The sequence below is a fragment of the Cajanus cajan genome, chromosome 9, assembly GCF_000230855.2.
Source record: "Cajanus cajan strain Asha chromosome 9, NIPB_CcT2T_4, whole genome shotgun sequence".
NCBI classification, from domain to species: Eukaryota; Viridiplantae; Streptophyta; class Magnoliopsida; order Fabales; family Fabaceae; genus Cajanus; species Cajanus cajan.
This window is the reverse complement of record NC_138525.1, coordinates 974,004-1,024,584: the sequence shown is the minus strand read 5'-3', so window position 1 is coordinate 1,024,584 and position 50,581 is coordinate 974,004. Positions and strand designations below refer to the sequence as shown.

Sequence of the window (50,581 nt, the reverse complement as noted above, 5' to 3'; positions counted from 1 at the left end):
AAAATTTTATAAATATTGAGCATGATCATTATATTTTAAAATAATAATATAGATCAATATATTACATTAATTATTAAATACAATCTAAATATAAAACTTAAATATAATTCATGAAAAAATTATTAAATCATAAAATATTATTACAAAAATAAATATTATTTAATATATCATTTTCTCACTAATAATAAAATTAATTTTGATGTTAAAAATTGTCCTATAACATTGTTCATGAGATTTCAATGTATTTGACCTCGAATACACATATTTGAACATGTCATTTAATAAAATTTGAAAATTAATTATTGGATTATACAAGAGGTCCTCGAGAGTTTACTTTAGAGGCAATAATTTTTGTCATGACATATAATTTTCTTTTATTCTTTTCAACTAATATTTTCCAATGATCTACATTTACTTATCATTTTCACTTAAAAACCGGATTATTACCTAGCCAGAATTTTTACTTTATTCTATCCAAACCTCCCAATACCATCATTTGAAATATTATTTGCGATAATTCTAAAAATATCGACTGTCTCTTGATGTGTTTGCACTGGTAAAGCTTTTTAGTTGTTTGCCATGAAGAAAGCTAGCTGGTTTAAATTGATATTTTATTTATACGGAATTTCTATGGCAATTATTAGTATTGCTTTGGAATTTTTCAGATAGAAACTTATAATCATGCCGAGTTGATACTTGTGTTGCCTTTTATCAGTGTGTTTGGTTTCACGTTTTCCCGACTTGACTCATGTAAACGACGTGAAATATAGGACGTTATATTTTTTACTTCTACATACCATACCTTTTTATTTTCTTTCCTAACGGTTCTGTTAATGCACCCAACCCAACCAATGCACATGGTGATCGTCCCCTATCTTGTATATGTTGGATGCATTTTATTATGAAATTTGAAATTGTAGCTTTGTATTCCAAGACCTAACTCGAAGCAAAGTTTAAAACATTGATGTCCCCGATAACCAAATCACTGAACTTGCCCATTGCGTCACTTTTTTTTTTTTTCTTCCGGTTTAATTCCTCGTTCATTATTGATATGTGGAGGAAATAATTTGTTAAAAATCCCACTACTAATAAGATGAAAGCAGTGTAATATAAAAGATATTTAAAGAATAATAGAAGACATAAAATAAGTGTCTCATCACCAAGAGATTCAGAGTTCAAATTATGATATTGAATATGAAAGAAGATTATGTTAGAAGAAGACAGTCACTCATAATTTGATGGAGGTGAGTAGTAGAAGTGAAACACAATCTCCTCCTAAACTCCTCCTAGGCTCGGATCTTCTTCAATGGAGGTAGAAGTACTCTTGAAGAACTCATGAAGATGATGAACTCTTGCTGAACTTAGAAGACGGAAGCACCCAAGCTCAAGTACTCAAGGGATTGCACACTTCAAAGAAAATGAAACTAGGTTTTCCTAAGGTTTTTGAAGGCATTCTCTTGGTTTTCTCTCTTGGATGAATTCGGTGACTCTTGAGGGAATTTGGCTGAAGAAATATTCAGAAAATTCTCATATATCAAAAGTGTGTTACAAGGTGAGAAAGGTTACATTTATAGGAGGGAAAATTAGGTTAACTTGGACGGCACCTTGGTGAACCAAGTTGGCGCCAAGTTTGAATTTCAAATTTGAATTTGAAATTCAAACTTTGGCCAACTCACACACTCACACGGATGCTACCCTCATCTAAGTGTCATTTAGGAGTGATTTGGAGTGAATTTGAGGCTCACATGGCCGGATCCTTCCCATGCCATCCATGTGACTCAAATTCAATTCAAATTACTTCTAAATGATGCTTAAATGAAACCTATTTCTCCTATTAATGTAATCCTCCTAAAAACCTAATCTAATGACCAAAATACAATGGTCTAGTGAATACAATCAATAGGAAAAATTACAAGAATGAAAATGAGCCCAATATTGGGTATCAAAAGCCCAAAGGCCCATGAAGCCCAAAACTAGGCCCAACTAGCCTAAACCTAAACTATGGTCAAAATACAAGACCAACAACAAAGTAAATTCCTATACTCATAAAAGACAATAAAAACATGGTGTTCAATCAATCAAAGCCCAAGTGAGAAGCACCCTAGGCCCACCAAGCCCATCGGGCCCACTAAGCTCTGAAGCAGTCAAATCTTCAAGTAACCTCCTGGCCATAGCTCTAGTGGTTGGGCCTTTAGCCCATGCTCTTCCATCATTCCCTCCCTCTTGAGAAGGATTCGTCCTCGAATCTGAAGACTCTTCCTCATCATCGCTAGCACCTACAAAAGGTTTAAGATCACTGACATTAAAAGTGGTGCTGACTCCATATTCAGAGGGTAAATCAAGTCTATAGGCGTTATCATTGATACGCTGTAAGACCTGAAAGGGACCATCTCCTCTAGGACTGAGTTTAGACTTCCTTTGATTTGGAAAACGTTCTTTTCTTAAATGAAGCCAAACCCAATCACCTTCCTCGAAGATCATAGACTTCTTGCCTTTACTTCCTTGTTTTGCATATTTCTCATTTTGATTTTGAATATGAATTTTAATCCTTTCATGAAGTTTCTTAACAAAATCAGCCCTTGAAGTCCCTTCCTTATGAATGAAATGTTCAACATTAGGAAGAGGTATCAAGTCCAGAGGAGTTAAAGGATTAAACCCATAAACAGCCTCAAAAGGAGAAATATTGGTAGTTTTATGAACTACCCTATTGTAGGCAAATTCAATATGAGGTAAAAACTCATCCCAAGATTTGTGATTACCCTTTAGGACTGCCCTAAGCATAGTAGACAGAGATCTATTCACTACCTCAGTTTGGCCATCTGTTTGAGGATGACAAGTAGTTGAAAAGAGGAGTTTAGTTCCTAGTCTTGACCATAAGACACGCCAAAAATGGCTTAGAAACTTTGTATCTCTATCTGAAACTATAGTTTTAGGAAGCCCATGAAGTTTAACCACATCTCTAAAGAAGAGTTTTGCAATGTTGCTTGCATCATCTACTTTGTGGCATGGAATAAAATGAGCCATTTTACTAAAACGGTCCACTACCACAAAAATAGAATCCATTCCCCTTTGGGTTCTAGGTAAACCTAGCACAAAATCCATGCTAATATCTACCCAAGGAGAAGAAGCAACAGGCAAAGGTGTGTATGTTCCATGAGGCATTACTTTAGACTTAGCTTGTAAACAAGCTAAACATCTAAAACAATGCCTTTGGACATCTTTTCGCATATGGGGCCAATAAAATTTTTCTTTTAGCAAACTAAGGGTTTTATCAACACCAAAGTGCCCCATAAGCCCACCTTCATGACTCTCTTTAATTAATAGTTTCCTAATGGATCCTTGGGGTATACACAATCTTCCTTCTTTGTATAAATACCCCTCAGCCATATAAAAACCATCAAAAGCTTTTTGTTGACATTTTTTATAATTAACACCAAATTCAAGATCTTCTTCATACAATTCCCTAATATTATCAAATCCAAGAATTTGAGTTCCTAGAGACACAAGCAAGGTATGTCTCCTAGATAAAGCATCAGCTACAACATTGGATTTTCCTTTCTTGAATTTAATAATATATGGAAATTGTTCAAGAAACTCTAACCATTTGGCATGTCTCTTATTTAATTTACCTTGACCTCTTAAATATTTAAGTGACTCATGGTCACTATGGATGACAAACTCTTTGGACACAAGATAGTGCTCCCAAGTTTGTAAAGCTCTAACCAAGGCATACAACTTTTTATCATAGGTAGGGTAATTGAGGGAGGCACCTTTTAGTTTTTCACTAAAATATGCAATGGGGTGTCCTCCTTGCAATAACACAGCTCCTATGCCAACTCCTGATGCATCACATTCTAGCTCAAAGGTCTTTTCAAAATTTGGTAGAGCTAAAATAGGTGCATTAGTAAGTTGATCTTTAAGTAATTGAAATGCTTGGTCATGCTTTGAAGTCCAATTAAATAAAGTATCTTTTTTAACTAGCTCATTCAATGGTGAAGCAATGCTAGAGAAGTTAGGCACAAATCTTCTATAAAAACTTGCTAATCCATGAAAACTCCTAACTTCACTAACATTTTTAGGCTTGGGCCACTCTTGAATGGCTTTGATTTTCTCGGGATCCACTTGAACCCCATTTTTGCTTACAATGAACCCTAGGAAAACCACATGATCCACACAAAAAGTACATTTTTCAAAATTTGCAAATAATTGGTTTTCCCTAAGGATCATCATAACTTCTCTAAGATGTCCAAAATGATCATCTTGAGATCTACTATAGATTAAAATGTCATCAAAATAAACAACCACAAATTTTCCTATACACTCTCTCAAGACATGATTCATAAGCCTCATGAATGTACTTGGTGCATTAGTTAAACCAAAAGGCATAACTAGCCACTCATATAATCCAAATTTGGTCTTAAAAGCAGTTTTCCACTCATCACCCTCTTTGATTCTTATTTGGTGATAACCACTTTTAAGATCAATTTTAGAAAATATAGATGCACCATGTAATTCATCAAGCATATCATAAAGTCTAGGGATTGGGTGCCTGTACTTGATTGTGATATTGTTAATGGCCCTACAATCACTACACATTCTCCATTTTCCATCTTTCTTGGGCACTAACAATACAGGCACAGCACAGGGACTCAAACTCTTTTGTATCCACCCTTTATTCAATAATTCTTGAACTTGGTTCTCTATCTCCTTAGTTTCTTGAGGATTGGTCCTATAAGCTGGTCTATTGGGTAGGCTAGCTCCAGGCACCAAATCAATTTGATGTTCTATACCCCTAAAAGGAGGAAGGCCCTTTGGACCATCTTTAGGGAATATATCATCAAATTCTTTTAGTAAATGAGAAACTTGAGGAGGTAATGAACTAAGTTCAATGTTTAAATTATGACACTTAAGCACACTTCTACAAAGAAGAAGATAAGAAGGTTTTTCAACAATTAAAGTTTGTTTAAAAGTTTCTTGTTGAACCCCTTCTATAGATTTCTCTTCCTTCTTCTTTGGAGCTTTATGCTTTTTCTCTTTTTTTTATTCAAGTTTTTTTTTCTTCTTCTCTTTTCTTTTTCATTTGTACTTGATCCTCTATCACTTGTGAAGGGGACAAAGGATGAAGTACAAATTTCTTTTCTTTATGAGTGAAAGTAATTTCATTGGTAAGGCCATTGTGCATGGTTTTCTTGTCAAATTGCCATGGCCTTCCCAACAAAATATGACAAGCTTCCATTGGAACTATGTCACAAACCACTTGGTCTTCATAGTTACCAATAGAGAACTTGACTTTCACTTGTTGATTAACATTAATATCCCCATCTTTATTAATCCAATGAAGTTGATATGGTTTCGGATGAGGAATAATAGTAAGACCAAGCTTCTCCACCAACCTTGTGCTACAACAGTTGCAACAAGACCCACTATCTACAATGAGAGAACAAGCATTGTCTAAAACTTTACACCTTGTGTGAAAAATGTTCTCCCTTTGTGAAAGATGGAACTCATTAGGTTGGCTTCCTAGAAGCCTTCTAATCATGAGAAGTTGACCATCACAAGGATATGCACTTTCAATGGAATGGTCTTCCTCACTTGATTCACTATCACTTGAAGTAGTGGAACTAGACTCATCAACACTACTATAAATGTCTTGCCCCTTCAAAATCATCACCTTTTTAGTTGGGCATTGAGAGGCTATGTGTCCTCTCCCAAGACACTTAAAGCATTTGATATCACTAGTTTTGCTACTAGAAGTGACAATATTTTTATTTTTATCATTTTCTTTTTCTTTTTCTTTTTCTTTGCCAAATTTCTTAGAAGAATCAAAGTGACCCTCCCTCTTGTAGTCTTTCTTAACATAAGAGCTAGATTGAGTTTTTCCTTTAAAAGAGGATTTTCTCAAATTTTGTTGTTCCACCCTTATACAAAGTTGGACCAAATCATCAAGGTCCCTATAAGGGAGTAACTCAACTCTATCTCTTATGTCAAAATTAAGACCACTTAGAAATCTAGCTATGGTCAATCTTTCTTCTTCCCTTATCCCAGCCCTCATGAGATATAACTCCATCTTTTGCCTATACTCCTCAACACTCATACCCTTTTGTTGGAGTCTTTGGAGCTTATCCATAAGCTCCCTACTATAATAAGAAGGAATGTGCCTTCTTCTCATAGCACTCCTCAATTCATTCCAATAAGTGATGGGAGGATCATTGTGAAGTCTTCTCTCTCTTTCCAAGGATGTCCACCAATACATTGCTTGTCCTTGAAAAGCTAGGGTGGCCAAAGGAACTTTTCTTTCCTCACCTACTTGATGACAAGTGAAGATTTGCTCCACTTTCATCTCCCAATCCAAGTAGGTGTCCACATTATCTTTTCCATGAAAGTAAGGGAGATCAACCCTTGATTCCCTCACTTTGTGTTCTTTAATGACTCTCCTAGGTGTTGGTTGATAGTAAGCATCCATATGCATACTACCATCATTAGCTTGGCTTTGAGAATCATTGGAGCTCTTGGTTGAGCTCCTAGAAGAACCTTTTGGACTTTTATTTTTATTTAAACTTTTTAAAAGTTTTTCCTCTCTTTGCTTAATCTTTTGGATTTCTTGTTCCAAAGCCATGATTTGTACTTCTTTTTCAAGTTTCTCTTTTTGTTTTTGAAGCATCTCATCATTTTTCCAAAGTTTTAGTGCTTCAACCTCCTTGACAATTCTTTCAAAACTTTTAGGAGTATCAAAGTCACTACTACCTTGAGAATGATGACTCATGGTTAAGCAAAGAATTTGTATGCTATGCAAAAAGTTATAAAATGTTTTTGGTCTTTTCTAGGAATGAAAATAGCACTTGGAAGTCTAAGTGTACAAGTTGCACTATCAAGGGAGGTGAGCTACAAAGAGCCACTTAATAACCAAGCCTTTTCAAGTGGAAATCACTAAACTCCTTTGTGGTATTTCCAATTCCTCAAAACTTTTCACAAAAATTTTTTGTATGCTTTTTCACAATTTGTTTGTTTTTGACACTTAACTAAACGTGAGCAAATAAAACTACACAAGTCTAGACGTTTATAGGCAACAAAGCAAAGCAATTAAGTACAAGAAAACTTAAAAGAAGCAAGTTAAGCAACTAGTCGGATATCCTAAGTGGAAGCTTGAAACATATGAAATTTCCAAGCCACTTCCACTAGTACTACACGTGAGAGTCTATCAAGGGTGTAGATATACCTGACCAGCTTCTTAATACTCCCTCCAAGCTTTACAAATTGGTTTAAAAATACAAGAGAATTGACAAAAATTAAACTAGCCTAAAAAAAGCAATAAAGTGGCGGCTTTGAAAACCAATTAGTGGCGGTTTTGTGTTCAACTTTTCTAACACTTAACCAAGTGTTTAATCCACCACTAATCCTTCAATATGCTGCTCCTGGACCTGCAAAAGAAACACAACAAAGAGGTTAAGGTGGATGCCTCACAAGGTGAAGGAAATTGGTCACTCAAGTGAAGGAGATTTAGGATGATTTTGGTCACTAAATTAGGTCAAATTTGGTGATTATAGTGTCCAAAATTTTTCCTACTCTTTGTTGAGCAATGCTTGATCCTTGAGCAAGGATTTAAGGCCACTTCCAGCACAGGAAATTATTGAAAGAAAACTAGACAAGCAACAAAGCACAATTTGAAAAGCTTATACCAAAATTAAGAGTAATAGATGTATATGACAAGACTCAAAGAGGTTCATCAAGTAAAACTGAAAATTAAGACTCCAAATAAAAGCTAGCACTCAGAGAGAAGAGTTCCTAGATAGGTACTAGAATAGATGAACAAAACAAAAAAAAATTGAAAGCAATTGGACAAGTATAGAAGAAGTTATAAACAAAACAATAACAAGGAATCAAATAGGTTTTTCAACTTGTATACCTCTCGGCTTTTTCCTTTTAAAATGTCTTCTCTATTTTTTTTTAATTCTTTCTTTTTCCAGCATCAAGTTAAGAGTCCAGAGAGAATAATTGCCTTTTGTTTCAAATTTTTCTATGATTCCAAGCTATAGAAACCGAACCAACAAAACAGCCAAAAATTAGGTCAAATTTCAAGTGAAAATGTGAAACTAGTGCACTAGTTTTTGGTTTTGGTTTGGATTCTTTTTGAACTCTTTTCTTTTGAACTTTTATAACACTTTAGGCTTTGTTTTTCTCTGTTTTTAGCCTCTAAACTTTTTTTAAATTTGAATCCACAAAAAGAGTGCACTAGAAGTACTTGAAATTTTGATTCACAAAAAAAATTTGTATAAGATTTTCAATGGAATGTGATTTGAAAACTTAAGTACACAAAGGAAACCTAACTCTAAGGAAACTTACTAGAACTAATAGCAAGTTATGAACACAATAAGGCAAAAGAAAAAGCACATATAGGAGGCAAGAATAATAGATAATCTGAAAGCAAAATATGGACACAAAACTCAAAATAAAACTAGGTTAAACATGCTATTCAAGGAATTTGCAACAAGTAAAGACTAAACACAAACTTCTAAGACAAAACATGGATTAAAAAACAAAATCTAAATGCAATGCATGTAGTCCAATCATGGACACATATTAGGAATGGAGAGACTCAAAATTAAAATCAAAATAGCACAAGCAAATAATTCCTAACAAGTTGATTGTGGAAGAAAATCAAGAACAATCAACAATGGATCTATGAACACAAGAACATTAAAAATATAGATCCGAAAATTGAAACTCAATTAAGACAAACATAAGAACACAAAGAACACAAAATATCACAAGACTATTCGGACCAAAACTCAAGAACACTTATCTCCTTGAAGACCTTGCTCTTGATACCAAAAATGATGGAGGTGAGTAGTAGAAGTGAAACACAATCTCCTCCTAAACTCCTCCTAGGCTCGGATCTTCTTCAATGGAGGTAGAAGTACTCTTGAAGAACTCATGAAGATGATGAACTCTTGCTGAACTTAGAAGACGGAAGCACCCAAGCTCAAGTACTAAAGGGATTGCACACTTCAAAGAAAAGGAAACTAGGTTTTCCTAAGGTTTTTGAAGGCATTCTCTTGGTTTTCTCTCTTGGATGAATTCGGTGACTCTTGAGGGAATTTGGCTGAAGAAATATTCAGAAAATTCTCATATATCAAAAGTGTGTTACAAGGTGAGAAAGGTTACATTTATAGGAGGGAAAATTAGGTTAACTTGGACGGCACCTTGGTGAACCAAGTTGGCGCCAAGTTTGAATTTCAAATTTGAATTTGAAATTCAAACTTTGGCCAACTCACACACTCACACGGATGCTACCCTCATCTAAGTGTCATTTAGGAGTGATTTGGAGTGAATTTGAGGCTCACATGGCCGGATCCTTCCCATGCCATCCATGTGACTCAAATTCAATTCAAATTACTTCTAAATGATGCTTAAATGAAACCTATTTCTCCTATTAATGTAATCCTCCTAAAAACCTAATCTAATGACCAAAATACAATGGTCTAGTGAATACAATCAATAGGAAAAATTACAAGAATGAAAATGAGCCCAATATTGGGTATCAAAAGCCCAAAGGCCCATGAAGCCCAAAACTAGGCCCAACTAGCCTAAACCTAAACTATGGTCAAAATACAAGACCAACAACAAAGTAAATTCCTATACTCATAAAAGACAATAAAAACATGGTGTTCAATCAATCAAAGCCCAAGTGAGAAGCACCCTAGGCCCACCAAGCCCATCGGGCCCACTAAGCTCTGAAGCAGTCAAATCTTCAAGTAACCTCCTGGCCATAGCTCTAGTGGTTGGGCCTTTAGCCCATGCTCTTCCATCATAATTCCTATTATTGTTTTTAATAATAGATACTTTATATTATTATCTTGATTAAAAAAATGTGTCACCTAAATCTATTTCAATTTATTTTTAGTCTTACAATATTTATAATATATATTGATTTTATTATTTTAATATTATATATAAAAAGTTAATAGTGCAAGTAAAATAAATTCTTATTGTTAATAAGAGCAAGAAGATAAATAATAACAAAATAGTAGAATTGCACCTTACGTAAAAATACAGTAAAAATGAATTTTAATAAATAATTTAGGATAAAAGGGAAATTAAATGGAAGAAACTAGCATTTACAAAAAAGATATTAGTTGAAGAAGCTTAAAAAAAAAAAACTTCAAATAAATTAAACAAATTGAATTTTTTTTAACCATGTTGCTGGTTAAAACTTAAAAACGTTTGTCAAGCATATCCATATTAGATTTTTTTTCTTCCTTTGTCAGCATTTTCATTTTACAATAAAGTTTGGATTTGTGATGGATTGTCGTTAGACTGACGTTATTGATGTCAACTTTTTGTAAACTTTTTGACCGACATTAATATGTATTTATTTAGAACTTATTTTATCACTAAACTCATTTTATACACATGTACTCACAAAGTATTGTATAAAGTAAAACAGCTATGCTATTTATTCATTAATTTTATTGTACGAGTTTTTATTACTGTGTTCGACATGTTTTTCTTTTTTTTGGCTTATCCTTTCAAAAGATTAAGCATTTTTCAAAATAAAATCCAGAAAGCTGAACCGAAGAGAATTCTTATTCCGAAGTTTGAATAAAAATCGGGTACGAAATCGAGGAATTAATCGAGTGAAAACTATTTAACTTTTAACTTTGTGAAGGATGACATAAAACTAATGTGAAAAGGATAAATTTTTTTTTAACGACAAATGTTAATGGTTAATTTGTTAATTGTTAGTGGAGAGATTCGAATCTACACCCTCTTAGTCACTCAACCCTATATCCCTCTTCCCAAACCACTTGGACCACCCTTATCACTCTAATGTAAAAAGAATAATGATCTGAAAAGAAAATGTTGAACCTCAACTAACTATTTGGATTTGATTGACTAAACATTATCATAATTAAGTTTCACTTAATTCAACATGAACAAACTCAACTACTTTGAAAAATTAGAAAATGTTTTTAATGTCAAATGGGAGATAAATAGATGCATAAAGTTCTTACCCTTTTCCAACAGTCAAAGATTAGAACCAAATAAATAAATAAATAAATAATAGTGTGGGTGATCACGCAACAAAGAATAATATTGTAATAGAATAAAACAAAGCAAATAAAAAGAGAAATACGAAAAAAATTAGAACCGTTTTAAAAAAAAAAAAACCTTTTTACATGATTGAAAAATAAGATCGAAAACATAATTTGGAAATAATAGATGGAACAAATGGGAGTGAGGAATAATTCACATAAAAAATTATAATTTAATACCAGTTTCCCATATACTTACAAAAACGCAAGTTGTTGGATTAAGTTTATAAGTTTATATATATGTGTGTGTAAAACTACTACTTTTCTAAAATAAAATAATATTAAATAGTGATAGCGCTTAAAAATTGTCTAAAGCATTTTTCTCCGGAAAGTTAAAGACTACAAACTATAAAATATTATTTATAAATTTGACTTTTTTTTAACGAATACGGTTTCACATATATGAACTTGAGAATTTGAAATAAACATCATACTAAACGAAAATAATTATTTGTCAATTATATATATATATATATATATATATATATATATATATATATATATATATATATATATATAAGAATATTATTCAACTATCAGTAAAAAAAATAATTCATTTTAAATTATAAGAAATATTAAATGAGTTTTATAGGAAACATGATTTCTCAATAATGTTTTTTTTAAAAGATTTTCACCAAATTATTTCCACAAGATAAGTAAGAATATGAATATTCACGAGTTAAAAAAATGTTTTATTCTAATAAAATATCATTTTTCATTTATTTTTCTAATTAAAACAGTACAAAATGTTGATTTTCAAATAATATTTATAAATATTTTAAAAAATATTTATTATCGACTAAAAAAATTTAATTATTCTTAATAATAAGGATTCCCATAAATTTTTTATTTTCAGGAACCATGACTCCTAGGCATAATTTTTTTCTTCTTCTATCAAATACCTCCTAAACTTAATTTAAAAATAAAACGAGTTTAACTAAAACATATAATGGTGTATTTTTTTAATTTGATCATGAATTGTTATTATATAAACTTCTAGGGTTGATTTAACGATAAGAGTTGAGATATATAACACAAAATTTTACGCTTTAATTTTGTTATTGCCTTTATAACTTGTACGGATTTTTTTTGTTGTTTTGCTATTTACAAGATTTTTTTAATAATAATTATTTTAAATTATATTTAAAATATTTATTATTAATTAGCATTTTAAAATTTTTTACTCTAATATTGCTGAAAAATTAAACTCTAATTAATTGATGACATCTGTTTAAGGGTTAAATTATATTTTTAATTTTTAATTTTTAATCACCTTTTAGATTTATTTTTATACATTTTTCATCATGTATGTAATATTTTTTGTTTGAACTTTAATTATATTTAATAATTTAATTTAAGTAAATTCATTGACATAAATTTTGAATCTTGAATTAGTCAAAAAATAATCTAAAATCATGTTTTAAAATTAAAAATAATTATTATTTTAAAAGAATTAAATTAATTCAAATTTAAAAAATAAAGGACCATAATCAACATTTTAAAAAATGAAAGATTAAAATCAATTTAACAAATAAGATAAATGACCAAGTTTATAATTTAATATTTGTTTAAAAGTATATTATATAAACACTTTAAAAAATTTTCAAGATTGTATAAATATTTCTTACTTTTTTTTTACAATAATTTTTTAATTATTTAAGAAAACATTACATTAACACTATTTAAACATTACAACATTACGCTAATCTCTTTAATTATTTAAAAATAATATGATATAAACCTTTATGAGAAAATCACTGTAAACACTAAAAAAAAGAGAGTAACAATGTAATTTTGTGAAAGTTTAGTTAGTGTAATTTACTCTTTATTTTATGATAATGTATTAGCAAAACTCATAACTAAAAGTTACTTAGGAATTAAACATGAAAATCAATGATGGAGGCAGAAAATTTCATCTTTTATGAATAATGTAGCATAAAATTTAAAGCAAAAATGCAGTCGTTAATTTTTACTACCTGGAGTGGTTAGTGGGAAGGGTGGCGCGTGGCTTGTGATTGAATGGAGTCGCGTGGAGAGTGTGAAACGCGTTAACGCGAAGAAGTATGTAATTGTGAAAGGCTTCTCCCTCTCTCTTTACTTCTCACACCGCTCACTCTCTCTCTCCTTCTCTCCATGTCTTCTTCACATCAAACGTAGATTTTTCTTTTTCTTTTTCTTTTTTTAATCTCAAACCATTTTTTACTCTCGCAAAGTGGTGAGCATATTTATTCTTTTTTATTTTTTATTATTTTGTTTTTCTCCTTTAATTCAATTAACGAGTACTTGAGATCTTGCAATTGGAGCTTCCATATTAGTGGGTTGTCCAATCTTCTTCTCCTCAGATCGACCCTTTATCATTTACTTAACTGGGAATTCTTTCTTATGAATTTTCTCCACAAAAAAATGTTTTTTTTTATAATTTTATTTGTTGGGGATTTTGATGAGCTGTTTGGTCCCTGTGCAGGTGTATCTGGGGAAGTTTGATTTGTGAAATGAACAAAGGACAGTCACCGGAGCCGCTTGATTTCTTCATCTGGACTGTTGAGGTATTTATTTTTAATTATTATTTATTTATATTTTCAAATAAAGTAAAACCATACCTTGTGAATTGTGATCCTTTTTTATGTGATTTGTACTGTTAACATGTAATTAGGTTTTCTACAGCAGGTAGTGTAATTAAATTGCTGGGTACATAACCTATATTTTCTCCATGGTAGTCTGTCTTGTGATACTCATTTGCTTCTCCGATAACAAGTAAAAGCTGAGGTTAAACTTGTTCTTTTTTATGTTGGAAAGTTGAACATAGTATTGTCTTATAAAGTGGGAAATTAAGTGGATGATGTTGAAAAGTTCTTCTCAATTTGGAAATAATTAGCTAATCAAGCTTGTGTTGTGCGTGCGTTATTCCAGTTAATTGTGAATATCATCTCCTTCCTGTTGTTGTCACAAGTTATCTGGTTCTTAAATTAAGTTTCCAATTCTTGCTAGATAACTTTGTTCAATTCTTCAGTTTGACACTCGCAGTTTCTAAGATCATTCAAAAGTGAGGGGCTTAACATATTCTCTCAAAGAAAATAAATGATCGCACTGAATGGTTACTTGCTCCTTTGTGCATCACAAGCATGTGTAAATCTTCATTTGATGAGTTTCCACTGCAAAGTTTTATGCATCTTTCTGAGATCATTGCTTTTTTAAACTCTTGTTGCGGCTATGTTTTGGAAATATAGCATCCGAAATTGCCAATATATTATTTGTCTTGTTTAGTAGGTTACTAAATTCATACATCTAAAGTGTAAACTAATATAAGTGAAGGGGTATTGTTTTGTTATTCTACTTTGATATGTGTCAAGGTCACAGGATTGCGGTATGTTTCTACTTATGTATTGTTAAGTGTTTAATGCACGTTTATTCAGCACTGTTTTATAGGTCTAAACTCTATGATAATTGATGCACTGTAACCAATGACTGATATAGAGCACGTTTAGCTTCAAGTATAGAAGAATTTTTAAAAGCTTTTATACTGAAATAGAGTTTTTTTTTTTTGTTTTTGTTTTTGTTTTTTGTTTTTTGTTTTTGTAGAGGAACTCCCAAAAGTTCTTTTAAGCTTGTATCAAAACAAACTCATAATGTAGTAAGCTCTGGAATGCTTCCACATATTTCCTTTTAGTTCACTTATTTTGCTGTCTGTATGATGAATTAGGCAAACTACATAAGAGCTATGTTGGCAAAGATCTAAGCTTGGTCAATGTAACCTTTTGACTTGCTTCCTCTGTGGGTGTTGTTATACAGGCATATCATGTAGTGCATCTCCATGGCAAAATCAAAATGTAACTGATAATTTAAACTAACAACTGTTTCTCATTCATCTTGTGTGTTTTATCAGGATGTTGGCTTGTGGCTGGAGACTATAAATCTTGGTAGTTACCGCCAAATTTTTAAAGAAAATGGTGTTAATGGAGAATACCTGGAAGGCATGTCCATGTTTACAACTGAACAGATCCTACGATTTATAAGACGTTGCCACATGAAGTGGGGAGACTTCATCACGTTGTGCAAGGAATTAAGACGGATTAAAGGTCTCTCTCTCTCTCTCCTCTCCCCCCTTTAAATAGTAAACAGACAAACACATGTCAATAAGCTTTCATTTGAAATTTTGTTTTTTACTTATCTGTTTGGTGCACTTCCCCTGCTAAGGTAAAAATGCATGATCATTAATGTTGTAACAATCGGTTGTGTTATATGAACACTCTAAGAAAACATGAATATACCCGAAGAAAAATTAAAGTTGACGTGTAGTATCAATGTGAGATATATCTAGAAATTGATTACCTACTGCCGTCATTTCATTATAGACAACCATCAAAGGGTCTCATCATAGCACATAATTTTCTATATTGTGCAGTATCTCAAAGACAAATTGTGAATTACATTTTCTAAAAGTACTTCTGCCTTACAAATCAGTTTAAATAAGTTTTTAGTCACTAAAAAAAAATTGTAATTTTCTATTTGATTTCCCTTTTTTATTTTGTTCAAATTAGTTTCTCCAAGGCATTTTTCTTTTCCAAATGAAAAATGCCACTAGTTTGTGCAGTTTTCAATTCTTATTTGATTCCTCTAGATATCATGAATATCTCATTTAATTTCTCGAAATATAAAGAATTTTCTATTTGGTCTCTCATTTAAAGGGACCAAATGAAAAATTCGTAATATTTAAGAAGGATCAAACTTAATTAAAACCTTGTAATATAAAGAATTCTCAAAGGATCAAAAACTTGATTAAACCTTTTATTATTATAATTATATAGGCTGAAGTCATCCAGAACTTTGATTGTCAAGACGTCCATTTCTATACATGTGATATGTTTACACATAAGGGGACATGAAATGTGCCAATGCTTCTTCTGTTTGTTGTGTTGTGTCTTTTCTTGCAAGATGATATTGTTGTGACAACATTAAAAAAGAGGTGTTCACCCCCAGTAAAGTTGTTGGAAAAAATGGCCCTATCTGTTACATGCTCTTAACTTATGAACTCTACATTCATGTATGTAGTGGCTTGTCTGAAAGGGGAGCAGAAGGTGCGGCGGCCATGGTGGGCGCCGGCGTGCCTATCAACAGTGTTCTTGAAGGTGGCAAAATCCAACAGACAATCTAGAGTTGTTTCCCTGAAGCTGGAACCATGATACAATAAATTGAAGCTCTACATGTGTGTACGTATAGCAATTTTCTTTTTGCCTAGAAAACAAAAGATAGGAAGAACTTTTTCTAGCCTTTTTTTATTTTTCTTTCCATTGCAAAATCTGGTTGTTTCTTCTCCTCTGGAGAAATCTTATGTTGTAGAAGGTCCTTGTGCACTAATTCCAGGTGCTGTGTAATTATGTATTCTCTGTTATGCGAACGAAAATACGATATATGCTGTTTCTCTAATCTTCAAGTTCAAATCACCATCGTTATCTTCATCTTCCTACACTCTTGAATTCGTCATTTGCATGTGTACTACTTCTACAGTTCCACTAATATTATTATATATTCATTAGTAAATTTCTTTTATACTAGTTAACTTTAACTATTGATATAGTATTTTATAAGAACATTGGTATTTAATTTAGAAATAAAAATGAAAGAGATAGACATGAAGAGATGAGAGATTAAGGGTCTGTTTACCTTTTATTTTTAAAGCAGTTCCTTTGTTTACATTTTGTATTTTTAATCTGAATAGAAGAAAAAAATCTGATCAATAATAATCTCTAAAATATAAAACACTCAAAATTTTTAATTCATAAAAAATACAATGATGGGAAAAGATTAGTAATTAAGATATATATAAAAGATTCTGTAATTTATAATCTAATGTGGTTGTTCCACCACCTAACCTTCCACTATAAAACACTCATTTAAGATAACTATTGATATAATTTATATGTATATAAGATTAATGAATCTAACATTTTTTGCAAGTTCCACAAGTGGAATAATGCGCCGACGAAGTCCCTTTGAAAAAGTTTCATAACAAATTTAGTTTACCACGTTTCATTATGGTCGCTTGAACTGCAACCCAAAGTCCAACGGAGTTGGTTTCCTTTATTTATTTCAACCGTTTGCATTTACTAGTTTTTGGATTGATTTAGTTTAGTGGCTGGGAATTTGGATACTACACATAAGGTTGTATACACATTTTTTCTTCTTCTATTAGTTCCTATGTTATAAAAAGTGGTTTTGCATTGACTGTGGTTTTTTTTTTTTTTTTTAGTCAAAGAAAACTGCGTAGTGTTTATTAAGTTTTAACAGTTGTTTTTAGGGTAATGAATAGTAAATACTAAATACCCACAAAAAAATGACTAGAAACCCTTATAACGATAAATAATAAAAAGAGCCTTCTAAAAATTATAAAAAATGAAAATAATTTTATATTAACTGAAACTATGAAAAATTATCAAAAAATTGCGTTTTTATTTAATGATTTTTATTCATGATTTGTAGTTTTTTAATAAATTTTAATTTATAATAGAGAATATATAACAATAAGTAGATCAAATGTGTTGCTAATATTTTTCTTTAGTCATATACTTAATTAAAGATGTTTTGCAGTGAATATTTCGTATAAAAATAAAATTAAGAAATATTTAAAATCAAACTCTCTTAAACTGTTATACCAATCAAATATAATAATCGCATTTTTTTGGTTATTCATTATGAAAATTAATTCAAACCAAACTCGACTAAACATTGATTTTTTCTTTTTATATTATGTATGAAAAATCCTATGATCTAAAAGATCATATGGTTTAATTTGAATTTAATATTATATTCAAATCAAGCTATACTTAATTTTATTATATTCTTCTATTTTCCCCCCTAATTTAATGTTACATTAATATCAATATGAATATTTTTTATAGTGTCTTTTTTAATTACTTAATATTTTATTAAATTTAAAGAAAATTTATTTTTAACCTAATTAATTTATATTTAATTACATGACAAAATTAAAAATTATCTATATATCCCTATAAATCATATTTTTTTTTAAAAACAATTGCTTATATAACTGAAAATAATACAAGACATGTATGAATATAAAATTATATATATATTTGTTTTTATATTTTTAAATATGTTAACATAAATTTATATAAAAATAAATTAAAAATCATAATAATATAAAAAAATTATAAACTTAATACCCGATACACGATATGAGTTAAAAAAAAATTGTATTTAGCTCGTATAACTTTTTATTCAAAACCCAAACCAATCGAGAATACATATAGTTTATAGTTTTTTTTTTTTTTTTTTTCATTTATCCTGTCTTTTTATTGACTTACAATAATTTTATATCAAACATTCAATAATAGTATAGTTAAAACAGACAGTTTAACATCTATATAGTTTTATATTCCCAGAATTTTAAATTGGGAATATAATTTCTTGGTAACTATTTTCAAAATAGGAACTCAACTTACTAAATTAGGAAAAACATTTAATACATATAAAAATTATAATATTTTTTTTTAAAACAAAAAATCTCATTCCTTCTATTTCTCTTTTACCTCTTCCTCTCTTTTTCTCTCTTTTTCTCTTTATCTTTCTTCTTCACTTTCATTCTCTTCCTCTCTTTCTTTTTCTCCCTTTTTCTTTTTATCTCTCTTTTTCATATCTTTATTTTTTTTCTTTCTATGTATTTCATTATTTTTTCACCTTATCTTATATAAATATTTTTAAAAATCTTTATAAGTAACTAAATATATTTTGGAAATTATGATTCCTAGGATTTATAATTATAAGAATCATGATTATTAGATAAAAAAAGATTTCTCTCTTACTGAATGCCCCCAAAGAGTTAAAATTTATATTTTGAAATATTTTTACATACACACAACAAATTATTAACAAGTTGTTAGATTCAAATGTAATTGAATTTAAATTTTAAAATAGTTTTAAATTTATGAATAAAAAATAAAATTGAAAAAAAAATCACATCAATAATATAATAAATTTACGCAAGTATCTAATAAAAAATTCATTATTATTGATTATATAAATCAAATAATGAAAAAATGTTGAAGTTATATTTAGATATAAGAGGATTTTGTTAACCATAAATCCATAATAGTGATAGTTAACTTATAGATGAAGTTACAAAATTTGTTCTAACTAGTGGTCTCAAGTCTGATTACCGAACATGATAGAATTTTGTTTGGCACAATGGTGGGGAAAAAGTACCCGCTAACAAAAACATTTATTACCAGAATTACGTTTTAATTTTTCAAAGTTATTTGTTTTTTGGAAAATAAAAATGAAGAGTGAATAGTTTATTACAGTTGGAAAGTAAAATCCAGTAGAGTATTACTATTAGGTTCCTTGTCTTCGTTTTCCCTCTCGTGATTTCAAATGGCGAAAACCCCATAAACCCTAAAATCTAGTTGTATCGAGTGATCATCATGTTCTCTTGCGGAACGAAGAAGAGCAATGCTCGCTCTCTGAGAGAGCAAGGTCGTGGTTCCTCGGCGGCGGATTCTCCGGTGACTCCTGCTCGAACCTCTATCAACCACAGCGCCGCCGTTCCCAATCGCCCGACCACCGGCACTCCCGCTCCTTGGGCTCCTCGCTTATCCGTCCTCGCCAGGTATTCATTCATTCGCTTCTTCACCGAAATCGCGTTCTGCTTCTAACTTTTTTCCGTTTTCCTCGCGTAGGGTTCCTCAGGCTAACCGAATTGGAAAAGGAGACGACGCTGATCCTACCAAACCTGTTTTCGTCGGCGAGTTTCCTCAAGTGGTTCGTGACGAGCAGAACATTTTGCTGCACAAGCGAGTTCCTGGTGAGAGCTGAGAACAATTTGATTTGTGATTTCTCTCTTAATTGCGTTAGCACGTGTTTTAATGGTTTTGAAGTAAATTAAGGTTGATGTGTTTGAGGTTATGATGTGACGCAATGCAGCTGAAGATCGCCCTTGTGGTGGGATTGACAAGAGCACGTCCCTCGCTTGGATTATTTGTGGGAACAGGATCTACCTTTGGAGCTATTTGTCTCCTGCATCCTCCGTGAAATGTGTTGTTCTTGAAATTCCTCTGAATTATGCTGATTTTGGCAAAAGTGATGCTGGTAATTGGTTGCTTCGTGTTGTTAATTGTGATGCCGCGTCTGTGGAAAGCAATAAGGTTGCGAAACATTGCAACTCTGCTGCTGTGGTTTTGTTTAATTGTCAGACTCGGGCTGTTATATACTGGCCGGATATCTATTCTCAGTTGCAGGGGCCGGTCACTAGTCTTGCGTCATCCGATGAGCTGGAGGCTGTTTTGACACCTGATGGGAAAGGGTCCTTCAACCGGCAGCGGCGGCAAAGTAAGCTTGGAAGTAGTTTGAATGGACTGCACATGTTTAACTCTGTGATTGCTTCTGCTGTTCCTGGTTGTAAGTTTGAATGTGTTGCCCTTGCGTGTAGCTCAAGTGGTGAACTTTGGCAGTTTCAATGCACTCCTACTGGCATTATTCGAAGGAAAGTATATGAAAATATGAATTTCTCTCTGCAATGGGGTGAATCAGGTCAAATTGTGAGCAATGTTGGGTACCCAAGGTCTCTGATATGGTGTTTCCCACATCATGCCATTCAGGAGTCAAATCGGCAATTCTTGGTATTGACAGACCATGAGATAAAGTGTTTCAGAATAGAATTTGGTTCTGACATACCTATTTCAAAGCTTTGGTCTCAGGAAATTGTTGGAACAGATGCTGAGGTTGGCATTAAGAAGGATCTGGCTGGTCAAAAAAGGATCTGGCCTCTTGATATGCAAGTAGATGATCATGGTAAAGTCATTACCATTCTTGTTGCAACCTTCTGCAATGACCGAATTAGCAGTTCAAGCTACATGCAGTACTCTCTCTTGACCATGCAATATAAATCAGGGTTTGGGGTAGAGACAACAAATGACAGGGTTTTGGAGAAAAAAGCCCCTATTGAGGTGATAATGCCAAAAGCCAGAGTTGAAGATGAAGATTTCTTGTTTTCCATGAGGCTTCGGATAGGAGGAAAGCCTTCAGGATCTACAGTCATAATATCTGGGGATGGAACAGCAACTGTTTCCCATTATTATAGAAACTCTACACGACTCTATCAGTTTGATTTACCCTATGATGCTGGGAAAGTGTTAGATGCTTCAATACTTCCTTCTGCAGATGATTATGAAGAAGGTGCATGGGTTGTATTAACAGAGAAAGCAGGAATATGGGCAATACCGGAGAAAGCTGTTGTACTTGGAGGAGTGGAACCACCTGAGAGAAGCTTATCTCGTAAAGGCAGTTCAAATGAAAGATCTGCACAAGAAGAGATAAGAAATCTTACATTTGCTGGTAATGTTGCTCCTAGAAGGGTTAGCTCTGAAGCATGGAGTGCTGGAGATAAACAGAGGACGGTTTTGAGTGGGATTGCACGTCGAACTGCACAAGATGAAGAATCGGAAGCTTTATTGAACAATCTTTTCAGTGAATTTTTATCATCTGGCCAAATTGATAGGTCTCTTGAAAAGCTCGAAACATCTGGTTCATTTGAAAGGGATGGAGAAACCAATGTTTTTGTTCGGATGAGTAAATCAATTATAGACACCCTAGCTAAACACTGGACAACAACCAGAGGTGCAGAGATTTTGGCCATGGCTGCTGTTTCCACACAACTCTTGGAAAAGCAGCAAAAACATCAAAAGTTCCTCCACTTTCTTGCCTTATCCAAATGCCATGAGGAGCTGTGTTCCAAGCAGAGTACGTAATTTGTGATCTATTCACCAAGAGTTCATTTGTTTTGATCCGACTAACTTGTTTATGTTTAAGTTGGTTGTTAGTTGTTACATGATGTGGATGTGTGATATCTATATAAGCGTAATTTATCTGCAAACCCGCTTTTATAAATAAAATAAGTCAGCTACTTCTTTGGATGGTCTATTTGTTACTGATTGTGATCATATGGTAATATAATCATAATTTTTAGGATCACATCATACAAAGTATATCAAGTAACAGTAGAGAGTGTGTTTTTCGCTAATATCTTTATGACTTTTATAAATTGGGTAAAATGAATATGAATATCATCTCAGTTATCATCTATCTGTTCCTTTGCCACAGCATATGTGAAAAAGTCAAAGGAAAGGAAGTTTATGTTGTGACTAAATGAATAGAGGCTTAATTATCTCATTTCTTTCCCTTTGCCTAGCATGTGAGTATTAAAAACAATGTATAAGCTTAATTATAGGGAAGGAGTGAATGAAATCCTAAAACAGTTTTGAAAGTTGTTGATTAGATTACTTTTGTAGTTTAGATTTTAGATCTGAACATGGATTCTTAATTCCTGTTGTCGTTTGATTTCTTAGGGTGGGATTGTATGTGAAGGCATGTTTATTTATGATTTTACTAGTAGTTATGTTTTCCCAGCCAAACTTTTTGATTGATTGAACAGATTAAGGTAGTGAAATAAATAATTATAGGTGCAGGTAGAAATGTTAAGATAAATGTTTTCCTGAATGTGAAATAAATAATAAATAATTATAGCACATATGAAACAACAAATGGACATTCCATGACTAAATGATGTTTTTCCCATTGCTAGGACACGCCTTGCAAATTATTTTGGAACATGGTGAAAAGTTATCTGCAATGATTCAGCTGAGGGAACTACAAAATCTGATTAGCCAAAATAGATCTACTAATGTTGGCTCCTCAAATTCTAGTTTGGATATTCAGATGTCAGGTGCCCTTTGGGACATGATACAATTAGTTGGTGAGAGAGCTCGTCGGAATACTGTCCTTTTGATGGATAGAGATAACGCTGAAGTGTTCTACAGCAAGGTTTCAGATCTTGAAGATCTCTTTTACTGCTTAGATGCAGAGTTAGAATATGTTATAAGACCCGAGCACCCATTAGGAATCCAGATCCAGAGGGCATGTGAACTATCTACTGCATGTGTTACCATAATTAGGACTTGCTTCAACTATAAGAATGAGAACCGATTATGGTATCCACCACCTGAAGGTTTAACACCTTGGTACTGTCAACCTGTTGTTCGGACTGGGATTTGGGGTGTTGCTTCTGTCCTGCTCCACTTGGTAAATGAAATATCTGGACTTGATAAAACAGCAAAATTAGATTTGTATAACCATTTAGAAGCACTAGCTGAAGTTCTACTTGAGGCATATTCAGGTGCTGTTACAGCTAAAACTGAGTGTGGAGAAGAGCACAAAGGTCTGTTAAATGAATATTGGGAGAGGCGAGATGCCCTTCTTGAATCTCTTTATAAAAAAGTTAAAGAACTTGAAGATATTCTCAAGGTTATTATTCGATTTTCCTTACCTTGTCCTTTCAATCCTGGTGCGGGATAAATATATATTGTTCAATTGGTTGTCTGTGCAGGATTCGATTGAAGGAGCTGGAGAGCTGAATGAAGAGGCCATAATGAAGGTCACTTCACATCTGCTATCAATTGCTAAACGACATGGATGCTACAAAGTTATGTGGACAATTTGTTGTGATGTAAATGACTCGGAGTTACTGAGAAAAATCATGGTATGACTGATTTTATCCTTTGTTGTTATACTTCTGTTGCTTTTATTTCCTTTTTCTAGATATATGCAAATTGCAATGATTTTCTTAGCATATCAACCCAAATATTCCGTTACTCGAACGGTTCTAGAATTGAATAGAAGTCCGATGAGAAGAAATATATGCACTCCTAAAACTGGAGTCCATAAGGAAGCAATAATAACTGTTCTATCCGGACCTAGAGCTAGAGTTGGGACACAAAATGCTCCTTAACGAATAAAGATCTATTAATTAATAGCCACCCACAAATCTCACAATATTCCTCCCATTTTAAACCTTCAAATATTATTGGAAAGAGCTTTCAAAGAAAGACTGCAAACAAATGTTATCCAGATACACAAAGGAAAAAACAACTTTACGACTCCCTTCACAATTACACAAGCACTTAGCAGCATTAATTATTGTTTTATGAACTCTAAAAGTAAAAGCACAAGACATGCCCAGAAATGTGCCTTGTTGTTACTACTAATAATCAAATAAGCAGTGTACCATGTTGCTGACGCCTCGAATGTTGAATAAAACCTTGGCTTTCCACACAAAATTGGTTGTTGGAAAAAGATAATTTATGACTTCTATTTGGTATTATTTAATCTTAAGGATTCTATATTTTCTATGTATTGCCAACTTTTTAGAAATGTATTCTTGCTTATGTCTCAATGGTTTGTGTGCAGCATGAAAGCCTAGGACCTAATGGGGGATTTAGTTATTATGTCTTTAAGAAACTCCATGAAAGCAGACAATTTTCTGAACTTTTAAGGCTAGGGGAAGAATTTCCTGAAGAGCTATCCATTTTCCTGAAGGAGCATCCAGATCTTCTTTGGCTTCATGATTTGTTCCTTCATCAATTTTTCACTGCTTCGGAAAAACTTCATGCATTGGCTCTTACACAAAACATGCAATCTACCTCGGTTGCTGAAGAGGAAGGAGAACAGGTGTATATGAAGATGAAACTAAAATTGACTGACAGAAAAAATCTTTTATATCTCTCTAAGATTGCTGCCTTTGCAGGTATGGTGCTTTGTAGTTTTCATATGTTATGCATATTACTTCCTTTCTTTTCATCCTATTTTAAATTTCTTTAGATGTCCTCTAACTCTGATAGGTAATAACTTGTGAGATTTTGAACTCATTTTGTTCACTTTCTCTAGCAAATTGGAGCTAAATCATGGTTGGCATTCTACTTTTAGTGTTCTGTTATCTGATAACATGCGAGATTTTTGGTGTTATATATCAATTACCTAGTCGAGCTAATGGCTGCAGCTTTTTGTTGCACTTTAACTGAATCATTAACAAATGATGATTATCTAGATGTATATAAATCTTTAATGTGTTAGAATATATTAATATATCTAATAATATCTTGATTTTATCTTAGAATAGTTTGGAGTATCTTAGGATTACTTTCCAGTTTTCCTTATGTTCCCATTTTTGTTTACTTGTTTAGTCAGGGTTAATGAGTCTAGTACAAATATAAATATGAATAGTGTTTCGTTATTGTATCATCTCATATCAAATTGCTTCAATACATATTGCAAACAATTCCCCCCCCCCATTTTTCTCTCTCAATACCTAAATCCCCATAATTTCAACATGGTATCCATCCTTTGCATGTTTTGTTGCCTTGTTTTTTTTCTTTCTTTCTTTTAGTTTTGATCTCCTGTTCTGCTGTGTGTTGCTGCCGTCATTCCAGTTCATCTGCTTTATCTTTTCGATTTTAAGTTTGGTTCTGTATCAGCCTTTCCTTGCCACAGACTGGCTTTGTTTCAGCCTATCTTTCTGTATATTAGATCCTGTTTTGGCCTGTCTCTCCATAGAATATATAGATTGGCTCCACTCTACAATCCAGATGCAGCTTGACCCATCTAGATGTGCAATCTGGTCTTCTGTCTTTGATCTCAAATACAATTTGGCATTTCCAAATTTTTAGTCTGGTCTGTTTTCATTTTCTCCATCTCCAATCTCAGATTCATTTTGGCTCTTCAAGATGTGTGGTCTGACCTGTCTTTGGTCCTAGATACAATCTTGCTCTCAGTCTCAGATGGGTACTCTGGCCATCCATCTCTGATCACATCCATTTTGTCTTGAGTCTCGTGAAATCTGGCCTTGTATTTTTTAGTATGTTTAGTTGTTGTCAGTTGGGAGGGTGAGTGTTAGAATAAATGGAAAATATCTATTAGTAATATCTTGATTGTATCGTGTACTAATAGTAATTTAAGTACCTTAAGATTAGTGTTTATATTTCCTTATTTAATTAAAATGAAGAGTCAATTACAAGTATAAATCGGGATTAGTATTTTGTCTTTTGTACCACATCACATTAGATCACATCAATACACGCTACAAATAATTTCTATTCTCTCATTTTTTCTCTCTCAATACCTTAATCCATATAATTTCAACAATTTGCTTCTACCCGAAATGTGTTCCTGTACTAACTTTCTGTGTTTAAAATTCCGGCCTATGCCACTTAGTATAGATGTAGCAAAAATTGTCATGCTGCTTGAGCATTGATTGTGCCCATGCTTTACATGTGGCCAAGCTCTGTATCTTGTTCACATTTGTTTGTGTTTTTTTTTTTAAATCATTGGAAAACAGATTGGTGTTTATATTCTGATTTCTGTTTTTATTTTAAATCTCTATGTACTCTTTCAATAGGACACCGGTTGTTTAGTAAGTTAAATATCTACATATTTTTTTTTTGGGACGAATAGATGCCTAATAAATTGCATTTGCAGTAATAAATAGTATTACCTTTTTTTCTCCAACAGCTGGTAAAGATGCTGTTACTCAAGTCAAGGTGGACCGCATTGAGGCTGATTTGAAGATTCTAAAATTACAGGTAGATTTAAGTTTTTATTTATTTATTTATTTTTAAATCAATTGACAATTTGAAGATGGAGTTGATATTTTTTCATGATCATTCATCTTTATTCATCATAAATATTAGGAATCAATGAAACTCCAGGACCTCAGCCAATTTTTTAAAGTTAACTTGCTATGTTAAGAAATGTGGATGCCTTTATTGCTAAAAGATTTGACTTTATAGTACTATTCAAATAAATACAACAACGACAAGTCTCATCTCACTAAGTGTGTCACGTCATTGGCTTGATTAAAAATCCAATTCTCTAGGGTAATACTATTTACCTTAAGATCCTTTTTAATAATTTTCTTTAATGTCCTTCTTGGATTACACTCCTCACCACTGTCTCCATTGGCCTTCTTTCCAAATGTCCAAATCACCTTAACTGATTTCCTGTCATATTTTCCTCAATAGATGGTCATACCAATATCGTCTTGTCTACGATCATTCTCTATCCTATCCTTTCTTATATACTCACATCCATTTTAACATACCTATTTTTTTTAGCTCCACTTTTTTCTCTTATTCCTTTAAAGATCCGGGTTATCAATGGGGGATCATGGCAGCCAGCCAAAAGTACATCATATAAATATGAAGGATGACATTTCAGCACATGGTGGAAGCATGGTAGACAATATATATAAATTGTAAAGAATATATGTTTGGCAACCAGATTATTTGACTTATGGCATCGAGTGTTGTGACTGTTTTATATGCCACGTGAGGTCTAGAATTAATAATTTAATATTTTCTATGTTTCATGAGAGCTTGTTCAATCTTGTGCTGGTAAATAAGCCATGTTGCACCCTTTTATGAGTCCTCTTCATGCTTTCTTATTTCGATGCTTTACCTGCAGGAGGAAGTACTGAAACGTCTTCCTTCCATTCAAGATACGCAACTTGTTGAAGATCAGCTGCTTCATCCAGAAGACTTGATTAAACTGTGCCTGGATGGCGAAGATCCAGAACTCTCATTGTGGGCCTTTGACGTGTTTGCATGGACCAGTTCCTCATTTCGGAAGATTCACAGAAAACTTTTGGAGGATTGTTGGAAGAAAGCAGCCAGTGAGGATGATTGGAGTAAATTCCATGATTCATACGGAGCTGAAGGATGGAGTGATCAGGAAATCCTCCAAAACTTGAAAAATACCATACTTTTTCAGGCTTCAAGTAGGTGTTATGGACCTCAAAGTGAAACATATGAAGAAGGGTTTGCCCAAGTGTTGCCCTTGAGACAAGAAAACATGGAGACTTCAAGTTTGGGGGATATGGGTAGTTCAGTTGAAACAATATTGATGCAGCACAAGGATTTTCCAGTTGCAGGCAAACTTATGCTAATGGCAATCATGCTAGGCAGCGAGCATGGTGGTGACATCAGAATTGAAGGACCTTCCCCTATGGAATAGCGTGGCTAGAGATCATTACTAACCGTAATACTAGTCGGTGTAGGCTTTGTGAAATATGCAGTTGTGTTCCATTCCGTGCATCGCATTCACAACGTAACCGTTGATGGATGATATTGGTAAATATGATGTTGCATCCAAGTAATGCAGCCAACACAAGCACGCCAATATTAAAACTGAATTGCTTGTATACGATTTTAACACACCATTCCTTAAAACATTAATTGGGAAAAGAAGATTGTGATTAATTTTTTTAAATCCAAAACCATTAGAGCAATGTAAGAGTAGGGCAAATAAAAATGCCTTGCAAATAACTTTGTTAATATTGAAATCAACGGAACTAATTAGATTATGTCAGTTCGAGTAAATATCAAATACACTAATATTTAGTTTGCAGAGCGATGTTGATAAAATTTTGATAGAAAATTGGAAATAAAGATTTTTATGCATTTTTATTTAGAAATTATGGTAGATACGACTGTAAAAGTTAACTAGTTTATTGAATTTCAATTTGTGATTAGATGACAAAAGTTTATTTGCTATATTAATGTGAATTACTTTTTCTGATGAAAATATATTAACCGAAAATGAAAACAAATGTCTTCGTATTGGACAGTTATACCGAAGATTCCAGAGTTTTATTGTGCAATAATTCACTTTTGTTATTTTTTCTAAACTTAATTATTGATGTGATTGGGAAGTTAATTAGGAGGTTTTGGATTGACTCAATAATTTGATAAATCAAACAAAATCAATTAATTTGGTTTGATTAAATGGTTGATTTCATTTCAAATTTGAACTAAATTAATTATTCGGTTACAGGATTTATGATTATTTAACCTGAATTACTTTGATTAATAATCCGATCAATATATATTTTTAGTTTTATATTAATACATTTTAAATTTGAGTACTTGGATTTTTTTTCTTCTATTTTTGTTTTCATAGTCTTTCATTTTGAGTACTTGGAGGGGTTGTATTTGAATTGAGGATTACCAGTCCTGGGATGTTGGTAGGGGCCTTCAATGATATTATGTTGCCAGTTGAATAGAAGGGGGGAGTATTTATATTGTTGGGTGCCTCCAAACCTGTTTGTTGATGGATATGGAGTGCTTGGAGGGTAAGTTCACATGGAAGAAGATATGTGCGGGAGGGGTTCTGATTTCCAAACGACTTGATGTGGTCATGCATGGAGATTGGCTTTTCTGGAAGCTACACTTGAGCACTTGTTTCCACGGCAAACATATCCTAATCCATTGCTTATCCAATGTAGGCACTTGGCTAGTAACAAAAAGGATAGACCATTTCGATTTTAGGCAACGTGGTGTACTCATGATGAATATCCTAAGATTGTGAAGAATATATGGCAGCGGGCTAAGGTGGATGCTATATGTTAGAGATAAAGTCAAAGTATGTTAGTTAGTTTGTTTACATATAGAGAAACATGTTAGTTATGTTAGTTACTCTATTTTTTTTAGCTTTGTTCTGTTAGCACTTGCTATATATATTCATATAGCAAGGCATAATAATAATATGAGGTATATTTAGTTTTAATCTTTTCCAGTACTTTTGTGTTGTGTGAAATTTAACTTTATAGTGGTATTGAAAATGGTAGCTGAAGAGTCGTAGTGGTTTAATGCACAAGTGTTTGGTAATACTTTTGGGAAAAAAAGGCATTTGCAGGCCAGATTGAGGAGCATTCAATGGGATTTGAAAAATATTGATTCAGCTCAGTTGTCACAGTTATATGGGACCTTGTTGAAGGAATATAAGGCTATCCTATTTCAGGAAGAAGCATTCTGGTTTCAAAAAGTCTAGAAAATCTTGGACTAAGCTGGGAAGTAGGAATATTGTGTTCTTTCACACTTCTTTCTGGTGAGAGGTGTATGGATGAGAAGAACGTTTGAGTAGGGGTGTTCAAAAAATTATATTAAACTAAATTGTTATAAAAATTAAATTAAATTAAACTATAAAAAACTATAATATTTTTTTATAAAAGCTAAACTAAACTATATTTTAAGTTTAGTTTTTAAAAACTAAACTATTATAAAAAATAGTTTAGTGTACTTTAGTTAAAAAAGAAGAAGTTATAATTAGAAAATGTTCTAAATAATTAATTAGAACTAAATTAATAAATAACTAAATTGAATTAAACTAGAAAAAATTAAATTATTTTTACAAAAATTGAACTAAAATGAATTTTATGTTCATTTTTATAAATTTAAAACTATTTTTTAAAGAGTAATTTGTTAGACCAAACTGTTAATAAAATTGAATTTTCATTATTAATGTCTTTTTCATAGCTTTTTAATTTCGTCTATTGCCCACTTTTGAGTCGGTATACTAGTGGTTTAGTGTTACTGTGTACAATTACACATTTTTGTTTTGGTTACAAAATTTTTTTATGGTGATTTAATTTACAGGATTAAAAGAAAAAATTAATTTTTATTTATTAATTAAATAAAAATTTATGCATCTTTGATAATTATTACTCTTTCTATATTTTTAATATAATTATTATAAAAATTAAAAAATGTATTATATATGTGTGTACAAACTTATCTCTTTATTATCCAAATAATTTTATTTTTGATGTTAAAAAATATAATTATTTTAATAAAAACATTATACTATTAATTAGTTGAGTTTAACGATTGATTTGCAACATTATAAAAGTAATGATATATTTTTATAATATTTTTAAAAGTCATACTATTTTGTAAAGAATGCATTAACTAAAAAAATAGTTACATATAATATTTAGATATTATTTTTAAACTTTTTATTTAATAATTAATAAGATCAGTAAACTCATTGAAAATTAGAGTCTTTATTAAGATATTTTGTTTTTGTTCATAGTCTTTGTTCTATAACGTCGAACTAGTTTATGAACTTGTTAAAAAATTAAATTACTAAAAAATAGCATTATAATCATAGATTATGATAAATTTATTTATTTATTTTTAACATAATTTTGACCGTAAAGAAATTATAAATTTAAAATTGAAAAAACATTTTTTAAGAATGCATTTGAATTCAATTTATAATAATATAATAATAATAATAATAATAATTATTATTATTATAATAAGTTAGTTTAGTATAAATTATAGTATAGTTCAAATTTAAGAACTATAATTCACTAAAATATAAAATAGTTTAGTTTAATTTTTTGGAACTATATTTTAGTTCAATTCAGTTTAGTCAAATTACAATTTTAGTTTAGTTTAGTTCACATGTAGTTTAATTAAGTTCAACTATTTGAACAGCCCTACCTTCAAGTAAGATCTGTTTTGTACGCAGGAGGATGTGCAACTTACAAACTACGTAGGACCAGTTTCGGGTTTGCCTCCAGTTGCAAGACACCTGACCTCAATAATTTTCAACCTATATTTTTAAGATATTTTGATCCAATCAATTATAAGATTTTTTTACACCATTAATTAATTATAAAAAGTTGTTCTCTTTAATAAAAATCAAATGAGGGTTAAAAAAATATTGAATTGTTACACTCTGATTCTATGTCATGTCTCATAAGAATAAATTAGCATCATTAATTGAATTCAAAATCGATCTTCTCATCTTGGATTGAGTTGTGAGCTCAAAAGCCACATAGAGATAACGATTTATATTTTCCAATGAACTGAGGAGATTTATACCATCTTAAATAAACCCTAAGTAGTTTCATGTCTATATCCTTTCATTAATACTTATCTTTATACCATACATGTTTTTTAAACTTCCACCTAATAAATCCCAAGTAGTTTCGTGTCCATGTCCTATTTTACTCCTCCACTTACATAAGAATCTTCCTCATTTTAGTTTATTTTTTAATGATTGAACAACCTTCCTTGAAATTGCTTATATAAACAATTTATATAAGAGTTTATATGCTCCTTCAATATTGTTAAGTCGTTTAACTCAAATAAATACATTAAATTTGCTCTTAGTCACATATGACTTTAATGACTAACACACATGCTATCACATATCACTTTAATAACTAGCGCACACACATATGTTACATTAAATTAACTTTAATAACTAACACACATATGCTATCACGTATGACTTTAATAACTTCACACACACACAATAAAAGATAATTTAGTGGTCATCTAATTTTTTCCTTATCGTTTCTATCAATCATATTAAAAATTAATGTTTATTTATTAAAAGTATTTTTTTTTAGAATTATTGAAAACATGCATTGTAAAATAAATAGATTTTAAAATTTTCCTAATATTTTTAATTGTAATCAAATAATTTATTTAGAACGCTTGAGAATAAAAGGATATCGCTGATGAGTTACTTGTTTCAATTATAATTTGTTCATAATAGAAATAATTGCAACGATAATATAAATATCATCATTCATGTATTTGACTTCAGCTTCACAAATTATGAATTATTTGTTTTAAAGAATTAAGAACATTATAAATTCTTTATTAAAAAAAAACACTTGGTTTTAATAATGAGAAAATAGTCCACGTTTTGATATAGTATGTCATCTTATCTAATTAAAAATTGATATTTTTATCAAGTTAGTTAATTTTTAGAATAGTTACTTTAAAAAGTATATCTATCATGATTTTTTTTATTAACATATGAATTAAACTCTATAAAAATAAAGTTGGGAACGTGTTTACTGTTTGATTTCCGATCGAATATAATAAAAAAATAATTTCCTTTATTTCCACCAGTTAGGCACCCTTCAAACTAGTGACGCCAATGTTTGGTTCATAGAACATGGAAGAAAATCAAACATGTGTGAAGAAAATTGGTACCGTAATTCGATTGTAAATTGCTGTATCATTTCCTTGGGCCGGCCCAAAAAATTATATTTGCGTATTCGTTTTTTTATTTTCGGTGGGAACGCAAACAAAAGCACTTTTTTTCCACACCTTACGCGTCTGAAACGTAAACGCGGCAACGTGGCGAGTTTCTATCAACTCATTCCTAAACTAATTTAATTTAATTGTGAGAGTTTAATTGCCACTCTTGATCATTCTTAATAGCATGCATACCCTTGAACTTTATAATATCTGCTAAACGACCCAAAATGTCCCTTATAAAAATCCACCTTCTTTGTTCTTTCCAAATCATCCAAATCTCATTGAGCAATTGAGCTTCACCTTTTCCTATTTTCTCAAGTGTATTTCACACTTATTCCCCTGTTATACTCTCACCTAAATTATGCCATGAATTGAGAGTGGAAAATAATTGAAGCGTTACATATGGTGACATGATATCAAAGTATAGTTTTGCCTTCATTTTTGAAACCTTACGCGTGAGTATAATAACAAGATGGGTGTCTGAAAGCCCATTTGTTGGATCTTGAGAACAACAGTGTAGACTTGTTCTGGTTGTTATAAGAAAAGGTTGTCCAAACATTGTGGTTGTTGCTGTCCTAAACAACGAATTAACTGTCACAAACAAACATGTCCCCAGCAACCACGTTTTCAGACGTTGGTGGTGATGGTGGCAACATTGAACTTCGTGCTACTGCTACCTTGCTCCACACCCGTATATGGCCCAGAACTAGAAGATTATTCATAATCATACGATTCCTCATTTCTGTGAAGAAGCCGACAACTTCTAGAACCTCCCCGTCCGAATCTTATGTTGCAGTTGACATAGAAGAAGAAAAAGAAGAAGAAAAAGAAGAAGAGCGCATTATCAGTGATATTGCTCGAATTGTGAAGGAGAAGGACTTCAAATCGCTTCATGAGCATGGTGGGGTTGACCACGTTGCCAATGTCCTTGCTAGTATACGACTTCAACCCTCTGAGGTATCAACCTGCTACCCCCCTTAGATACTTTGCACCGATGCCTTTTCATAAAACTATAAAAAAAAAAAAAAAAAAGATTTTTATATCGTATGATGTTTGGAGAACAATCTTATTTTGATAAGCCAAACTTTTGGTATGTTGAGTAGGCCCAAATTCACTTTCTAAACATGGTATCACAGTCTATCTCGAGTTTTGTTAGGTTTAACAGGTTGAGGAAACTCACCCACAAATATATATTTGTAGGTTGAGGAAACTCACCTACAAGTATATATTTTTATAAACTTTACACTCTAGATGTTGAATTCTTGGCAAAACCCTAAACTTTAAACCCTATACCCGCATCAATATAATGGATATAAGTAAGAAGCAGTCTTCAAGCTATAATCTGATAAGAGTTATTTTTATAAGGTTATTACACAAATATACGCTACAATGATGAGAAATTGTCCGTTTTGGGCCTAAGCCCTCACGGTTTTGCTTTGTGCTTTATAAGTTGTTTGCTTTGTCCTTAATAAGTTGTTATTTTTTCTCTTATTTTATAAGATGTGGGACTTGTTTGTATCCCAACAATTCTCTCCTCAAAAAAGGGACGGATAAAGTGAGATTTGTTTGTATCTCAACAATCCTCCCCTCAAAAAAGGGACCTAACCTTTCATGCATAAGGTTATTAACACACAACTCCACAATGATGAAATATTGTCCGCTTTGGGCCTAAGCTCTCACGGTTTTGTTTTTGGTCATCGCCCAAAAGGCTTCTCTAATATTGGAGTATGTGTGTACTTTATAAGTTGTTATTTTTTCGTTTATTTTATCGATATGAGACTTGTTTGTATCCCAATATTAGGTTCAAGTTTACTTTCTTAATATATATGAAAGAAAAAATTAAAAGGAGATCAAAAGAGATATCCTTATGATTTTTTATCAACATGTTGATCGTTATGTGATGAGGACGTTCATATCATTATGATATTTGGTAGATCCCTCTTGGTTTGCACTCACTGGAGTAAACTATGAAATGCTTGGTTTATTGAAGTGTTAATGATGGATCTACTATCAGTTGGCTTTGGTGACTTGAAAGAGATATGTTTTGTTGATGGGAATTTGGTTGTGAACAGGTGGACATTAATGGTGTGCATGCCACTATACCATTACCAGTTCTTGGAACAAACTTCTCTAGCTTTTTATTGACCAGCTGCAAATGCTACTGTTTCACAATTCTGATGCTGTTGATCTCAGCTGGGTTGTCATTTGCCATAGGGTTCAAGCAGGAGGGACCTAAACAAGGTTGGCATGATGGTGTTGCCATAGTTTCTGCCATTTTGCTACTGGTTGTAGGAAGTTCATTGGCAAACATTTGGCGTGAGAGAAAAAAGTTGAAATTGGCAAAGAGAAAGGATGAGTTGGAGTTCATACGTAAAAAAAGTGATAAGTACCTAATGGGTGACATAGTGCTCCTGTGGCCAGGCGATAAGGTTCCAGCAGATGGTTTGCTTGTAAATGGCATCCTTGTGCTGGCTGGGCCTGATGACCCAATACAAAGCAAACATGACCCTAATGGGAACCCGTTTCTTATCTCTGGTGCAAATGTGATTGGGGGTCAGGGAAAGATGGTGGTAGCATCAATTGAAAACAAAACCAATTTGGCTGAGATTGATACTTTTAATACTGAAGAGTGTAAGAGGGGCTTGTTGGAGCGTCTAATTGAGAAACCAATTTCTTACATTGACATGGCTGCTCTTTTTATCTCTGTACTGGTTGCATTTGTGGTGTTAATTCGCCTAATTTTTGGAAAAGATGGGAACAATAGTGGGTTGCCAGAAATGAAGGGGAAGATCTCAATTAGCTTGTTGATGGAAGCCTTTCAGACAGTTTTTTTGAGACCACAAGGAAGGGTTTCCATTTTAACAGGCCTTGTTACTGTTGCTATACTATGTGTGCAGCATGGAATGCCACTTGTGGTTACAATATCTCTCAAGTGCCAAATTGATAAGGTAGAGCAAAACCAAGATGCAGTTCTTAATGATTTATCAGCTTGTACTACAATGGGGCTGGTAACTGTTGTATGTATTGATGTATCAGGTGGGTTGGTATCTAAACCAATGGAGGTTAGCAGAATATGGATGGGGGAGAAAGATATCAGCAAGGTTGAGGAATCAGAAAAAGATCAACTTGTGCTTCACTTGCTTAAACAAGGAGTTGGTTTGTCAGTCCTTGCACCAGAGATTTCTCTTTCCCCTTTGTACTATTCACTTTTTTCTTGGGCAGAAACAACATTGGAAATGAAAATGAGATCCTTCACAGAAGAAAATTTTGACATTCTTGAGCTCAGCAAACTGAATTCTAGTAAAGAAGGCTGTGGAGTTTTGGCGAGAAAAGTTGGGGACAATGAACGAGATCTGCACTTGCACTGGAGTGGGGCTGCATCCACAATTTTGGAGATGTGTTCACTATACTATGATAGTGCAGGGGAACGCCATGCCATGGAAAATCAGAAGATCAAATTTGAGAAGGTGATTAAAGAGATGGAGGACAGTGACCTTGAGCCAATTGCTTTTGCTTATAAGCAAACACACGAAGAAGAACTTGAGCAAGAAGAACTGATCTTGTTAGGAATGATAGGTCTCAAATACACTATTCCCACAAAATCAGCTTTGGAAAATCTCAGAAATGCTGGAAATACACAGATCAAACTGGTCTCAGAGGATGACATCATGAAAGTGATAGGCATAGCTCGTGAACTAGGACTAGATCATGATAATCTGCTTGAAGGAAAAGATCTTCAAGATTTGAATAAGAAAGCTAGAATAGACAGAGTGGATGGAGCACATGTAATGGGAAGCTTCAGTCCTAAAGATAAACTTCTCATGGTACAGTGCTTGCAAGAGAAAGGTAAGGTGGTTGCATTCATTGGAACAAGGTTCATGACTAGTCATGCTTCAATTCTAAAGGTAGCTGACGTGGGTATAGTTCATGATTCTCTGAGCACCATAGTGGATAGAGATAGTTATGACATATCTATAAAATGTTTCAGTGCATTGAAACCAATTTTGGTGGCTGGCAGAAGTCAATACCACAATATTCAGAAGTTCATTCAACTTCAGATGACATTTACCATATCAGGGCTAGTCATAACTTTGATTACAACAATATGCACTGGAGATTCCCCCCTTGCAGCATTCCAGTTGATTTGGGTGAATGTTTGGATGTGCATGTTGGGTGGCCTAATGATGGTAATGATGTTAACTAGCCAAGAACAGCTTGCCAATCAACCATCTGATCATAGGAACCAACCGATCATAACCAAAAAAATCTGGAAAAAAATTGCTTTTCAGGTTTTATACCAGGCTTCTGTTTCTATGATTCTTGAGTTTTGTGGACATGTTACCGACAAGGAAAGAAAAGTAAGGGAAGCCATGATCTTCAACACATTCCTACTGTGCCAGCTCTCCAATCTGCTCAACACCATGCAGTTGTTGAAAAAGGAAGTTTTTAAGGTGGTTATTCATAGTTTCTGTTTCTTGGGGGCTTTCGGTGGTTGTATTCTTATGCAAGTGCTAGTGATTGAGTATGCCAAAGGCTTAGCAGATTGCATGCAGCTGAATGCTACGAGATGGGGTATCTGTGTCTTCATTGCTGCTCTTTCATGGATATTGGAATGGACCATGAAGAACAGTCGTGGTCCCAGCAATTATGGTTCAGAATCAATTACTTCACCTTCGTTCTATCTTTCTCCAGCTTTTCCATTTCTGATGTTTCTTGTGTTCCCTTTAGGACTAATTTTTAGTCAAATAGGCACCAACATAATAATTCGTTAGTGTCAGACAGATTTACTTGACACCCAAAAATTCTTTACTTGTTGTATAATGGTGTTTATTCTGCATTTGTTACTTCTCAGAACTTAGTAGTCTTACATAATTTAGTTTGGATGACTCTTGTTAGTTTCCAAAATAATTGGTACTCAATATATTTCAGTTTCTAAAATTCTCTGCAATTTTCTCTTCTTAGGCCAACTTCCAATAATAACAAAACACTTCTAGAACTCTAGTTTCAAAAGACATAATTATTAAAAATAGCAAATGACTTTTGAAAATTTTGTACCATACTTCTACCGCTTTAGAAATTTCATCCCGGAAATTCACTGGACACAAGGTAGGCTAAACTATTTTTAGGCTAATCTATTACTAGTTATGTAAGACTTCTATAAGAAGTTATTTTAATTACAGAGTTCATTTCTATTACTATCTTGTTCGACTAAAGGACATATATAAGGTCTATTCTCAATGGACATGAACTAGGTTTACTCATACGAATTCATGATCAAGTTAAAAGCTCACTAGCATAGAGTAGATTTGGTAGAAATGTATCTGAGCTACTAGGTAGGCCATATGGTTATCTTCACAACAAGACTAACCCTACTCAACATTGATGATTTACACTTATTGTACCCTAAATAAATGGTAGGTAAACTCATAGTTAGGTCTCTAGGTCAAAAACATGTCCTTTGTTCATGGATTTTCCTTGAATTGGGTCTTTCAAGAGGCAATTTTGGGAAGCAATGTGATCACACATTGACCCTTTCATCCGAAAACCGAAAAACAGATTTAGTTTACTTAAAAATAAGATAATGAGTATTAGTTTCATCTAAATTGGAGTTGTGGCTTGAAAACTACATGCATCACAAGTTTGCAGTTTTAAGGAGATCTAGGAAACAATTTTCTATACTAATTGAGTTACAAGGCTCTAATCATCACGGAACCTCAAAACAGATTTGATATAGGTTAAGGTGATCTATTGGATTTGGTTTGACTGAAAAATGTTGAGTTGTTTGAAAATGGCGCATATCTAAATTTTGTAAAATGCATAATTCTAGAAAACAGGTTTTTCTACCAAAAAACTTGAATGTTTTAAAAATGGTTTACATTTCAAGTTCAGGTTAAAAAAAAAAAACAGCTTCAGAAACAAGGGTTTTCAAGAGTAAATATAAAATCCGCAGGGAGGAACATCAAAAGATCTCAAAACAGATTTGATACACCTAAAAATAGGATTTTAGGGACTGGTTTCACACCTAAATTCACCATGAGTCATAATTTAGGCTTCTTGAGTCATTAATTCAACTAGATTTGGGCCAAAATGTACCGAGGGGTCCAAAATAAGTTATGCGAGTCTAATGCCTATGAAACTGTATGGCAGAGAACTGGATTTAGGTAATACAAAACTGTAGAAAAAGGTTTCACTCAAAAAATCTTTTTATTCAGGGAGTACGCAGTGTCAAAGTTGGCCCTTTTTCCCATTTCGGGTCAAGTTTATGGCATGTAAAATGTGCAGTTTGGACCCTTATCATTTTGTTTTAGTTTGAAGAGTTTATAGTTTATACTCACTAATTTCATTATACTATGATGCTGAAACACGCGGCTTAGCAAAAGAGTAAGTATATTGGTGTTCTAATAACAGTCGGTCGGCGAAGGAGCAAATAATTCAACCAATTTCATCATATATCATCATTAAAGAAAAGCCGATATCGAATCACACAACAAACAATTTATCTTTTCTGTCGTTTAAATCCTAAACCAATAAATTTATGTTAATTTTTTCCATTAATTATATTAATTGTTCATTTAAATCTTATTTATTTTTAACCAGAGAGAGCTTATCGAGTGGAACAAGACAGAGTCTGACAATTGAAAGTGTTTTTTGAGGCCGAAGATTTTCTCTGCCTTAATATGAGGCACCTCCTATTTTTCCAGTACCCAAAAAGCCTTATTCGTTTTTATTAATCTTTTTGTCATTGGTTTAAATAGAACTTTCCACACTAGTTTTTAAATACAAATTTTCTGGCTTATGATATTGAATTCATACTAAAACTTCATTGGTGATTTTTACACGGGATTTTCCAACTATTTGTTATCACACCAAGTTAAAGAGGTCATTATCTCTTCTAAAATCCTAAGATAAAATTCCCACATAAACCAAATTTGTAAGCTAGCGAAAATTAGCTGCCACCTTGTGTTCTCGTTCTTGAGGTTGAGTGGCTAGTAGTAGTAGTAGCTTCAGAATTCAGTAGCTGTTTTCACAACCATCAACTAATTTATTTATTTATTTTTGTTAAGAATGTGATGATGGGTCACGGGTATTGTTTTGCGTGTAGCATGACCCGAAGCCAAAGTATCTTCCAAGTTTCAATTTGTGTGGCTCACAATGAAGGTTTGAGAAAGGAGATCTTTGTGTCCACGTGGCAGAAGGAGAGGCAGTTGAGGAGCATGAGAATCCAGCTCCAAATGCATCCACCAATGAGGTGTTGCTGAGTTGTGCATATCCTCATCCACAATATCAACGTGGCCTCTCACACACACTTGTATAAACCTTTGTACAAAGCCTCATTCATTCTTCACAACTCACAACACAAGACATACTCTTTCTTGAAGCACCCATGGCCACCTCTGCTATCCAGCAATCAGCATTCGCTGGTCAGACTGCTCTCAAGCAGGTCAATGAGTTCGTCCGCAAGACCGGTGGCTCCGGCAAAGGCCGCACTAACATGCGCCGTACCGTGAAGAGTGCTCCTCAGAGCATTTGGTAAGTACTAGTGTGGGTGTGTTTGATTTCTATCTCTTTCAACTTAGACGTGTTTTAGAGTAGCAATTATTAGTTACTTTATGACGTGAAAATGTTAAAAAAGGTGGATCACAAACACATGGTTTAGTACTGAACAAACACATGGTTATAACATAAAACGTTGTTTGTGTTTGTGTCTGAGAATGTGTCTAACTTTGCATGAGGTGTTGTGAAAAAACAGGTATGGTCCTGACCGTCCCAAGTACTTGGGACCATTCTCTGACCAGATTCCATCCTACCTGACCGGCGAATTCCCCGGCGACTACGGCTGGGACACCGCCGGGTTATCCGCCGACCCGGAGACCTTCGCGAGGAACCGTGAGCTGGAGGTGATCCACAGCAGATGGGCCATGCTTGGTGCCCTTGGATGCACCTTCCCAGAGATCCTCGAGAAGAACGGTGTCAAGTTTGGTGAGGCAGTGTGGTTCAAGGCTGGTGCACAAATCTTCTCTGAGGGAGGCCTTGACTACTTGGGCAACCCAAACCTCATCCATGCCCAAAGCATCCTTGCCATCTGGGCCGTCCAGGTTGTGCTCATGGGCTTTGTTGAAGGCTACAGAGTTGGTGGCGGGCCTCTTGGTGAAGGCCTTGACCCCATCTACCCTGGTGGGGCCTTTGACCCTCTTGGCCTCGCTGATGACCCTGATGCGTTTGCTGAGTTGAAGGTTAAGGAACTCAAGAATGGTCGCTTGGCCATGTTCTCCATGTTTGGCTTCTTCGTTCAGGCCATTGTCACTGGCAAGGGCCCCATTCAGAACCTCTTCGACCATGTTGCTGATCCTGTTGCCAACAATGCTTGGGCTTATGCCACTAACTTTGTCCCTGGACAATGAGGATTCAGGATGCCAACAACATTATGCAATCTTCTGCTTTTCATCTTCCGCTTTTAACTAATGTAACTACATCAGCAGAAGAATCTGTGTCAGAATCACTATATATTAGAAATTTGGGTCCCCAGAAATTCAGAATATTAATCATTGAGTTGTCTTATTCTATGGTTTTCTATTTTTCCCATAATATTAATTACTTCAAACATTCAAATGATGTTCCAGGAATTTAATCTATGGGTGATGTAACTAATTCATCATCCAATTCAAAGACACTATGGAAACCATAAACAAATGAATCCATCCATTACCAACAACGGCCAAGGTCCATGTAGATGCTAAATATTGTGCCTCAGTATAAGAGTGTTTTTATCATAATTATTTATGAGTTAAATTTTAATATTTTTAAAATAAATTATTAATAAATAAAAATAATATTGTATTACAATATAAATTATTTATTATAAATCTAAAATATAATTTATATAACTAAAAATATAAATTTATACAAATTATAAATATAATTTATATATTTAAGCACACTATTTATTTATATATATAACTAATCACAAATTTTAATTATATATAATAAATATCTACACATACTAGTAATAAAAAAAAAATTAGAAACTAACGTTTTAGAAAAATACTAATTAAAATAATATCTTTAAAAATGCTATAAACTATTACAAAAAATAAAAATAAAAAATAAAAGTATTTGAAGCGAAAATAAAAAACAAATAAATAACTTTTAAAAAATTTAAAATTAAATAATAAATAAGTATTGAAATAGGTGAAAATAAAAAAATTATATATATATTTTTTATTATTGTTATAGATACTTGTAAGATTAAGACATTTTATATTTTTATATTTTATTTAATAAAAATATTTAAAAATTATTAATATATAAAATTAATTGATATTGTTTTTAATTTTTAAATATTAAAATTGTTTAAAATTTTGTAAAAATAAATAATTTTTAATATTATTTTTAAAGATAAAATTGTTTAAAAAATATGTATACTAAAATAATATATTTCTTTTATTAATGTTATTGATAAATGATAGATCAGTCATATTTATTTATTTATCACTTTTAAACGTCGTAAGGAAACCTAATCCAACAAAAGAAGCGTTTTCACAGAAGCTCTGTCTCAAAGATCCCAAGAAACACAAAATCGAGAATGTTTTTCCACATAGTGCTGGAGCGTAATATGCAGCTTCATCCGCGCTACTTTGGCCGCAACCTCCGCGATAATCTTGTTTCCAAGCTAATGAAAGATGTCGAAGGCACTTGCAGGTCTTTTCTTTTTAGTTTTTTACCCAATTACACTTAAAAACCCTAACTTTTTCTTATGCATTTCATTCCACAATATGTAATTATTATCTAGAATCCCTAACTCATTTCGCCGATTTCCATTTTCAACTATTATGCAGTGGTCGACATGGGTTTGTGGTGGCCGTTACAGGGATAGAAAACATAGGAAAAGGCTTAATTCGTGATGGAACAGGGTTTGTCACATTCCCAGTTAAGTACCAATGTGTTGTCTTCAGACCATTTAAGGGGGAGATCTTAGAAGCTGTTGTTACCATGGTCAACAAGGTTCATACACTTCCTTTCTCTTTCTCTTTAAGCAATTAACATTTTCTTACCGTTATGCTTTATTCTTATTGCTTTATCACTCTTCTGGTTTCTACAGATGGGATTTTTTGCTGAAGCTGGACCAGTTCAAATCTTTGTTTCAAACCACGTAACTTTCTCTTTTATGATCTTTAAGTCCTACTTTTTTATATATATATTTTTCTTTGTTAAGACCCATTTTTGTCCCCTCTTAGTTGATTCCGGATGATATGGAGTTCCAGTCTGGAGACATGCCAAATTACACTACTTCAGATGGATCAGTATGTATCATTATAACTTCCTTAATGGATAAGAAAAGAGCAATTTGTTTTCTCCTTTTTGTTGTCTTGGGTCTTTTATTTAATTAGCTGGTCTGTTGCAGGTTAAGATTCAAAAAGACAGTGAAGTGAGACTAAAGATAATTGGGACTCGAGTGGATGCTACTGAAATTGTATGTCTATATATATATATATATATATATATATCATATTATATTATATGTCTTTCACTTCATTTTGTTGAATGCTGTTAAGCTCCTTCTGCTTTGACAAATTTGAATTAATAGGAAAGCATTGATTAGCTCTAGAAGATATAGATTTTGTTTCTCTGCATATTTCTTTACTATTTCAAGTTCCCCCAGAAAGAGCTTTAGTATTTGCTAATTTTAATGTTTAGCTCTTGATCATTGGCTTAGCTTAGCTGTAGTATTTGTGCATATCAAGAAAGTGGTGATATTTTTACATTTCTGGAATGCTAGTTTGTGCTCTGTTTGCTAGTAATTCACTGTGCTGGTAACTCTTTCTTCACTGTTTAAACTTCACCCATTTCAAAAGTTATCAACATGGAATGTTAAAGTTACTAGCTACCATGAGGGAGTTATAAATGTGCCGTGTACTTTTGTGGTGTGCAAGAATCATTACTATTCCATGGTACAACTTTACTTCGTTTGTAAACGTTGAGCATTATGAGAAAATTGTGATCACTAATTTTCCAATTACTACTTGTAATGTGTATAATAATATTTTTACCACACAGTTGATGTTATATGTTGACTGTATTGTTCCTGCCATGATTATCTTTTATGCCATGTGTGAATATGTCTTCAAGGAACTTGTGATACCCATGGCCTTGTAGCCTAATGGCAGTTCTAGAAAACATATGATAATAGGTTGTATGCTAATAAAGTTCTAATACTTTTGCACATGCTTGGTAGATGTTTTCCTTTCCTTCGGTTGTATGACTATAGATATGAACTGTGCCACTGTTCAGTTTTTAAAGTTACAAGCAGAGAGATACATATCACTTTTGCCTTTGGATATTGAATATTTTTCTGGTTCAGTGTCAGTGTTTCCTTTAATTCATTTATCTGATATAGTGCATAACTTTTTTCTTTTGCAGTTCTGCATAGGTACCATAAAAGATGATTTCTTGGGTGTGATCAACGATCCTGCAACAGTTTAAATGCCCCTCACTGTACCCTTATGTTGGAAACAGGAGCATAGTGATTATTAGTTTTTCAAGTAGCTTAGTTACTGTATTTAGCTGAGTTCAATGTACTATTTTAGGACATGATTCTCTTGAAAATAGTAGTTAACTTTGTAATCATTATTATTATAAATAGATCACTCTGCTGAGTTGAATTCGCTGGAGAAAATCCAGAAAATAAATCTTTTTTCTCTTCTCACATTATATTGAAGCTCCTGATCAGAATTGGGCTCTGCCTTTGCAACAAAAACTCTCTGGAGGGGGTTTGATTGGTCTCTAAAGCTGTCAGTACCTTGTAAACTTAATAGGACGGTATCGTGAAATTTTACTGAAATATTGTCTTTCTGGCAACTGTTAGAGTTTCCAGTGATTGGCCCAGCGCCAAATTCTTGCTTTCCGCGATTTTGATGGCCACCGTAACCTAGCCTTATTGTAGCTCTAATTAAAAATAAACAAAAAAATTAAATTAAACATATTTAATGTATAGAAAATAAAATTAAAATAATTCATTGAATTGGGCCAATTAGATCCTTTTCTTAGGCCTAAATCTGTGAACAGGTTTGTTCATCCTCAGAGGATGGATGTTGTTTGCTTTTACTTGAATACTCCTCTGATGTTTACTTGCTTGAACAGTTCCCTCGACATTTATGCTTTGTCAAAGGTGTTTTTGACTCAAATGACATTCCATTCAATGTGTCACGTGAAATTCTTCAAGAGAACCGCATAGTGAGTAAAGAGGGCAACACATTTTTGAAGTTTACACTTGGATCTCTCTTTTAGGGTACACTTATAAAATTCCTTACCAGTTTCATCTTGCTTAATTTTTTTCTACGTGGTGCTCGAAGGTGCGAATTATGAGGAAACGTTTAGTTCGGAAAGCTTTTGACATGATTCTGGGGATATCCACGAGTGAAAACAGAGAGGTATATTATTATTCTGAAAATTTCTATTTGTACACAGTTTTCTTTATTGTTTTTTAAGTTGTAGAGGAGCTAGGATAAATTTAGGTGGTTTTATCTTAGAAATATCAACATTATATATATCTAATATGTTGTTTTAGGTCTTTAGTTTTATATAACTGCTCTTTGTAAAAAGATGTCCCTTTTCCTGTTAGTATTTTACTGGCTGACATGTTTTGTATGCAAGACTATGAGAATTTCTGCGAGAACTTTGGTAAACACTTGAAATTAGGTTGCATCGAGGACCGTGGGAATCACAAACGCATTGCTCCATTGCTTCGTTTTGTCTCATCCCAAAGTGGTGAAGATCTGATCAGCTTGGATGAATATGTTGAACATGAAACCTGATCAAAAGGATATTTATTACATTGCTGCTGAGGGTGTGACTAGTGCAAAGAACACACCTTTCTTGGAGAGACTTGCAGAGAAGGATATTGAAGTATAAACTTGTTTATACTATAGTTTATAACTTTGTATCTTTTGAGTACTTATTTCTATCGATTTATATATATTGATGTTTTTGTAATGTAATTTTTCAGGTGCTGTTTTTGGTGGATCCAATAGATGAGGTTGCCATTCAAAACCTTGAATCATACAAGGAAAAGAATTTTGATGACGTTAGCAAGGAAGACCTGGATCTAGTTTAACTTTTTTTTTTTTTTCTTTCTTTAACTTTCTTTCAATAATTTGATTGGTCACGTGCTCGACTTATTCGAGGGTCTTGGCATTTAGTTAACCAAACATTTGTTAGTCTCTCTTTTGAGCCAATCTTAATGTTGACGACGGTGTGAATTCGTAGCTTGGTTCTTTATTGTTCAAAATTGTTATATTTAGTATGTTGCTTCTGCAGGTGATAAGAATGAGGAAAGGGAAAAGGAAATGAAGCAGGAATTTGGCCAAACATGTGACTGGATCAAGAAACGATTGGGAGATAAAGTTGCAAGTGTGCAAATTTCAAACAGGCTTAGCTGTTCACCTTCTGTTCTGGCGTCTGGAAAATTTGGTTGGTCTCTGCATTCATGGCGAGGTTGTCATTTTTTCTCCTAGATATTAAGTGATGTATTGTGAAAGTTCAAGTAACAATATGCGGTATGTAATCAAACTGCAGGCTGATGAAGGCACAAACTCTGGGTGATGCATCCAGCTTGGAATTCATGAGGAGCAGAAGGGTGTTTGAGATCAATGTTGACCATTCTATTATCAGGAATTTGGATGTATGATAGATGGAAAATCCCCACTTTTCTTCGTTGTGATTACAAAATGAAATTATGGTAATATAATCTTGATGGATAATTTTCAGGCTGCATGCAAAACAAATCCTGACAATGAAGATGCCCTCGGCCATCGATCTTTTGTATGATGCTGCATTGCTGCTTTGGTTTCCTGTGGTTTCACGGTAAGCTCCTGGCTTGATATCATTCGTATGAATGTCATTTAAGTTTCAATCGTGAAATCCTAAACTTGTATCTTTTGGCTGAATTTGTTGGTGTGCAACCTGATAATCCAGCACAACTCGGAGGGAAGATATACGAGATGATGGGTTTGGCTTTCACTGGTAAAATGGTCGACATCTGGTCAGATCACAAAACTAAGCTTTATGGCTTTCAACCAACCCAAAATCCACTGGCAAAAATATGGAAATTGATTACAACTAGAATTTAAAAGTAGCTAGAGTGTATGTATAGTTAAACAAGCCATATGCTTACACCATAGAGTGAGTTCAATGTCTTTCCTTCATGGACATTGGACACTAGACTAGTACTAGGACTAATTCAATCATTGATGGCAAACTCCAAAAATATTCCTTCTCTATTCCTTTTGTCTCTTGTGCACAGCACGACACTCTCCTTGGAGCTCCAAAACAAGAATAGCTCATTCAACAGTTAAAAAAGGAAGCATTATAGCAGCAAGATCAAACAAAAAAGTACCATCTTCTCGGAAGCAAACAGTGGCTAAAATTGACAACCCCAGATAAGCATTACCTAACCATTTATTCTCCACAATACTCCCTTCCAAATGCTACACATCACCACCAATTTGGACTCTACCTCTCACCCTTTTCCTCCCTCAAAAAGTCCGTTTGGCCACACACCAAGTGACTATACCAACTTTTAGCAACTTTCCCTTTGGCATGTTCTCCATCAGCAGTCGATTCTAATCTCTGTTACCATCATCAGGAATCAGAAAGAAGCACCCAAATGAAAAAAAATAAACTATGCACAGCTAAAATGATTATCTCCTATACATGCACCCCCTTGTATCATATACCACTTCCAAACCACTACATGCCAAACCCACCAAAATATAAACAAGACCCAAGATTCAATTTTTTTTACTCACTGCCAAATGGGTAGGCAAGGTAATCATGATCCTACTACCACTGTCAACTCCTCCATTGCCCTTCTTCAAGAAAGGTTTAGACAATTGGAGAAGGTGAAAGAAAGAAGAGAAGGGAAACAACTTCTTAAGCTCTTGTCATCAGAGAACACCTCATCTGTTATCATGCACAACCCCGCTTCATCACAAAACTCTCAACAACCAAGGTTGGTGAATCCACATCATGATGCTCTTTCTCTTGGCCTCAATTTCACAGACAAGTATGGTGGCGACCACAGCACCATGAAACCAACCCCTTCCTCCAATTTGTGGCCTCAGGGAGCATCAGCATCAAGAAATTTTGATAGCTCAGACGTTGATACTTCGCTTCATCTGTAAATATGTTTACTACTGTATGTCTTTGCTTCCTTAGTACCCTTATAGATGTATAATAACCCTATGTTCTCCATCATTTTGTATCAGTAATCAAGGAGGATTTGTATCAGTTATGTTTTTTGTTTTACTTCCATGAAGGTATGTGATTGACATATGAAATTCGTAATTGTATATGATCTTTCTCTAGACAAAAATAATTTGGCATTTTATAGGCCAAAAAATAGTAGGATTTATTCTCAGATTTTTGTTTTCATCAAATATTAAATTGGTATTTCAGTATTTGTGTATCTTGGATGTGGTATACTGTATAGTTTAATTTGGATACTTTTATTTTAGAGCAAATATCTTGTGATAAATTGACAGTATATATAAATTAAAATAATCTTATGGGACTGTAATTTAATTTACATTTATTCATTAAAAAAAAGAAGTAATATCTAAGTAACATACATGCGTATATGAGTTATGATTTAGTGATATACATTTATTCATCAAATATTACATTTCATTGAAATACATTAAAAAAATGTAATTTTTGTTTTTAAGATAGTTAAAAGCATTAGGCATTTTTTTATTGTATATTTATTAACGTTTAAAAGTGTTTTCTGAAACTCCATGTTAATTGATATGTATTTAGCTCATCATATTTTAAAGAAATAATTATTTATTTTCATCAATAACCCTAAAAAAAGGAGAAATTATTTCCTCTAAAGAAGTTATTTCCAGACGTGAAATTAGTTATTTATTTATAATTGCTTTACTGGTCAAAACATTTTTTAAAAAATTTTGTTGAAACATGAATGCATCATGCTCTACACCAATATCAAATTATACCCATTTATGTGTTTTTTTATTTTTGGGTGTTAACCCTCTTATATATGTCTAAACACTTGCGTTGAGACATACAAACACGACAATTATATTATGCTCTCTATTTATTTGGCAGCATCTCAAAGGGGCCTTTAGCTGGACTTGTATGTCTCAATATATTCTTAAAACTTAATGCGAAATTTAGAAAATATATGATATGCTATATTGATGATATCAGATCATAATTTTTTTAAAAACATTTGGCGATGTTTGAATTTAAAAAATAAACATCTTATTGCTTAACTATTTCTGATATTTTTTTCATAAGTAGAAGTTCTTAAACATTTTTCAAGAATTAAGATACAAAAACAACAACCAAATCTTTTTTGTCAAGTAAAACCAATTACAAGAATGAAGTTAATCATATATGCAAATAAATCATTATTTTTTTGTGCACAATATTTTTCAATCATATCCATGTGTGAGAATTAATTGTGTTCATCCCCCTAAAATATTTTTTTCTATTTTTATTATTTCTTTGGACTAAAAATAAATTATGTCTCCAATTCAACAATCATCTGAGACCCTGTAAACCTATGCCGGAGAATGATAAACTCAACCTATTAGGAGCAACCTATAATGGTAAAAAAAAAAAAAAAATTGGTAGTTACCCTATGTGTTAGTTCAAATATTGTTATCTTAATTTTATAAAAAAAAAAAAAAAAAAAAAAAGAGGGCAATCATAAACTCCACCATGACCCAACCAAGTTTTGTCCCACCTAAGCATGACAATCTAACCTGTCCCTGTAGGTACTTGCCCGAACCCGCCCTGATTTGGATGGGAAAAACTCGTGTTTATCGGGTTTGGATTCGGGTTCGAGTTTTTCTTGATTGATAAAATCAGGGGCAGGGGCAGGGGCGGGGATGTTAATACCCACCCCGCCCCCCGCCTCCATACCCGTCCTCATACCCGTCCCCGCCCCGCTTAATAATATAATTAAAAAAAATTTATATATATATAAACCAAAATTATAAATATTTATATGTAAAAATTTATATTATTTTACTTTTCTTTTTTTAAAAAAAAATTGTTCATATTTATTTAAAAGAAAAAAGAAAAAAAAAAAATAGGAGCGGGGGCGGGGGCAGGGCGAGGAAACCCGAACCCTGTTGGAAGCGGGGATGGGGACCCAAATTTTATCCCCGATGGATATCGGGGGTGGGGGCGGGGGCGGTTTAAATTTGTTGGGGCTGGGGCGGGGAACATAAAACCCGCCCCCGCCCCACCCCGTTACCATGCCTAGTCCCACCATCTTATGCATCTCCTCACATATAATTGCCATGACAATGGAAGAAGGACCCAATTGCATGTAATGATGGGTGGAATGAACCCATCATATTCTGCTTGTTCATGGATTGAATCTCAATGAAATGAAATAGCCACCTCAAGTTATGTAAATTGCAAATGGGCCTGACCATGGTCATTTGTCTATGAGATGCTCTTTTCCAATCTTTGTTTTATTTATTATTTAATTCAATTATTTTGAGAAAAAAAAATACCTCAAGAGATTTTTTATAAGGGATATATGAGTTAGGCTTAAATTCACTATTTTAAAATAGTATCAGAGCCAAGAAAGGGTGCAAAAGAAGAGTCAGACTCTTGGGCCTTAAATCAGCGCCATGTGAGCCTGTGGAGGAATCTGTTATTCGAAGCAGAATAGTTGGGTTTGATTGGAGGAGAGACCCCGCTGCAACTCAATCGACCCAAACAGAGCATTGAGTTGCAGCGGGGTCTCTCCCCCAATCAAACTCAACTATT

The 50,581-nt window shown here is 33.0% G+C and overlaps 5 protein-coding genes and 1 long non-coding RNA gene across 7 annotated transcripts; all 6 read left to right on the top strand.

Moving 5' to 3' along the window:
* Nucleotides 1-13,151: 13,151 nt before the first annotated feature.
* Nucleotides 13,152-16,549, top strand: LOC109805864 (Sterile alpha motif (SAM) domain-containing protein). Of its 2 annotated transcripts, none has more exons than XM_020368126.3 (4): nucleotides 13,152-13,308; nucleotides 13,558-13,639; nucleotides 14,977-15,169; nucleotides 16,143-16,549. In XM_020368126.3, exons 2-4 carry the CDS (start codon nucleotides 13,586-13,588, stop codon nucleotides 16,271-16,273), a joined length of 378 nt encoding a protein of 125 aa, XP_020223715.1. In that variant the 5' UTR covers nucleotides 13,152-13,308; nucleotides 13,558-13,585; the 3' UTR covers nucleotides 16,274-16,549. The 2 variants fall into 2 exon arrangements, with proteins under 2 accessions (XP_020223715.1, XP_020223722.1); XM_020368133.3 differs by lacking the exon at nucleotides 13,152-13,308 and adding an exon at nucleotides 13,358-13,411.
* Nucleotides 16,550-19,308: 2,759 nt separating this feature from the next.
* On the top strand, nucleotides 19,309-28,298 carry LOC109813740 (Nucleoporin, Nup133/Nup155-like protein). The gene is made up of 8 exons (XM_020377992.3): nucleotides 19,309-19,716; nucleotides 19,787-19,911; nucleotides 20,031-21,845; nucleotides 22,687-23,405; nucleotides 23,488-23,640; nucleotides 24,348-24,684; nucleotides 26,445-26,515; nucleotides 27,396-28,298. Exons 1-8 carry the CDS (start codon nucleotides 19,532-19,534, stop codon nucleotides 27,942-27,944), a joined length of 3,954 nt encoding a protein of 1,317 aa, XP_020233581.2. The 5' UTR covers nucleotides 19,309-19,531; the 3' UTR covers nucleotides 27,945-28,298.
* Nucleotides 28,299-33,027: 4,729 nt separating this feature from the next.
* On the top strand, nucleotides 33,028-37,714 carry LOC109790468 (calcium-transporting ATPase 12, plasma membrane-type). The gene is made up of 2 exons (XM_020349624.3): nucleotides 33,028-33,733; nucleotides 34,849-37,714. The coding sequence occupies exons 1-2, from the start codon at nucleotides 33,383-33,385 to the stop codon at nucleotides 37,546-37,548; spliced, it is 3,051 nt and encodes a 1,016-aa protein (XP_020205213.1). The 5' UTR covers nucleotides 33,028-33,382; the 3' UTR covers nucleotides 37,549-37,714.
* Nucleotides 37,715-40,107: 2,393 nt separating this feature from the next.
* LOC109790469 (chlorophyll a-b binding protein 215, chloroplastic) lies at nucleotides 40,108-41,335 on the top strand. Its single transcript, XM_020349625.3, has 2 exons — nucleotides 40,108-40,306; nucleotides 40,527-41,335. Exons 1-2 carry the CDS (start codon nucleotides 40,161-40,163, stop codon nucleotides 41,176-41,178), a joined length of 798 nt encoding a protein of 265 aa, XP_020205214.1. The 5' UTR covers nucleotides 40,108-40,160; the 3' UTR covers nucleotides 41,179-41,335.
* A 933-nt stretch (nucleotides 41,336-42,268) lies between these two features.
* LOC109790467 (DNA-directed RNA polymerase II subunit RPB7) lies at nucleotides 42,269-44,485 on the top strand. Its single transcript, XM_020349623.3, has 6 exons — nucleotides 42,269-42,475; nucleotides 42,613-42,778; nucleotides 42,876-42,926; nucleotides 43,012-43,077; nucleotides 43,179-43,247; nucleotides 44,195-44,485. Exons 1-6 carry the CDS (start codon nucleotides 42,360-42,362, stop codon nucleotides 44,255-44,257), a joined length of 531 nt encoding a protein of 176 aa, XP_020205212.3. The 5' UTR covers nucleotides 42,269-42,359; the 3' UTR covers nucleotides 44,258-44,485.
* Nucleotides 44,486-46,251: 1,766 nt separating this feature from the next.
* On the top strand, nucleotides 46,252-47,590 carry LOC109790466 (uncharacterized). Its single transcript, XR_014429765.1, has 4 exons — nucleotides 46,252-46,267; nucleotides 46,349-46,454; nucleotides 46,541-46,636; nucleotides 46,748-47,590. It is a non-coding gene; the product is annotated as an uncharacterized LOC109790466 (long non-coding RNA).
* The last annotated feature ends 2,991 nt before the right edge of the window (nucleotides 47,591-50,581 follow it).

Excerpts from the sequence above, each read along its gene's own strand:
- LOC109790468 (XM_020349624.3), top strand. The coding sequence starts at position 33,383 with ATGTCCCCAGCAACCACGTTTTCAGACGTTGGTGGTGATGGTGGCAAC. Across the intron at positions 33,734-34,848 it reads TACGACTTCAACCCTCTGAG|GTGGACATTAATGGTGTGCA; the intron begins GTATCAACCTGC and ends GGTTGTGAACAG.
- LOC109790469 (XM_020349625.3), top strand. The coding sequence starts at position 40,161 with ATGGCCACCTCTGCTATCCAGCAATCAGCATTCGCTGGTCAGACTGCT. Across the intron at positions 40,307-40,526 it reads AGTGCTCCTCAGAGCATTTG|GTATGGTCCTGACCGTCCCA; the intron begins GTAAGTACTAGT and ends GTGAAAAAACAG.
- LOC109805864 (XM_020368126.3), top strand. The coding sequence starts at position 13,586 with ATGAACAAAGGACAGTCACCGGAGCCGCTTGATTTCTTCATCTGGACT. Across the intron at positions 13,640-14,976 it reads TCTTCATCTGGACTGTTGAG|GATGTTGGCTTGTGGCTGGA; the intron begins GTATTTATTTTT and ends GTGTTTTATCAG. Across the intron at positions 15,170-16,142 it reads GGAATTAAGACGGATTAAAG|TGGCTTGTCTGAAAGGGGAG; the intron begins GTCTCTCTCTCT and ends TCATGTATGTAG.
- LOC109813740 (XM_020377992.3), top strand. The coding sequence starts at position 19,532 with ATGTTCTCTTGCGGAACGAAGAAGAGCAATGCTCGCTCTCTGAGAGAG. Across the intron at positions 19,912-20,030 it reads GCTGCACAAGCGAGTTCCTG|CTGAAGATCGCCCTTGTGGT; the intron begins GTGAGAGCTGAG and ends GACGCAATGCAG. Across the intron at positions 26,516-27,395 it reads TGAAGATTCTAAAATTACAG|GAGGAAGTACTGAAACGTCT; the intron begins GTAGATTTAAGT and ends CTTTACCTGCAG.
- LOC109790467 (XM_020349623.3), top strand. The coding sequence starts at position 42,360 with ATGTTTTTCCACATAGTGCTGGAGCGTAATATGCAGCTTCATCCGCGC. Across the intron at positions 42,476-42,612 it reads GATGTCGAAGGCACTTGCAG|TGGTCGACATGGGTTTGTGG; the intron begins GTCTTTTCTTTT and ends ACTATTATGCAG. Across the intron at positions 42,779-42,875 it reads TTGTTACCATGGTCAACAAG|ATGGGATTTTTTGCTGAAGC; the intron begins GTTCATACACTT and ends TGGTTTCTACAG.